At 40.9% G+C, this 56,547-nt stretch overlaps 1 protein-coding gene across 1 annotated transcript; it reads left to right on the top strand.

Moving 5' to 3' along the window:
• The first annotated feature begins 11,379 nt into the window (after positions 1-11,379).
• LOC141772222 (LHFPL tetraspan subfamily member 4 protein-like) lies at positions 11,380-46,422 on the top strand. The gene is made up of 5 exons (XM_074642994.1): positions 11,380-11,734; positions 12,319-12,788; positions 36,692-36,928; positions 40,953-40,969; positions 42,116-46,422. The coding sequence occupies exons 2-5, from the start codon at positions 12,380-12,382 to the stop codon at positions 42,167-42,169; spliced, it is 717 nt and encodes a 238-aa protein (XP_074499095.1). The 5' UTR covers positions 11,380-11,734; positions 12,319-12,379; the 3' UTR covers positions 42,170-46,422.
• The last annotated feature ends 10,125 nt before the right edge of the window (positions 46,423-56,547 follow it).

Below are 56,547 nucleotides of genomic sequence, written 5' to 3'. Positions count from 1 at the left end.
CATGCCCTGCCAGGTGAAAAAGACAGAGAGCGAACACAAAAGAACCTACCAACAAAACCAAAACTAACAGAATCATCACACCTGCTATAACCTAAAAATCTTAAGTTGCGTTAATGTGTTAATGCGTTAAAGACATTAGTGGCATTAAAACAAACTTGCGTCAACTTTCAAAGCCTTACTTGCAACGTGTTACCATTTCCCATTTCCGGCTCAAATCACAGTTTGAAATGCCTTTGATCATGTGACAGCATATTTGATTTGCAAGGCTTTTGTCAGAATGGCCAAAAACTCAGCATCACTGCCAACACGCAGCCTGTGATCAGCTGGACCAGCATTCTGCAGAAGAGAACAACAGTTCACCACACTTTGAGTCCAATTAACCGTCTGAAACAGAGAGTAAAAGAAATGTGAGATAACCATCTCAGTCCAGCCACGGAGGAGGGAAAACACTCAGTTGATTCTCTGTTATTGTTTCAGGGTCGAGAGTCGGAGTGTGATGTGAATTTTGATTATCTTATTACACAATTTTGTCCAAGTGTTGCCGTTCTTTAATGAAAACCAAGAAGCAGGAGTCAAAACAGCCACACAGCAAATCTCTCCCACAGTTATTTATTTATTGCTTAATGGAAAATGTGCTGTGGAGCTGAAAAATAGTCCTTTAGCTTTCAAAGGCTGAATTATGAAGATGACTGTGACATAATGAAGAGCAGAACGCCCGTGCCATGACAGAGTTATTACAGTTGTAACTGTATAAAAGGAAAATAAATGAATAGCAGTCTGAACCGGAACTGTGCCAGGTTTGATGAAATGCTTCCTTCTAGTGTTCAGTGCACGACATTGCAACTCAACTATTATGTATGGAAGTTGGTTCGACCTCAAATATAATATTTTGCCGGCACATTCTACTCCACTACTGCTCAGAGACAAATATTGTACTTTTTGAGTCCACTACATTTGTCTGACAGCTTCCAGATTACAAATTGTTCCATACCCGTCCTGTCTTGTGAAAACCACGTATCTCCAGATGTGTTGATTTTGAGTGTTTTTGATAAACTGAAGGAAGAAGTTTTCCTATGTTGGTTGAGAAAATTCTCCTGCTTCTTAAGCTAAATAAACTCTTTAAAAAGTGTCTTGGATCAGCTGGAATATGTACCGTCACAAAGCTGAAAACAGGCTGTTTTGCTGAGCTCATGAAAAGTTGACTTTTTAGAGATACGTGGTTCTCTCAGGACAGCGACGCTACAAACGTACGATTATCTTATAGAATATGATACGTTGCTGTAGATTAAACTACCCAACAGTATATAAAGGAGTTAAAATTAGCACAACCTTAAACATCTACAGCAGTCAAATGGAACATAATGCAACAGTAATATTAATCCAGAAACATCAGATACTAGAATGGCACTCAGAGAGCGCAGACCTCCGCCAAGGTGCCCGAGTACGATTGCCCCCCCCTCTCCGTGCAGCTTGCGCCACATCCACATGTGTTTTTGTTTATGTTGAGATCAGCTGAACGTAGCGGAGCATCGTAAAACACTTCATTCAAACTTGACAGAAACAAAATAAAACTCACCTAAACCGTCGTCGTTACTCTTTCCAACAATCACCAAGTGTGCCTTGGTCGAACTCAACTGTAATTTCACAGAGGTTAATGTGAAAAAACGCCGAATCTACAGTCGTCCCCCCGCTCTCTCTTTGTCTCTCTCCCTCTGAAGGAAAGAGGCAGGGTCATACGTCATCAACGCGTCATCAGTTACACTACGCATGTGTTATATCCAGAGGTCTTAATGTTCTGGCTGATCGTAATCCTTAAAAAAAGGCAAAGGAGGACGGTCTGCAGGACAGATAATAATGCATACAGTGCACTTTTATAGACTAAGCTACTGGAGTTACCCTGCACTATACTAATTTTTAACAGTCTCTTCTGCACTATATTCACTTTTTTTTAATAGTCGTGTATCACAGCTGTTACCCTGCACTATATTCAGTTTTAACAGTTTTTCTTCATCTCCTTGTATTTTTATATCTGGTATATTTTTTTGTACTTTGCACTACTAACTTTTTTACTGCCTTTTTACTAACATGTTTTGCACTATGGAACTGTGATGATGGAAACTTAAATTTCCCTCGGGATTAATAAAGTTACTATCTATCTATCTATCTATCTATCTATCTATCTATCTATCTATCTATCTATCTATCTATCTATCTATCTATCTATCCTGCTAACAGACAAACAAACAAACAAACCAACAAACAAACCAACGCCAGTGAAAACATAACCTCCTTCCTAGACCTTCGGCCTTGGCGGAGGTAATAATAGTAAAACACTGACTGGTAATATTTTTCTGCAGAATAAGTACTTTTACTTTTGATAAATTAAGTACATTTTGCTGATAATACACAAACATTTAAGCAAAACAGTTTACTATTTTAGTTTGATTTAGTTTTTGTGGCCATAAGAAATGACAATATGTTAGGATATTAAAGATCATGCACTATGGACAGTCTGATGCTGTCACTGTTACGATTGCCATTGTTTTTCCTTCGGCTGCTTCCGTTGGGGTTCGCAACAACGGCTCATCTGTTTCCATCTTGTTGGTAACCCAGACCTAAACCAATCCTGTATAGAATTCTGGTTTATGATCAGCATATTTATTTTGGCATAGGTTTTTAACCCTCTGAGACCCACAATAGATCCATTTTTGTCTTTTTTAGGGGGGTACACGGGGTCTTTAGGGGGAGATAGCAGGTCAGCAGTAGATGTCACATAGAAGTGGTATACCTCATCTAAAAGCTGGGAGCCTGAAGATTTGAGATGCTGCTCAGCACTGTGTATCAAGTTGTTCTGGTCATTAATCAGTAATGAACATGAATGAATGAATGAATTCAAATAAATTGTGACATTATGATAGAAGTCTACGATGACCATTCCCATCTTCATGTATCACTCATAAGTTGTTGCAGCAATGTTTTGAGTTGATACCATTTGTTATGTTGTTGTTAATTTAACCATTTTTTTAATGGTCAGTAATCCCTCCAAAATACCTCATTGAGACATCAAGAACTTGAGGAACACCATAGAAAAAGCCATGCTGTGATTTGGTATCAAAAACTTTTGACAATTGGAGATTTCTGCAAGAATTGCATTTTTCGGCAATTGGATGGCGAGCACTTCTGTTCTGGAAACTGCTCAGAAACCCCCTTTTTGCCAATCTAGTTTGGAAAGCTATCCATTCTCTGAATGCCCTAGGTCTTTAGTTTGTGGTTGCAAAGTTTCATGAGGCTGTGATTATCCTAGAGGTCACCACTGGTCATTTTAAATAGTGAGGTCAAGTTTCAAAAAAAGGTCTCACTACAATGAAATGGCTAAAATGGGGACTAACATCATCATACAATACAATACAGAGTTTGAGAGTGATTGACAGCTGCCAGGAGGACACAGAGACACATGATCTTTTTCAGATTACCTGTCACATGCACTACTGTCAGGATATAGCGACCGTTTTATAAAGCTAACTTTTTTTAATCATATTTGCTCCAATTTGACTTACTGCTGCTGTAATGGAAACTTGGATGTGAAAGGGTCCAGACAATGGATGTATAAAGAGAATTTGATACAGCGTTTGGAGGTAGACTCCCGTTCATTCCTATGAACCCATAAAGCAGGAGCAGTAGCGTTTCCTTTAACTCCGCCTCCCAGCCTTCGCTCCAGCCTCGGTCTGGGTCTCATCCACAGGAAGGAAAATAACTCTGGATTCAGCTATTATCCAAGTTCTACTTGCTGACCGAGGTCTGGTACTTCGAGCAGTTAAACCAATCAAAGTATACCAAGTTGACTTTCTTAAACATCTTCTTAAACACACAATGTTTTGCTGTAAAGATAAGGGACGTTAGTTAGAACACATCATGGTTTACAGACAAGTAGATTTGCCAAGTTCCTTGGACATGTATTCATCATCCTTTTCAGCACCATGGACAGCGGACATTAAGTACCTCTTAAAGGATAAGTCTGGTGATATTTTTTTTATTTCTCTTAAAGTCAACAAATCTCATGAAAAACTAAATCAAACAATGAATTGACCCTACTAACAATTAGTGTCTGTGTAGCAAAAAGCCTGATATATCCTGTTTGTCTGAACATATTCCTCTGCTTATTGTCACTGAAAACAGTCCCCAACAAATGCACTATTTCCTCCAGTTTGCACAAAACTACAGAGCCAAGCTGTTTGAGGAAGTCATAAAGTATTGAGAGACACACTAACATACTTAGGTGTTTTCATGTGATTTATTGAAAATAATCCACTGGATCTTATGAGCTGTTTTTAGCAATGTGTAAAGTTTTAACTGCATTATAGACGCCGTAAGATGGATCATTATGGGGAAACAACTATGGACTTTTCCCATGACATGCTTGCAGTTCACTGTTATTCCAACAGATGGAAACCTAACACAACCACAAAGTACTGTGTACAGACATGGAAATATGCTTGGAAATATTGTGCTAAACATACATACTGCCATTTCTAAGAATGTGTAACACATACAGTAATTAATATAATATGAAAACAAGGTTACAAAAAAAAAATCATCATGTGGAAAAACATAGGCAGCTCGTACTCTCATGAGGTGTTTTACAGCTGCATGAGGCTGACGTCATGTCCTCAAATCAGCTGGCACCGCCTGCCTCTGACTATTTTAACACACATACACATGCATGAGTGCAGTCATGCAGACATTCACACACACACACAATCCACAAACCCTCTGTTTTCTCCCCTCTCTCTCTCTCTCTCTCTCTCTCTCTCTCTCTCTCTCTCTCTCTCTCTCTCTCTCTCTCTCTCTCTCTCTCTCTCTCTCTGAAAACACCTCTCATTCCTCAAGAGGCATCCCCTAGCTGTGCACAAGTCTATTTTCTTCCACTGACACGTCCTTGCTACAGCAGCCACACTGTACCTTTTTGCTCTCACTCCAATTTTCGCCAATTTTAGCAACACACGCACACACACTACGTGCACACGTGAAAATACACAGGAATATACACACACAGCCTGCTGCTGCTAACAGATGACAGGAGGCCTCGGGATGAAGAAAGATAGTCTGTGAAAGTAGAGGGCAAAATACATGTTTGTTTAGACAGCATCATGATGAGCTACGCGTGTTCTGAGCCAGAAGGTATGACAGAGAGGATTCAGCGTGTGCATTATTAATCAATTTCTATATGAATTGTCAAGCATGCATGTACTGTACAAACATGAATGAATGTGCTTTTGATCCTCTAAGATCTCTGCCACCTGTTTATTTTGTCAAACTCAAATACAACTTGCTTGAGGACCAAATTTGGGCCCTATAGTGATGACCATACGCATACGTCTTTGTATGTTCCACCTCTAAAGCATATAGTACACTCTCCCACAGACCACTGTCTCGGCCCAGTTTTCCATGATGTGCTAGCCGGAGGGCAGATGTGTTTCTATCCAGAGTGAGTAATAGAGCTTTTAATGGACAGAGAATGAAGGGCTTCAATATTTAAGGCAACATCTGACCATGAAGAAAAAAGGTCTACGGACAGCCCTGTCTCCCAATCATAAGCATAAGGAATAACTAATAAAGCAAAATAAATATCAAATCTTCTTGCTGATGGTCTTTTTTTATTTTTTTATTTTACTTATGTAGGTCATATAGAGGCATTATAATTTAATTGAGACTGATTTATAACCATTTCAAATTCCTCACAGTAACTTTAAATAACTTAATAAAAAGTAATTTTAAGTCAAACTGTTTTTTACTAAACCTAACCAAGTAGTTTTGTTGCATTTTTGTTTTGTTTGAATTTACAACATTAACCACATAAAATTGTTTCACAATATCTCAACAACTACATGCCATGACATTTGTAGATGCATTCATTGTCCCCAGAGCACCTGATTTTACTGTTATCAGACCATTAAATAGGCGTTATCAGTCCCTATAAGTACCATAGTTGTGGGTCAATAGTGGCATACTACACCTACTGCATTGTAAAAGTGAAAGTGAAGCAACACGTTCTAACACATAAAACTGAATGAAATGTTACGTTTTGAACACAAACAAAAAAGCTTCTTTAGGTTTAGGCAAAAAAAAAACAGTTAGGTTTAGGCAATAAAAACTACAACTTTTTTAGGTTTAGGCAAAAAAAAAAAAAAACTTTGTTGAGTTTTGGGAAAAACTTTGTGTTTTGGGTTAAAACTACTATGAACATAAAGACACATTGTCGGTTTCACACCGGATGCGAACTCCAGTCTCCCGTGTGTAGTACGCTCGCTTGAGGTCGCGGTCATGTTCTTTAATACCTACTTTCGGTAATCTACCATGTGAATAGATGATAAAACCTACTAGTGGGTGTAGTAGGCCCCTATTAAGTCTAATCGGTTGCCCAGACGATGAATTGTACTGACTTTTGAGATCCCTTGACTTTTCCTCTAGCACCGCCACAGGTAAAAGTTTTCACTTATCCTGTGAAATATCTCAACATCTACCAGATGCTTACCAGATACATACTTTGGTGCAAACAATCATGGTTCCCAGAGGATGGCCCTATTCCAATCCGGCCCCTACACCCTCTCCCCACACTCTCTGTTTGCACTTTCAGGTGGAGGGTCCGCCATATTAAGTGCCATCGAAAAACAATTAGAGGGGAGTGGAAGTGGGTTACAAACCCTCCAACAGCAGGTCTACATCGATACTGACTTAACCAGCTGCCCTTCCTGACTATGGGCAATGCCGTTTTGTGTTTGTCATGGAATACATACAAATACAAATGGTTCCCTGCGACTACCCGTGCAAGCATTTACTCGTAAGCTGCTTAAACTAAGATAGACATTTAATATTGTCATACAGATTATAAAGGTATAATATGCAGGAATTTCCTAACAAACAATGTATAGACTGATACAAAAATAATCCCTCTCAATCATGACTTGTGACCCACTAAAAGACTGCCTGTATTTTCTCCTTTCTTCTTACTGTGCTATGTTCAGGACTCTTCTGGGCTTCAGCCAACAGCCTTTGTGCCCCTTATCGGGGTGTAACCCCCAGCCAATAACAGCATGCAGGGTGTGCAGCCTGTACAGGTCGTCAAATACCGCCCCTTTGTCATGCCCCTCGACGTCCGATAGCGAGGCACAAGTCCTCCTTTAGCTCTGTCAGATACAAAGCAGCCGTATTTGACGGCCGAAAACGGGTTTGTTACATTGCTGTGAGTTTCCTCTGTTCTTCTCACTCTCCTCTGTAGTGTGCCATTGGTGTTTCAGTTTGACCAAGCAGAGAACAAGATTAAGCCTGCCCTTCGGCTGCATTCATTCAAAATCCAGCAACTCGGCATCTTCAGGGTTGTGCGGAGTTATTTATTTGTGAGTTTATTTGTGTTTTAGAACATAACCGCCATGAAACAATCAGAAAATAATGTTTTGTTTCTCTGATTCACTGCTTTGTTCTTACTAACGCCGCTCCCTCTCTTCATTCAGTCATAGCTTGCTTGACCATCGCTGCTCTAGTACTCCCTCACTCGCTCGTTAAGTCGAAGAAGAGGGGGCTAACTTTGAATGCTGTGTGTTAACAAACACTAACTGACAACGGTTACATATTATACCTTTAACAAGAAAACGGTAGATGTGGTCATTTGATTGTTGTGTATTTAAAGGGACTGTTGCAAAAAAAATCACAGTAAACAACAAGAAGATGTTTACAAAAAAGAAAGAAATGACACCTAAGAAGTTTGGGATTTTAATTTTTCTCTCAAGGCTTAGGTTGTTGCTTCTGAAAGATGCTGATACAAAACCATGGTTATGAAAATTTATGGCAGTTTCTTTTTCAGCCGGAGAAAGGGAAGTTTGTCCGAAAGCCCTCCGCTGTATTTATACCCTACACCTTTAAGCTGAAGTTGGTAACTTAGACCAAATATGATAATAAACTTTATTTTTATAAAACGGTCACTATATCCTGACAGTAGTGCACGAGACAGATAATGTGAAAATCTCCCTCTGTGTCCTCCTGTGCTCCTAATGGCATTTGCAAGATTTCACAGTGCCAAAGGAAAACAATCAATCAGAGCCAAGGAGCATCTACAGAAGCTGTCAAAGCTCTTTCACTGCTTGTGAAACTTGCGAACCAATCAGAGCTGATCTGGAGTCTGCCGTCCAGCTGCCGTCTGCGAGAGCCGGCTTTCAATCACTTGCGAACTCCAATCAAACGGTAAAACTTGGCAGTGTTGATCAAATATTAATCAATATTCTGTAACTGTAACGCTTATTTCTCACCACAAATGTTTTCAAAAACATCTTATAGTGCACTGTTTAGCTGTAAAATGAGAAAGTTTGCTCCGGCCGGTGGGTGGTGCTTGGTTTGGGCTTGACTTGTTTTCAACATGGTGGCCGGGTCACAAAGTTACCGGGTCAGGTAACTGCAGAGCAGATGAGGGAAGTGAAAACAAGTGTGTAGATGAATGGGGCCGTCATGTGACGGGGAAAGGAGGAAAAGTCTGAAGTCACCTGGTGGATGGATGGGAAATGGCAACATAGGGGACTAGGGAATAGAGAGACGAAGTCCCTCTCGTTCCGGTGGACCCAATGGGACCTTATTTCGGAAAAAATCTGTACGGTAATCAACGACGAGAGTCAAATAATTTTTTTTATCTCATTTGAATCGAATCCTGTTTGTTGTAGTATCATTTAGTTTTGTGTGAAACCACTCAGTGAACTAGATCTCTCGTCTCGCACAATATATGTCACCAACACTAGCTAGCTAGCTAGCTAGTGTTGGTGACGTATGGTGACTAGCTAGCTAGCTAGCTAACTTAGCTATGTTCCGTGCACAAATGTAACTTTAACTTATCTGATGTGTGAGTACATCCAAGTACGAAACCTACAGGCTATACATATTTTACAGTCTTATACTTCAACAGTTTTACGACAAACTGTGACTTCCTTGACTTGCAAAATACATCCATCCATCCATTATCTGTAACTGCTTATCCTATTCAAGGTTGCGGGGTGCTGGAGCCGATTCCAGCTGACATTGGGCGAAGGCGGGGTACACCCTGGACAGGTCGCCAGACCATCACAGGGCTGACAAATAGAGACAGACAACCATTCACATTCACACCTACGGGCAATTTAGATTCAACAATGAACCTAACCTGCATGTCTTTGGACTGTGGGAGGAAGCCGGAGAACCCGGAGAAAACCCATGCCAACTCAAGGAGAACATGCAAACTCCACACAGAAGGGCCCCAAGCCGGGTTTGAACCTGTGACCCTCTTGTTGACAGTGCAGCCCTGACTTATCTTTTAAATTGACAAACATCATATGTGTGATTCATGGTGCATTTCAAACAAGATAAAATAATTATTTGTCTCTCTCCGTTGACTACTGTTCATATTTTTTCCAAAATAAGGTCCCATGGTGGTCCACTGGAAGGGGAGGGACTTTGCCTCTATATAGGGACAACGCAGTCTCACGGCAGTTCGTGAAATAGTCACGAAATGTAATCTATTTGATTCGTGTACATAGACACGAATTTCCCTCTTTTATCGTGATGCTCAGCACGACTTTCAACGACGTATTTTCAGTGCGTTTTCCTACGAATGTCCAGCAACACGTGACGCATGTGTCAAATTCCGCTCCAGTCTTTTCAAAATAAAACTACTCAGTTAGGTTAAGGAATAGATCGACTTGGTTAGGCCTAGACAACAAAACTACTAAGTTAGGTTTAGAGAAGATTGCAGAGATTTGAATTTAAATAATAACGGATGTGGCGTAACTTAAGTACGGAAGTTACTTGACAAAAACTACTTAGTTAGCTTTAGGAAAAGATCGTTGTTTGGGTTAAAATAACAATTACGGAAGTTACGTGACAAATAAACTTAACTGAACCCCATCCACCCTGACCTCCTTCCTACGCGGCGTTCGCCGCTCTTTATGCTTCCCGGTTCACAATTACGTGCATTACATACAAATTGATTTTGTGCTGACTGTCACGAAAACAAATTTTAAATTTGTTTCTATGTATGCAAATCAATACATTAAATGTCGTGACTATTTCACAAACTGCTCTGCGACTGGGCTGCACTGGCAAGGGTTATTCTTCTGCACATTGAATACTACTTTTACTTTTTATTTTGCTGATAATACTTATGTACTTTTAATTACGTAAGATGTTGAATATTTGACTTTTACTTGTAACAGCGTACTTGTAGTTCTACAAATAAAATGACTCAAGTAAAAAATCAAAGGTTTTAGACATTCACATATAATGTCTTTAAGTCCTTTGTGTTTTTGTAAATTGACTGGATAGATTATTACAGTTTTAGCATCATTGCATTCACTAATTAGTAGGGCTCTCAAAGTTAACACGATAATAGCGAAATGATTAACGCAAATTCATTTTAACGCCACTAATTTCTTTAACTAATTAACGCACTCGATCTTTCGGAGATTGTAGCGGGCTCAGTTTTAAAGCTAGAGTGAAGATACTGGTTTCATATGAAACAAGTAATTTCCAAGGAATCCGTTGTCACCATGGCATATGAATGGCATGGCGAAGGAGGTTAAATAACGGTCTAAACTAGCGCTAAATTTTGACGAACTAAAACTGTCATGGCCTCTGACCTCAAGATACGTTAACGAAAATGGGTTCTATGGGTACCCACAAGTCTCACCTTTACAGAAATGCCCACTTTATGATAATCACATGCAGTTTTCTGGGCAAGTCATATTCAAGTCAGCACACTGACACACTACTGGTCTTGAGTTGAGCCATGTTATGATTTGAGCATATACAGTATTTTTTATGCTAAATGAGAGGGTTTCTAGACAATATTTATCATTGTTCTGTGTTGTTAATTGATTTCCAATAATAAATATATACATACATTTGCATTAGCAAGTGCATTTGCCCACTCCCGTGTTGATAAGAGTGTTAAATACTTGACAAATCTCCCTTTAAGGTACATTTTGAACAGATAAAAAATGTGCGATTAAATATTTTGATCAATTGACAGCCCTTAATAAGCAGTAATATAACAGAACCAGAGCATTTTGATTTCAGAAAATTGACTCCATCCACTCTTCCCATCTCACACAGTAACACATCTTCTCACATCTGGCTCCCTGAAGTCCAAACATCTGTCTCTTTGATCATCAGTCCTTCTCATGAAAAAATACACTCATGTTTCATCCAAACGTGACGGAATATTTGTTCAAATGCAAGGTGAACAGGGGCGGAGACGCGCTTTGATGCAAATTCTCCCCCCCTACTCTTCTCTGCTGGCTGCGCCCGCTTTACGAGAACGCGCTCCATCCTCCATCCCTGTCATCAGTACAACGTCAGCATCTTCCGGAGGGGGGGACGCAGAGAGGAACGGGAGGAGGAGGAGGAGGACGGAGAAAGAGAGAAAGGGAGAGAGAAAGAGAGAAAGAGAGAGAGAGAGGGGAGACATACTGGATAAAGGCTACGACAAAAAAACCATGATGATAATGGAGTCGAGGCGGTGGAGGATGTCGGATTTACGAGAAAGGACTGTTGAAATTTGACAGAGGGGCTCGTGTTGAAAACCCTGTTCTCCTTTTTCTTTTTTTCTTTTTTTTTTTAAATTCCGTTTCGTTTCCACATGCTGCTGCGTGGACACTGAAGGCGAGAGAGAGAGCAGAGAGAGAGAGAGAAGAAGGGGAGCACCCCACGGATGCCTCGGAAGGTAAAAACGGGCTCCACCGCTGGCTGCTGCTGCACATCTGTCCATCCATCCATCCATCCAGGCTCCAAGACGCATCTCAGCATCCTCTCCTCTCACTGGATGGTTAATAAAGGACATCCCGGAGACAACAGCAGCTCTGGACTGATGGATGAGGATGAGACACAGCTTTAACCCCCCTTTCCCCTTACCACTGTGAAATAGAGAGAATCCTGTTTTTGATGGATTTTTTTTTAATCATTCATGGTGTATAGCCCCAAGGAAAGAAAGCGCGCCTTAGACAGCAATGTTGAATCACTGGTTCTTGGTCAATTATTCATTAGTGGTGGTGGTGGTGGTGTAGGTAGTAGGCTATGATTTTTTTTGTATTGCTTCAATGTAGCATTAATTTTTACTATGTTTAGTCTCTCACACACATATTTGCAGGTTAGATTTTTACATTGTGCTTATGTAGGCCCCATTTAAATAGCCTTTATAACAGCCACAGAGCCAAATTGAGGGGAGATTTTAGAAAGCTTTTGATATAGAGAAGGAAAAAAATATTGTCTGGGCATTTCTAAAGATTTTTTCTTTTCTTGTAAAAAGAGGAGGAGGAGGACGGGGGTGGAAAAAGAGAGATATAAGGAGAAAAAAAACAAAACACCAAACATGTTGCCTTCCCAAGAAGCCTCCAAGATCTACCATGACAATTACATGCGCAACTCCCGTGCCATCGGGGTGCTGTGGGCCATCTTCACCATCTGCTTCGCCATCGTCAACGTGGTGGTGTTCATCCAGCCCTACTGGATCGGAGACAGCGTCAACACGCCGCAGGCCGGCTACTTCGGCCTCTTCCACTACTGCGTGGGCACCGGGCCGTCGCCCAGCCGGGAGCTCACCTGCGTGGGCAGCTTCTCCGACTTCAGCTCCATCCCGTCCGGAGCCTTCAAGGCGGCCTCGGTGTTCGTGCTGCTGTCCATGGTGCTGACCCTCAGCTGCATTGCCTGCATGGCGCTCTTCTTCTTCTGCAACACCTCCACCGTGTACAAGACCTGCGCCTGGATGCAGCTGCTGTGCGGTAGGGCATGCATTTCTTTTCAATTTACTATCACTTAACAGGCAGCTGTCGTCTTTTTCAGTCAAAAAACCCCAAGGCCCCCCAGGGATGGATGAGGAGTAACCCACCCAATTGACCCTCCTGTTGTTTGAATTGCACGCCTCGCAGCACCTATAGGAGTGTTGGTGTTGCTGTGTATTACCATCTTTCACCAATTCATTTTTAATGAATGCATTCTTTTTTTCACCCCCCTGATGTTCAGTCATTGCCACCTTGGCTATTATTTCAGCCCCTAAATCCACCAAAATCTGTTGGTCTTTCAGAGGAGATAAGACAATAAGATACATTTCAAAATGCTTGAGAAGATTAAAAAAAAAAAGCTAAACTTTACATAGAAAGTGCAAATTCCAGGTGAAAGGGTATTGTAGTGACATCATAAAACATCCTTATGGACTTCTGAGGTCAGTACACTGAGTGCCACTGGTCAACACTCTTATCATATCAGGTGACTAAGATAAAAAGTGCAAACAGGCAAAAAACAGGCAAAAAAACAGGCAAAAAAAATCCATAATAACCATTCAGCATATTGCAATTAAAGTGTTCTGAGAGACTTCTGCACCTCTTCATGGGTCTGTTTTCAGGATTTAAAAAGTGTTGCCCGTGACGGGAGACTTTGGCCAATTACAGGTCATTTCAGAGAGAGAGAGCGTTCCTATTGGCTTTGCTCCGGCTGTTGGGCGGTGCTTGGTATTTCCTCAACAGATCTCACCACGGCTGCCGGGGTCACAAACTTTCTAATTTAACAGATAAACAGTACACTACAAGATGATTCTGAAAACATTTGAGGCAAGAAATGGGCATTACACTAACAGAATATTGATTTGTTTTTTATCAGCGTTGCCTAGTTTGACCGTTTGGTCGGAGTTCGCGAGTGATTGACTCGTGGCTCTCATAGACGGCAGCTGGACGGCAGAATCCAGATCAGTTCGGATTGGTTGTTTTCCTCTGGTCTGTTAAATCCTGCAGATGCTGTTAAGAGCACCGGAGGATGTGGAGGCACCTGATTTTTTTTTTCAGATTACCTGTCTCATGCACTACCTTCAGGATATAGTGACCAATCATATTTGCTCCAATCTCGCCTACTGATGCTTTAATTGGGACCCTGTGTGCAGATTTCTCCATTCCTGCAACAACAGGCCTGAGACAGCAATGAATACATGTACCGATTATTCACGCACTGAGTACTCCCCTGTTACCATTGATATTCCGGGGATACACCACTGCATCTCCTAACACAGAACCAGAAGCAGCAGGATCAGCAGCTTCATGCTGATGACATGCAAATGTCATTCATTCATCCGTTTTCTGCTTGTCGTATACGACGTGGATGTGATGATGTACGGGCTTATCGGGCCGTATCGCTATTTTAAGGGATGATTCCAGGTCGATTGGATTACATGTTTTCAGGGTGGTGATGTTTTCTCTCCTGCTTTTGTGGGTAGATTACAGTGCTACCCTTCACGAACAGCTTTAGGAATGGTGAATATAGGGTCTGGAATTTGGAATCAGAGAATTTTTGCAATTTTTGCTTGAAAAATTACTTATAGTAGCACTAGGTAGAAATGGAGCAAATATGATTAAAAAAAAGTTATTTTTATAAAACAGTCACTATATCCTGACAGTAGTGAGACAGGTAATCTGAAGAAAAAAAAAATCATCTGCTTCCGGTGCTCCTAATGGCATTTGCAAGATTTCACAGACCGGAGGAAAACAACCAATCAGAGCTGATCTGGAGTCTGCAGCTGCCGTCTGTGAGAGCCGGCTTTCAATCACTTGTGAACTCCAATCAAACGGTCAAACTTCGCAGTGTTGATCAAATATGAATCAATATTCTGTTACTGTAATGCTTATTTTTTCTCCTCGAATATTTTCAGAAACATCTTGTGTACTGTTTAGATGTAAAATGAGAAAGTTTGTGACCCAGCAGCCATGTTGAGATCAGTTGAGGAAATACCAAGCACCGCCCTCCAGTCGGAGCACAGCCAATAGGAACGCTCTCTCTCTGAAATGACCTGTGATTGGCCAACGATTTTTAAAAGCCTGAAAACAGAGCCATGAGGAGGTGCAGAAGTCTAGTTTTTCTATCAGAACACTTCCATTACAATATGCTGAAATGTTAAGAAATTTTTGCCCAATGATGCCAAAAAAATGTCTGCCTACTGAAGCTTTAACCCACAAATTCCCAGAGCCCACGGTGACATAAAATGTCTTTTTTTCAAATTATACAGTTTACTATCACAGGGGGCGAAGAAAACCAGCAAATACTGACGTTTGGAATCAGTTAATTTATGCCATTTTTACTTGAAAAATTACTTAAACGATTAATCACTTCTGAAAATCGTTTTAGAGGTTAGAGAGTTTTTTTCGAAGATTATTGACGATCAACTAATCAACTAATTATTTCAGCTTTACTTTCCTGACTAAACAGTTTTATTCTACTTACAGGATAAAGAGTGTGATGCTCGTATTGACTGATTATTCTGAATAGCCCACACAGGAACATTTAGAAGTTTGGTCTGATTTATTGCTGCTGCCCTTTTCAATTTCTGCTGATCTTCAGCGCCGGTACTCGTGTTTTTTCTTTTTTTTGCAACAAAATGTAAGATTGTTGTGTAAGGCAAAAAATAAATTGAATCTATGGTGATTAGATGTCACAAGGCCGAGTGAGTAAAAATGACCGCGTCAGCAAAACGTAACCTATGAGCCGCGAGAGCAGCATGTATCTCCCAGAAGGTGCAAGAAATCATGATTTCTCTCATACGCACATTTCTAGCGAGCCTCCTGTGTATATCCGACTTCTTTATAAGCTGATCAATGTGATAAATAGGCCAGGCAGAATAGCGTGGGAGTCAGTTTTCTGTACAGAAACAGTCAGCATACTGAATGAGAGGGAGGGAGAAAAGGAAGGGGGGGTGGGGGAGATCAGCACTTTTTTTCCTTCTGTATTGTTCTTTTCCTCATCTTCATCTGCCCACTCGGTCCTCTGTTCTGCCGAGTGTGTTGAAAGGGGTTTGGTGCTCTACAATCAGCAAGAATCAGACAGAATAGCAGAGGTACAGATTTTACTCTCTTTATCTAAATCTTCATGACTTAACAGGAACTGGACCCAGGTCTTTCTACAGACCATTAATCAAGCAAGATGTCGGTAAAAAGCAGCGGTGGAGTATTCAGATCCTTTACTTTAAGGTGCTCTACATCAGTGGTTCCAGAAAAATGTGGAATAGTTTATTTTCACTGAGTGAGCCCAATGTGAGTAAGAGTCATGAGAGTGACTACTCTGATCGTAGGTTTCACTTCCTCCACGATAGTTGACAACTATAGATTTCTGGTCATAATCATATCTAACAAACCAAAATCTTTTCAGATTGAAGCGAAATCTTTTCTCAAATGGGGGTCCGTGACCTGATATGTAACAATTTCCTTGACATGAAAAAGGTTGAGAACCACGGCTCTATACGATATCCAGAGCATTAATATAGCAGCAAACGACTATTTTCTATGTAAAGATATAGTGGAGTAATGTCTACTTGAGCAGAGAATGAAGTCGCTCTCTCCCTCTGTGTGTGTTGGAATCCGAGCTTCTGCGTGCTTTGTTGACATAGACGGGCCGGCTGCGCATGCTTTTAGTGCATGTTCGTGCATGTGAGCGTGCCCCACTGGCTAGCTGCTCTGCACTGCTCTCATACGGCGGTTAAAGCTGATAACGCCGTCCCGACTGACAGTGCAGTCGCGGAAGCACCCACATAGCACCCAACCTGCTGTTAACACGGTTAGCTCCGTGCAACAAAATGTAATCAAAATTAAGTGATTCGTGTACATAGACACAAATTTTCCTTTTTTTCGTGACACTCAGCACGACTTTCATCAGCATATTGTTCCTGCTTTTTTCTGCAAATGTCCAGCACCACGTGACGCACATGACAATTTCCGCTCCAGTCTTTTCAAAATAAAACTATTTAGGTTTAGGAGTAGATCGACTTGGTTAGGCTTAGACAACACTTCTTAGTTATGTTTCAGAAAAGATCGCAGTTTGGGTTTAAATAACACCAGAATTGACTTAACTTAAGTATGGAAGTTATGTTACAAACACTACTTGGATAGCTGTAGACAAAGAGTTTGAGTTAAAATAACTCCTGAAATGACGTAACAGAAGTTACGTGACAAATAAGTCAACTTTAACATCTGGTTTCACTCGGGACACAAACACCGGTCTCCGAAATACAGTAAGTGATCGGGCTGGCATTTGACTGTTGAAACAGGTCAAAGCAAAGCTACTTTGAACTACTTTATATATACAAAGGTTGTTTAGTCCAGTGTTCCAAACCCAGGGGTTTGGCTTCCCACTTACACTGCTGACTGTAAGAAAAATAGAACACAATTTTTTCATTTTCAGACAAAATTTGTATCCGTGTTCCCTCTAGTTTGCGAGTACATGTCAGAGTCTGTGAAAACTTCACAAGGTTTTAGTGTCCTTCCAGTGGATGCGTGCGTTGTGTGGCGAAGGTGAGTTGTCTAATAGCTTGGCAGAGCGCCTAATGCTGCTCACCACCTTGGAGATGATCGTTTAATCATCCACTCTGCCCTGTTGGGGCGGAGCAGCATGTCTCTTGGCACTGCACAGTGACAGAGTATACCACAGCTTATACAGTAAGGGCCAATTTGAACCGGTGGTGGCCTAGATTTAGGCCAAATGGAACAGTGTCAAATAGGGAGCAGTTTGGGCCCTGATCACGATAGTGTGTCTGCTACCATACTAGGAGGGGGAAAAAAGAAATGTTCACCAATGAAACTTTTGTCATTATCCACTCACTCTCATATCAGCTTAAAGTACAGTAAAGTTTGAACATCCATATGGGACAGCAATTTTTACTGGCTGGCTACATGTCAGAATTGGGGAGACCCTGCAACAACCAAACCAAAAGAAATCCATCCTGTGGTGGACTAATGGGACTTATTTGTTTAGTAAGGGTCAAAAAGATTGAAGCCAAGGCCAAAACACTGGGATGCAGGCCTCTTGGCAGAGCAGAGTGACACAGTGTGTCTTGGCTTCTATAAGCTGAAAATGGGCCAAAGTTGGTCCATAAGGGTAATGCACTCGAAAAGGACTATAAGATGCCACTCATAACTCTTGGCAATAAAGAGTGACTGTATTTACTAACAGGTGTATATAACGCATTTACGCAATCGATCTTTCGGAGGTTGTAGTGGGCTCAGTTTTAAAGCTAGATTGAAGATACTGGCATCATGTGAAACTAGAAAACCTAAGGAATCCATTGGTACCAACCATATCATACTAGCTGGTCGCAAAGGAGGAGGTTAAATAACGCTCTAAACTGGCGCTAAATTTTGGCAAACTAAAACTGTCATGGCCATTTTCAAAAGGGTCCCTTGACCTCTGACCTCAGGATATGTGAATGAAAATGGGTTCTATGGGTACCTACAAGTCTCCCCTTTACAGACATGCCTACTTTATGATAATCACATGCAGTTTAGGTCAAGTCATAGTCAAGTCAGCACACTGACACACTGACAGCTGTTGTTGCCTGTTGAGCTGCAGTTTGTCATGTTATGATTTGAGCATATTTTTTATGCGAAATGCAGAACCTGTGAGGATTTCTGGACAATATTTCCATTGTTTTGTGTTGCTAATTGATTTCCAATAATAAATATATACATACATTTCTATAAAGCAGCATATTTGCCCACTCCCATGTTGATAAGAGTATTAAATACTTGACAAATCTCCCTCTACGGTATATTTCGAACAGATAAGAAAATGTGCGATTAATCGCGATTAAATATTTTAATTGATTGACAGCCCTAATTTATATCCTCCTGCATTTTATTTATTCATTTTGTATATACTTCTTGAGCTATTAATACTGTACGGTGCTATTTGATAGGTAGAGGTAGGAACTGGATGGGGGGAATGATTGAGGAGGAGGAAATTATTAATTATTATTAATTATGTGTAATATACTAAAGAGTGACAGACTAAGTTGAATTTGCTTTGTGATACAGACCCAAAGGACAACAGGGATTAAGCAGCAATGCTAGCTACCACTGAAATGATCAACAGTTTAATATAAGTAAGTCGTTATTAAGTAGTAGACAGTAATGAGGTCAGCAGGGTAAGGAACAAACCAAATGTGGCTAAAAGTGGGAAAGGTTTGGACCTTTAGTGATCAACAGCAACCCGCTCACAGGTGACTTTTCTCCTATAGTGCCCAAGTTATGTCACACCTCGATGGGAGAGTAAATAATGGGCAACATTTTACACTTGGAATCTAGACTAAGCAGCATTTTTCCTCACACGAAAAAAAAGAACAAGAGGTGGGCTAGATTTCCCATAAGCACTCAAGGTCTGTGAAGAGCTTCGCCGCTCGCACCTTCGCTTGGATTTAGATTAATTCAGTGGAAAAATGCTCCCGGGAAAACTGCTCGTGCTTCAGTTTCACCTTTTTTTTTTTAACAAGGATGAATTTAGGAAACTGAGTTGTTTTCCTTCCTAAGGAGAGAGAGAGAGGTTTGTTTTGTTTATTTATGTTGTTTTCTTACCCCATCTTCTCCCACTTTATCTCCTCCCCCGCCTCCTCTCCTGTCTGTCTCTGGTTCGTATCGTTTACCTTCCATCCCTCCAGCAGATATGAGGTACCGTAGGAACGCTCAGTAACCCACAAGCCTCTACAGCTTGATGCGTCTCTTTCTCCTCCATCAGCTCATGCCTCCATCTCTCCTTCACGTCTTTCCCTGTCTGTTGCAATATTAAACAGAACTAAGCAGGACATGGGGCCGTGGCACAGGGGAGGAGCCGTCCTGGGAGAAACGACCTGTCAGCGACTGTTCCGTCTCTCTCTCTCTCTCTCTCTCTCTCTCTCTCTGTGTGTGTGTGTGTGTGTTATAAAAGTTATTTTATGAAGTATTTTAAGTATAGGTCAAGTATAATCCAAAGAATACTTTATGTAATAAGTATATTAATATCAATGTAATAGTAGTATACTTGTGAGTGTACTACTTGAATACTTCTTGGGACCCACTTTTTTAATTGATAAAAGTATACTTCAAATGTAACAGTAGTAAACTTTGAGTACACAACTAGAGAACATCCAATAACATCCATACTTGTAAGTTTTCTTCCAGTGAACTTATAGTACTTAGCATAATACACTTTTCTGTAAACTTGTAGTAAGATGAGAAAGTTTGTATCTCATTTTACAGCTAAACAGTACACTACAAGTTGTTTCTGAAAACATCTTATGCGAGAAATAGGCATTACAGTAACAGAATATTAATTCATATTTGATCAGCGCTACCTAGTTTGACCGTTTGATCAGAGTTTGCGAGTGATAGACAGCTGCCGCATATAGGAACGCTCTCTCCCTGAAATGACCTGTGATTCGAAATTAGAAAGTCTGAAAACATAGCCATGAGGAGGTGCAGAAGTCTAGTTATCTCTCAGAACACTTGAATTACAATATGCTGAAAGGTTATTATGGATTTTTTTGCCCAAATGATGCAAAAAACATTCTGTCTACTGTCGCTGTAAATGAGCAATTTATTATCTTGGAGTTGACCCAGGCGTCATTGAGAAACATACAGAGCTTGTGTGTGTGTTTCAGTGTGTTACAGTGACAGAGAACACAGAAACTAGTGTAGTGTCGTGGATTTGTGGCTGCAAACTGTTCTGCTAATCTTAGTGTGAGGGACAAGCCAGCAAAGCTGCTGATTTTATTCATACTGTAGTCAAATTGTTGACAGTGAGGATGGTATTTATCGTCACTCATTTTACAGAGTTTATTGATATAGTCTGAACTGTGGCGTGTGCTCTCCTTGGTACTGAAGTGATGTTGATGTTGTTGCTGTTTGGCAGATTACTGGGAGTAGTATTTCCTTGCATGACCTCTTGTTTCTCGGTGTTAATAAAGGCCAGTAACACCAGGCTGGGTGGGGTGGTGTTGGGTACGCCATGGGGTGTATAAATACAGCAGAGCAAAATCATAAGTAACTAGGGTATATGAATATTTTAAGTATTACATTATTTTAAAGGGACTATTTGTAACTTTGTAAGCGTATAAATGTAGCGGGTCGGCACACATGCGCGCTCGCATATGTGCGTTCGCGTGTAGCCGCTGTACCCTCCTCCACTGCCTGCTCGCCTTCACTCAGACAGCTCAGCTCGCTCCACCTCTAGACGTGAACGCGCGCTCACTCCACACTGCAGAAGAGTTAGTTTAGCTCTGAGAATATCTAGTGAATGTACAGGGGACGTTACGTAGATTTACGTTGTCTTCTCGTTACCGACCGGGAGCCGGTGTCTCCTCTGCTCTCTCCGGCTGTGGGCGGAGAGAGCAGGGAGACACGCTGCAGAGCCTCGCTGCCTCAGCCTGCACTTAGGCAGGAAAACCCAACACTAGGATCAGATCTAAATCATGTTCATGGAGAGACCTTCGTCTGGTCAGCTAACATTACTGCCAAGCAGGTGAAATATAGAGTGATATTGTGGTTTTAGCTGACTTGTGTCGCCTCACTGTTTTGAGTGATGCTCGTTCAGGTATATTGAGAGCGAGCAAGAGCGAGCAAGCGCGAGCCCGACGCTGACTTTCGTTGATTTCACGGCCACAGGTGTCGCTGTTAAGATGCATTTCTGAAAGTTACAAATAGTCCCTATAAGCTCATTGTAAGTTACTAAACTGTACTACATAGCTTACATTTTAAGCCCTTACACAGTCATGATAGAAATATAATAGTAGTTCTGTCCCGCCACCGTTGTTTCCTACGTATCGACCCCTTTTCTGTTCTGTATTTGTGTGGGTGGAGCGTAAGTGTAGGCAGAATAATAGAATGCAACAGGAATGAGTCTTAAAACCTGGAAATGAATTGAATTCCCTCGTCTGGAAGTCTGTGGGTTTTTTTTGAATGGGTTTTTAGTTACAGTAGATGCCTGGAATAAGGTCTGTGGTTAACACAAACTGAAGAGATTTTAACGTTTTGTTTTACGATATAAAATACGTCAGTAGATATCCCACTGTTTTGAAGCGACAAACGAACTGACAACGACAGGGGAAGGAACACAGGCTTAAATACAAGAGGGTGATTAGACACAGGTGGAACAAATCAGGGCGGGGCAGACAATCAACATAGGCATAGGAAAACAAACAAAGGTAGGAAGTAAAACTAGACAAGACACAGGAGGAGTGAATTTCAAAATAAAACAGGAAACACTGGATTGAATGAATATAAAAGAACCCAAATCCAACACAAACCAAAATCACATTAACAGAACTAACTTATAACAAAAAGAAAAAAGACCAATGACCTCTGGCACAGCCAGACCATGACACTTTATATGTCTTAAAAAATGGCGGTTGCTAACAAGTGGCTAAATGAGACTACTAAACGTCATCACTCCGACTCGTCCTCCGTTACAGCCTCGTTGTGTGTTCTCGTGCTCATGCGATCGTGGTGTAGTTTGTTTATAGCCTAACGTTAGTTTCAATTTCAAAAATCATAAAAATGGTTTTCATTTGTTAAGATTATCTTGCTGAACAAAATGTGTAAGTATCATAAACGTGTGTTTGACATAGAGCTTACTTTCTGCAATAATCCAAAATCCAATAGAACGATCCCGTTGGCTTTTTGTCCAGGGAACCCAGGGCAATACTAACTTCCTGGTAGGCCTACAAAAATGCGTCATCCCTGCAGCACTCTATAACCATGAATCAAGCATTACCATTTCTGTGAATCAGGATAGTGACACCTTGCTAAATGTCTGTGATTGACTCTGAATCACCTGCTAAATATGATATATTTGATATAGCTAACCATGCGTTATAATGCCCCAGTATGCAGGTATTAGTTACTATTTTTCCTGTTCTTTCAAGTCGTGTAAGTATATATTGCTGTTACTGGGGATGCATAATTACTTCATGATTATTCACCATTACTTACCATTTTTGTGTCCCTTCAAGTAGATCATCCTTCTTTTAACGGGGAATCCACAATTTGTAGACAGCAGAGTGCTGGTGAAAAAAATTAAAAATGTACTCTTAATATTCAGAGCACATTTTACATTAATATTCAGCTCCATATGCCACATTATTAGCTAACACAGCCAGACTAGATGCTCGATGCCCCCAGAGCAGCTCTGTCTCCAAGAAATGCAGAACTAAAAATCTGCTTAAATCTTACTTCTGACACTTCATTGCACCCTGGACTCTCGCCTTCTTGGTGAGTAAAGCTTACTGTACACGGTTGTGGTTTGCATTGTAAGGAGGGTCAATAAACGCAGACACTCTGGAGGTGCTTAGATAACATGTGGGCATGGTATTTCGTTGGATTCATGGTATCAGAAACGGGCGTACATCAAAAACGTAATTTGTGGCGATTGGGATCAGCCTTCAACCAATTAACTCTGGCATTACTTCAACCGGCAAGTTCTGTTCTTCGATTCAAATTTTTATCCAGGCTAAACCTGGCGGGTATGATAGACATGCTGTCAAGTTTTTATTTTGTATCTACAAAATACTGTTTGAATCTTCTTTCCCAAGTTGCGTGAGTTTTGAAACGCAGCAGGTAATTTCATCATCCAAACGCTACCTCATACAGCTCTGGCTCCCTTGACCCAAAATTAAATTGCTGTATTCAACCATATCGCCAGAAGAGAACATTGTTGTTGGAAGATTCCGTTACAAAAACAGGATTATGCTTTTTTTTACATCCAGCGTAAACCTTGTTAAAATCCTCACTTCCGATCTGCATACACAGATATATAGTTTAGGTTAGGCACACACTCAGTTAACGTCAAGGAAAGATCGTAGTTACAGTTAATAAAAAGTAATTGTGTGACATTGATTGAGTGACAGTGTGCAAACTGCAGTGTCCTGCATCAACAGGCTGGTCCCCTAAAAATGACGTTCCTTTTTTACGCAATTAAACATATTGTGATTCAAGTGTTCTGAGAGAAAACTAGACTTCTGCACCTCCTCATAGGCTCTGTTTTCAGGCTTAAGAAAATCTAGCCCATGACAGGAGACTTTGACCAATCACAGGTCAGTTCATTGAGAGAGCTTTCCTATTGGCTGTGCTGAGGTCATATGACCGGAACTTGGCGTTCCTTCATCAGATTTCACAATGGCGTTGGCGTCACAAACTCTCATTTTACACCTAAACCGTGCACTACGAGATGATTCTGAAAACATTTGAGGCAAGAAATAGGCATTAACGTAACAGAATATTGATTCATATTTGATCATCGCTGCCTAGTTTGACGGTTTGGTCGGATTTCGCAAGTGATTGACAGCCGGCTCTCATAGACGGCAGCTGGACAGCAGACTTCAGATCAGCTCTTACTGCCTGTTTTCCTCCGGTCTGTGAAATCTTGCAGATGCCGTTAGGAGCACCAGAGGACACCGGAGAACACAGAGGCACATGATTTTTTTTTCAGATTTCCTGTTTCATGCACTACTGTCAGGATATAGCGACCGTTTTATAAAAATAACTTTTTTTATTCATATTTGCTCCAATCTCGCCTACTTCAACTTTAAGTTTATCACAACATGTACAACAGTTTGTGTCCCGTGCGTTACATTTCACTTTCACTTCAAAATCAGTTGATCGTTGATCCCAAAGTCCAGTGACATTTTCACTGAAAAATGTTCAGCCCAACCATGTTGGTTTTTTTCCTAAACCTAACTGTAGTTTTGTTGCCTAAGCCAAAGCGTTTTTGTTTAATTCACAACATTAAGCATGTGTTTACTGCGACCAATAAAAAAAGTGCGTGTTTATTGCGAAAAGTGACACCGAGGACAAAGACTACAGAAGCAAAGAGACGAAACTCTGGTGTTTTTATTTTTTTACAACAATAGCTGCCGCCATCTATTATATTTATAATATTTTATTGTTCAACACAGGCCATTTTGGTAGAATATGACAATAGATTAGAAATAATTTGGTTTTACTTTCGTTCGACATTTTGTTAGGCGGACGTTTTAGTGGCGTCTGGTAGTCGCTTTCAGTCCAAAATGGCGCAAGCGTATAGCTTTGCTGTTGGGTGCAGATGTTGCAATGGACCGAACAATTCGCTTTCACTTCTTGGCAATATACGTTCTTTAGCCGAGGGGGTCTGACAAAGCGTCAGTATGACAAGTTGAGAAGACACCTGCCCATCCATCTCCTTGATCTTCACACCCTTACCTTCTGCCTCACTACATAAAGGACACACTACTTCCTGCGTTGGCGCAGAACATTGGTTTTAGACAAAAATTGTGAAATGTGGAATGGTCCAATATGAACACAATTCCTATGGAGGTGTATTAACTTCATGGATGCCTACATTTTCTACAGTTTTGTTGTTTAATTTGCAAACTAAATGACAAAATAGGTTATCAGCTTCTGAAACAACCCTTATGAACTTCTTAATTTTGCAAAGGAAAAACGTAGTGTTTGATACATTACCAACGGCGTCATTTGTTGCTCTTTGTTGCTCTCTCACTCTTTCACACATGTACCATGCTACCTTGTCCACTCACAAGCAGTTTGAAGTATGCAGGGAAGCGGCAGAGCAATGGAAAGAGAGTGTGTGAGAGAGATAGAAGAGAGACAGGATGAGAGTGAGTGTAACACAGCGAGTGAATGAGATTTTGCTTACTGTACGTATGCTCCCCCTTTACTTGTGTGAGCGCGTGTGTATTAGCGCATGTGTCTGCGTGGCCACACATGCGCCTGTTCACGTGAGCATGTAAGACAGTGGGTAAATGTGTACATGATGGTGTGAGAGTTGAATTATTAATGAGAGTGTTTTCTCTCTCTTCTCTGGAGACGTGTTTTTTTTTCTTTTTTTTCTGCACTAGTAAATGTGTAAAGACCGTGTGCTTTTGTTGTTCGTCCATGTGTATAACTTCATGTGTGTGTGTGGTAACGCCAGCGCACGTATGTAGATAAATGCGCCCACATGCATGTGTTTCCAGCAGGAGCTAAATAGATGCTGCAGTGGTCGAGTTAAATATAGAACTACAGAGAGAGAGAGAGAGACACATAGAGAGAAGAGGTTCCCCGAGGGATATCCCTGCCTCTCTCTCTCTCTCTCTCTCTGAGATTTCTGGCCGGCTTTTCCCAACCAAACGTACATGTTTTAATTATCAGCCGCTTAATAAATAATTCCAAAGTCACTGGGGTGTTTCTAAAATTATCCTGACAGCTGAATAATGGATTCCTTTGACCCTTCTCAGCATTGTCACTGTGTGTGTGTAGAAAGAAAGCAGTAGAAAGAGAGAGAGAAAGCCCCTGAAGCATGTTGACAGGATGTATAAGTATGAAGGAAAATTTCTCCATGATACATCATCCATGCTTCACATTAATATGTAATCTTTACTGAATAGCATACTGTTTATACTTCCCTTTCAAAATGGTATTTTGTCCATTGTCTTTCAATGTATCAGGCTTTTCAGACTGTTAAATAAGCTATATTCTTTTGAAGGTGATGAAGATGATGATGATTTATAGGGCTTCATCATGATCTCATTATGATCAAGGGTGTTTCCACTCATGCATGTACTGCATGATGCCATTTGTGAAGTAGTTTCCAGAGGTTGTTACGGGCTGAGTTTTCAAGTTACAGTGAATACTGGTATCAAGCCTATAAGGAATCCATTGTTACCAACCATGTCATGCTAGCTTGTCGGGAAGATGAGCTTGGCCATTTTCACAGGGGTCCATTGACCTCTGACCTCGAGATATGTGAATGAAAATGGGTTCTATGGGTACCCACGAGTCTCCCCTTTACAGACATGCCCACTTTATGACAATCACATGCAGTTTGGGGCAAAAACCATGCAGTTTTTCAACCATTCAGTATAAATGTGTTTGAATGTTTCTGCATGCTGGGGTCCCTAAACAGTCTAGGAATTGCATAAATGTGGTTTCGCTGTAAAGCTGAGACTCTTGTGGATCCAATGAGCCCAGTTGTATTCATGTGTGATCCCCATAGTCCACATAGTAGCCATTTCGTTGTAGTGAGACCAATTTTTGAAACGTGACCTCACTGTACAAGTTGACCTGTGGTGATCTCTAGGATAGTCACAGCCTCATGAAACCTTACAACAGCAAACTAGAGACCTAGGTCATTCAGAGGATGGATGGCTTTCCTAGGTAGATTGACAATAAGGGGGTTTTCCAAGCAGTTTACACAACAGAAGTGCTCGCCATCCAATCGCCGAAAAATGCAATTGTTGCAGAAATCTTGAAATGTCAAAAGTTTTTGATACCAAATCACAGCATGGCTTTTTCTATGGTGTTCCTTAAGGTCTTGGTGTCTTAATGTGGTATTTTGGAAAGATTATTGATAATTTTTATCAATTCTTGAGTGGTAAATAATGGTTAAATTTAGCACCAAATCTGTGTAACAGAACAACAAAAACTGACAACTTATGAGACATAATAGAGCATAGGAATGACCATCATATACTTCTATCACAATTCATTTTAATTTATTATTCATTTATTAATTCACATTTATTTCTTATTAATGACTAGAACAACTTGACACACAGTGCTGAGCTGCATCTCAAATTAAACTTCAGCTTTCAGATGGTGTACACCACTTCTATGTGACATCTACTGTCTACTTTTTATCTCCCCCTGAACATCCTCTGTCCCCCCCACCCCTACCCCTCTAAAAAAGAGGGCGGAATGGTAAGGGGTTAATGAAGTAATTAAGTGAAATAGCTATTTACATTATATTTGAGGTACTTTGTTGATGTGTTTAAAGCAATCTGCAGTGACTGGGCATGCCAGCATCTGTTGTGTTGCTCTATAGGACATAGTGAAAGGACAGCAGAGGTTGATAGGCAGATTTCTTCTGTGGGGATCGAACCTGTCAGAGTGTTCTCATGCCAGCTAAAGTTGCTGGTTCCCCCAAATAACAAATAAATTTTTTTTCTTTCAGTTTTCAACTTTTTTCGTCCAGATTTTGGATAATCCACTTCAGTGGGAACACTTTTCCTTGGAACTCATTTTTATGGCCTATGGATTATTCAGGTCAACGAGATGTTGAGGTATAGCTTTTTTTTTTTATATTCAATGCTGTGAATGCAACAAACAAAAATCACATTCACTTACCAATTTATGATAATCACATGCAGTTTGGGGCAAGACATAGTCAAGTCAGCACACTGACACACTGACAGTTGTTGTCGCCTGTTGGGCTGCAGTTTGCCATGTTATGATATTCTCAGAGTTTCATTCCATATATTCAGGATTTCATTCAATAGTCTCACATTTCATTGAATATTCTCAAATTTCGCATTATATATATATAATAATTTCCTAAACGGCATGCAATAATATATATATTTATATTTATATATATCATTATTGATCATTATTATATGATCATTATTTTTTATTGACAGGATTCGCTACCATTAATTAGAAAAGGCTGTGTATTTCCGTTTCAATGTTGTTTCATCACTCATAAAAAAAAACATTTGTATTATTAGTAATTTAATTTTTTTATAATTATTATGGATTAGTGTATAACTTTCAAAATCTTGTGGTATTCAGAAAAATACCTCTATATTATCAAACCATAAAATAACACTGTGGACGATGTGTATCTGACAATGATCAGAAGTGGAAAAAAACACTACAACACTAAAATCCAGTGTGGTCACTGAAAGTTAGGTGTAGTTTCAACATCAGCGCTGGTTCATAGAGATACACTTCCAGTAATTATGAATTGGATGGATTGCCAGAGGGGACCGCTCACTGATCCTTCAGTATATCACTAAACTGTTGCGCGTGGCTCAATGAAAAACGGCGCTTGGACTTGTGAGATGACACATTATATGGTTATGTGCAAGCCTCTGTACGCCTGCCAATCCTTTTTCCAGATTTGGGACTCGTGCCAGCAACTTCCTCCTCAGCCGACGAAGGACACGGGATGAGTGAGGAAAAGATAAAGGAAGAAAGAAAGAGAGAGGGGGAGAATGGGACTTTTGGGACTTTTGGGTTTTGAATCCTCAGAAATTAGCTTTAGGTAAGGTCAAGAATTTAGTAACATTTGCGAAATTTATGAATAAAAAGCAAGATGTTATCTGGATTGAGTATATTGCTCAGCTTACATTCCCTACATATAATCAATAAATGACAAATATGTAAACAAAGAAAAGCATAGAGATCATTTACAAGTATTGAAAGAGTGTAAAGACAGAATGAAAGAGGGGAAAAAAGAGTGATCGCTCCATGCCAAGTGGGCCAGTGAACCCTGGCGGCAGCAACATCTTGTAAAGTGCCCCTTCAGCAATACACACACTCACACACACTCACAATCTCTCCCTCTCTCTCTCTCTCTCTCTCTCTCTCTCTCTCTCTCTCTCTCTCTCTCTCTCTCTCTCTCTCTCTCTCTCTCTCTCTCTCTCTCTCTCTCTCTCTCTCTCTCACATACACACACACACACACACAGGCTTGCTCCCAACTCCAATAAAAGCTCTGTATATCAGCGAGGAGGCCATCCATTAGATAGATGGAAGACAGCAGGCCAAGGTCTAGACACAGTAGCAGAGGGAAGGGCAGGCCTCACACAGCTTTATTACATTATAGACTGGACATGGCAATCCCTTAATGAAGTCATGTTCACACCTTTCCACTCTGCTGCTCTGAGTTGGAGGCCAATGGTTTGAACTATCTACAGCAGGTTGAAGCCTTGTTGTCAGCTTTTAGACTTACAGGCCTTTTTAAATGGGTTGAACATTTTCTAAAATAACAGGATGCCATGCAATTCTCCACTGGAAGCTATATGCCATGGCCACAGTAATTATATAATATATATATAATCTCAACATAAAAGGTCAACAATTTAACCAGTGTTCTTATTTTCTGGATTTGATGCTTACAACTGCAGGCATCGACACATCACCTGTAGTACGCAGAATTTTTTTTTGCATCAGTGGGCAAAAATTATATACCCATTATTTTTACCCATTGGCATGGCCAAAGGGTAAGAGTCCCTATAGACCCAGAACATACTGGAGAGATTATATATCTGGTCTGGTCTAGCCTGGGAATGCCTCGGGGTCCCTCAGGAAGAGCTGGTAAATGTTGCTGGGGAGAGGGATGTCTTGAATTCCCTGTTAAGCCTGCTGCCCCCATGGCCCGGCCCGGATAAGCGGAAGCAAATGGATGGATGGATGGATGGATGGATGGAAATTTTGTAGTTTTAAGCCCAACTATGTAGTTCTTTCCTAAACCTAACTAAGTGGTTTTGTTGCCTAAACCTAAAGTGACGCCAAGGGGCGTGACAAAGCGACAGTATGTGATAAGCTGGGATGAGAACTTTTGGAATATTACACGTATGTATGAAGGTGCAGTAGCCTTCCAGCAGAGGGCGACAAAACCGTACTCACTTAGGTTTAGGCAACAAAACCACTTAGGTTTAGGAAAGACATCATGGTTGGGCTACGTAAACTAAGTAAAATAAATTTGGAAACAACGGAACATCAGTACGGAAAAGTTCTGACAAATGTCACCATAAAACACATGACAGACATCGCTAATGTGATTTCCAAACAAAACGCGGGTCTCAAGGTTGAAAGTCCGTTGTTTGTTGGACCCATACACCTCACCTCCCGCACGCCATTAGCGGTCTGTCACCCTTTTTATTCTACATCATTACATCGCATTCAGCAAAGACTTCATGGCATTAAATTGACAAAAAGAGCATTCTTACACGCTTTTGCCTTGCGCATCACTGTGGTCATTCACACGCCTTTTCATGCGATCAGGCTGCACGCACAGAGTCAAGCTGCTCAGGAGGAATAATGTGGAGTCTGGAACTGCTCCCATCAAAAATACTTCACCCTTATATATAGTGCACTGGTGGTATTTTTAGAGATCTTATATAATAATTTTTTGGCTGTTTGTCTGGAATGAAGAAAAGGATCTGTGTGGACATGTAGATAAGAAAAGTCTGACAAAATGGTTATGTAATAAGCCTATAAATAACTTCAGGGCACTATAAATAAATTGGTTCACAGTCATTTTACCTAGTTGGATCACAGACAGTCCTGGCAACGTATTTCAAAAATGTTTTTTCTAGTTTGATCTGCTTTGATTCTAACAGCTGACGGGCTGTGAATGCTGGGATGAAAAGAAATGACAGGAAGTGATGTACTCATGAGATGAGAGAGAAAGGAAATAATGGAGTGGAGCGGCAGTTTGCCATCTTGCTTGCTTTCTCCTTCTTCATATACGACTCGTTTTCCCCTTTCATTCTTCAGCTCTCTCTGTGTCTTCTCGCTCCCTCCCATCCTCCCACCTCTGTTCGATCCCCCCTCTTGCCGCCTTTGAAGTTCCTCCCCTCCAATTTCAGAATGCAGTGTCTTGAGAGAGTGGAAGGGAGGAAGGAAGAGGAAAAACCCCAACAACTTCAAAAGGGCTTTTCCTGGGCTGTGGGAAGGTGGGGGTTATTTTTAGCCCTCTTTTGCCCACTTAAACATTTGAGTTGAAGATGGAGGAGAAGAGCGGATAGAGGAGAGGGCACGGAGTCACACGGTCATTGCTGTCATACTGCCCTGCAGGACACAAAGACAGGGTTTTCCTATGTAATGCTATGTATTGATATACCCAGTGCTCGAAGTGGTTCGGAACTCGCCGGTACAACATACCTGCACTTCTACATTTTACTCCTCGGTGTACCGTGACTTTTTCTTGTGTAAACTGCCGGTACTCTTCTCTGCCCTCTCCATATCAGGTTTTCTGGGAGATTCATAATGGGGATTCATGACGGCGCCGCGCCTTATAAGCTGTATGAACATGAAAACTATGTGGAGAGCATCTGGATGAGCTGACACACATCACAGGGAAGAGGGGGTTGAGAACGAGGGTGCTGCAATTTATCAGTATAACCTACATGTTCATGTCCTGTGAACAAATATGATTAATGAAACATTAGTCGATGTCGATGGGGCCAAAATCGACAAACAAATAAGGCAAAAACTGCTACAAACTATAACTTAAATTCCCAATTGACTAGCTTGCAAAAAAAAAAAAAAATAGGAAATAGGAAATCCCCAGCAAGGCGGACCAGCCCCACTAGCATTAAGTACTGAAAAGCTGTGAAAAGATGCTGGAGATCTGCAACACCAGGTTAAAACCGTCGTCGTTACCCTTACCAACAATCACCAAGTGTGCTTTGGTCGAACTCAACTGTTATTTCACGAGTTTATTTGTGAAAAAACGCAGAATCTACAGTTGTTCCCGAGTTTATAACCAATCTCGGAACCCATCGGCTATCGGTCTGACAACGTTTTAGCCTCTGGGGGCGAGGGTCAATATTTCTGGGGTTCCGGTGTAGCCAGCTAGTATTCGAGCCAAGACTTCCTCTTCTGTGCGCCGGTCATTGTTTACAGTCTGATTAGTAACATGAGACCGAGAATGGAGCTTTTCACAACGTCCTGTTTCATTTTCACTTTGCAAAAGTAGTAGCTTTGGAGACCAACCATGTCGTTTTTTTTCCTAAACCTAACTAAGTGGGTTTGATGCCTAAAGCGGCAGAGTATGAGAAGGTGTTGGTTGGACCTATTTTTAGCAGTGCTGCCCTGTTCCAAAATCTTAGCAATGACTTTATTGAGTACAATTTTGCAATTACCGACTAAACTAATGGCCAGAGTATGAATATGAAACCAGAGTATGTTCCATCACATTTAATGTAACCACATAGTTTTAATTTCATTTAATTGAATGCCAAAACATGATTTGAAAGTCAAGAAAATGTTATTTATTCATATGCAAACACACCATAACTCCTTATGAGTTTTAGGCTGGTGAACAAAATGTGTGTTTGCTCCATCACATATACTGTAGTATTGAAAAAAACAAAAACGAGTTAATAACATTTACTGTAACCATCAGGATTCTTCCAGTAGCTCTGCATCCACATTCTCAAAAAGCCCCCACTCAATAACTGTGGACAAGTTCCATGCCAGATGGGGAAACATTCATCAAAAACCCATAAAACATGTTACCTGACTCTCATTACTTAGTTAATGATTTTATCATCTCTCATCTATGTTAATATCTTGTATAATGGTCATAAAAGGAGCTAATAACATGATGATTTCCCACGATGATTACTTCCATCGCCCTCCTATTCTCTCATTACTTACTGTATTATCGTCTTTATACTCTTTCTCATTACATTCTCTCATTACGCCTGCAATCATTTTGTCAGAGGAGCGGTCTCCTCATATTTGCATGGTGTTCTGCTTTGCTACTGAGAGGTGGTGACTAATCTGATATCCCCCCTCATCTTTTGCCATGAGTTCACCACCCACCATTTTCTCATGATGGATGGCTGGTGGGAGACAGACAGGGTCTTCAGAGGGAATCACTAATGTGACAGGGTAATACACTCATATCCATCACCCTCAGAACCCTACAAGCGTAACATTTTCATGCCAACGTCCCCTGTTCAATTCTTGCCTGAGACCTTTGTCATACACCACACTACCCCTGAATTTCCTGCCAATTTTTATACCTGTAAACTGTCCAATAAAGGCACAAAATCTCAAAAAAATGTTTGTCTCCATAAATCATTTCACTTTAATTTGCGTATACATCAAACCGACAATACATCATCCAGAGTATGCTCGCATGACCACGCCCCCCTTTTTGGGGAAAACAATCCCGTGTCCCTCATAGACAGTAACAGAGTAAACAGAAGAACTTAGAACACTTATCAGATGCGGTGTAAATTTTTTTATTTTAAGGGTTTCTGGCTTGGGTGTTGCAAAATGGCTCGCTAGTGCTCCCTACACAATTAGAAAAATTTAGCCCCTCGTTCAGGTTTCACATACATGTATGAAATTTGGTAGGCAGATGTAACATGTGGAGATGCGCAAAAAAGCCTCTCGGAGGTATACCCAAAACCCAACAGGAAGTCAGCCATTTTTAATTCAATGTGCCATTTCCGGCCATTTTTAGCATTTTACAGGCCATGTACTTCAACAAACTCCTCCTACAGATTTAAACAGATCGACTTGAAATGTGGACAGGACCATCAAAAGACCCTTGTGATTAAAAGTTATCAAATGTTTTTATGCAACATTGGTGACGTGGCAGCAAAAAAGCGCCTTTCGCCATAAAACAGGAAGTTGTTGTAACTTCAGCGCATTTGGTAAAATCTGCCCCAAATTTCTCAGCCATGATGACGGTCCAGGTCTGAGGTCATTTACATGCCAATACCAACTGATAGTCCCGCCAATAAACTTTAGCCCCGCCCCTTGTCATAACCCCTGAACTGTGTCTCGTAGACAGTAAAGAAGTCATCATTGGACTCAGCAGAGTTCCTGTTTCATTGTGCCTGACTGTGACAACCAGCGTCCGGCCAGTACCCTATCTGCTTTAATTTGAATTTATTATTCAAATCATAAATTGTACACCAACAACTCAAGTGTAAACCTTTTTAATGCAGCAACAAATTGATCAAAACTTAACCAGGAATTCATATTCCAGTATATAATGTATATGGTATAGAAACATAGAACTGAATTGAATAGATCAGCCTCATTGTCACAGAAACCCGACCCAGCTATTTGAGTCAGTATCGGCCGATATCCAATCCAGTATCGGTGCATCCCGACTGAAAACCCCCCAAAAATTCATACACCTCATTCCATACAGCAGCTATTATATTTGAATGCTGCCCAACATCCTTCAATAGACACACATGGCACGTAAAATATTCACAATTGCACACCAATGGACGTTGAATCTTTTATTTTATATAATACATTTATTGGACCGAAGCGTGATAATCACCAACTCAGCCAAATCTGTCTGACTTTTCATGTGTATCACAAGTGATGTTGCCCGTGGAAAAGACATGTCTGGTCTACAATGAAGATCTGGTGTGACGTCTGCCACGTATGTTCCCCATCTCCCAGTGGAGCCCACTGCTTTGCTTACAGCCCCTCAGGCCCAGGCTGACTGCTGTTTAAACAGTGCTGGTGAGCAAGGAATATGGCACAATCAGCTCCCCAGTGATGCTCACTTTGATGAATGAGCAGAGGTGTAAAAGTATAGATTACCATTTTTGTTGTACTGTCGAAATTGCATGTATGTAATTCCCTGGAGGGCTTTGTACTGTACGTGTCTGTGGCTGTGTGTGTGTGCACTCACTTTTGTGTGTGGGTGTGAGTGCATGCAGGTTTGTGTGTGACCTGTGTGTTTTAAATTCTGTCTCATACTCGATTGTCTCCGGGTAAATAACCTATACGGTGTATGTATTCCATCTATCTTTCTACTGCCTCCCTGTTAACCCCTCTACACCTGGAGAGCTGTTGGCATTCACATACAGTTTTGCCCTAACCAATGAGTAGCAAGGGATGTCCCGCCCACGTCATTATCAGTTGATAGCTGCGGATGTGGTTGCTACAAGCAGTTAACTTCAATTAATAAAAAAATATGACACTTTTAAGAGTTATTTCTGCAACAACTTGTGCAGCTGTGTCAATCTCATCCACACATGTCGCCATTTTTCTTTCACTATTTTTCCTGAATGTAGCCACGTAGCAAGCTTGCCAGTGTTGCCAATGGAAAGTAGCTAAAGCCTGCTCAAAGTTCTATAGTCTACAATCTAAACTGAACGACCATGAAGGGAGAGGATCAAAACTCTGAAAAAAAATTTAAGGATACTTAAAGGGACTATTTGTAACTTTCAGAAATGCTTGTTAACAGCGACACCTTTGGCCGTTAAATCAACGAAAGTCAGCGTCGAGCTCACGCTTGCTCGCTCTAAATAGACATGAACGAGCATCGCTCAAAACAGTGAGGCGACACACATCAACTGAAAGCACAATATCACTCTATATTTCAGCCCCTTGGCAGTAATGTTAGCTGACCAGACGAAGGTCTCTCCATGAATCAATGCTGATCCTAGTGTTGGCTTTTCCTGCTTCATCGCAGGCTGAGGCAGCAGAGCTCCGCAGCGAGTAACGTTCTCGTCTCCGCCCGCAGCCGGAGAGAACAGAGGAGACACCGGCACCCGGTCGGTAACGGGACGGTAACGTTTCTCGCTGCGGAGCTCCGTCACTTCACAAGACACGGAAAACCTCTGTTGGTCTGGAGGAGCTGCAGCATTTCTTTCTGCACAAACGTCCACTGTACATTCACTAGATATTCTCAGAGATAAACTAACTCTTCTGCAGTGTGGAGTGAGCGCGTGATCATGTCTAGAGGTGGATTGAGTACGCGAGAACGCGCGCTCTGTCTGAGTGAAGGCAAGCAGAGGAGTAGAGACTTCAGCCACACGCGAGCGTGCGCATACGCGAGCAGCGCGCATACGCAAGCATGCATGAGTCCCGACCCGGTACATTTATACGCTTAAAAAGTTACAAACAGTCCCTTTAAGGTAGTGAAGTTTACGCGGCAGTAGGCAGAATATTTTTTGCATCATTGGGCTAAAATTCCATAATAACCTTTCAGCATATTGTAATTCAAGTGTTCTGAGCGAAAACTAGACTTCTGCACCTCCTCGTGGCTCCGTTTTCAGGCTTTAAAAAATCTAGCCTGTGACAGGAGAATGAGAAAGTTTGCTCAGGCTGGTGGGTGGTGCTTGGTATTTCTTCAACTGATCTCATTATGGTTATGGTATGCCAGGTCACAAACTTTCTCATTTCACAGCTAAACAGTACACTAAAATATGTTTCTGAAACATTTTATGCGAGAAATAGGCATTAGAGTAACAGAATATTGTTTTATATTTGACCGGCGCTGCCTATAATCTCTGTCTTCGTACCCCACATATCACACTCCCCAATCCCAGTTCTTACTTTAACCCCGCTTCTTCCCTCCTATGTGACATTCTGCAGGAGTATGCCTGGTGCTGGGTTGCATGATCTTCCCCGACGGATGGGACGCCGAGGTGATCCGAGACATGTGCGGGGAGCAAACGGGGAAATACTCCCTGGGCGACTGCTCTGTACGCTGGGCCTATATGCTGGCCATCATGGGCATACTGGATGCTCTCATCCTCTCCTTCCTGGCCTTCGTCCTGGGCAACCGGCAGACAGATTTCTATCTCGATGATTTGCAGACAGACAACAAAGGTTTGTATAGGAATAATGAAACTGAAGTCAGCATCCTCACCTACCAATGATCCATGTAGAAGATATGGAAATAAGGAGCGGTATTGTTCCTGCATTGCAGGGTAAAACAATATCTTTTCACTCAAACATACTTGGATAAGCAACACAGAGGTTAGATTTATGCTTCATTGTTTGTATCTTCAAATGGTATGTTTCATTTATACAAGAGAAAAGGCTTTGAGGATGAGGACTAATGATGAGGTTGGGAAACCCAACGCTATCTCAAGTCTTAGTTTGGCTCGCTGGGGTTGCTGGAGTGTCGCTAACCTAAACTCTGATATAATGCTAGTACTGTGGAGAAACCGCTTATAGTGATCATGGTGACAGTGATCAACCGCTTATATGTATCAAAAAGCTTAAGACCTCGATGATGCATTATTGTGAAGATTGAAAGTTTTTGTTGAACAGCGTTGACATAGCATGGCGGCCATTTGGCGTGATTCGCAAAGGAAGTTGTTGTTTCTTCAGCATACTATGTCAAATCTGCTCCGAATTTCTCAGCCATGATGGCGGTCCAGGCCTGAGGTCATTTACATGCCAATATAGACTCATAGCCCAGCCCCAAGACATGAACCGTTTGTCGTAGACTCTTGTGGAAGGTGTCAATGCACTCAGTAGAGAGTTCCTATTTCATTGGTATGTTTATCCCCGCCCCCTGCACATTAGCCACGCCCCCTTTCATAACTCATGAACCGTTTGTCCTAGAGTCTTGCGGAAAGCGAAATTGCACCCGGCAGAGCTTGCGTGTTTCATTGGTGAAGGTTATCACCGCCCCTAATATTTAGCTACGCCCCTTTCATAACTCACGAACCGTTTGTCGTAGACTCTTATGGGGGGTATCATTGCAATCAGCAGATAATCCCTGTTTCATTTTAAGGCCTATGGAAAGGAGGCTGGTTCATGGGCAGACATCGGTCTTGAGGTACGGAGTATAACACATGCGCAGTGTAACTGAAGCTGTGGACGGCGTTGCGATTGGCTCAATTTCTGCGAGTGCAGACCAGATTTTCCTGCGCATGTGTTATACCCCAAAAATATGACGTGTTGATGAAGCGTGACCCAGCCTCCTTTCCATAGGCATTATCCCCGCCCCCTACACATTAGCCATGCCCCCTTTCATAACTCATGAACCGTTTACCGTAGAGTATTGCGGGAAGCGACATTGCACCCAGCGGAGCTTGCCTGTTTCATTGGTGAAGGTTATCACCGCCCCTAACATTTAGCTACACCCTTTTCATAACGCATGAACTGTTTGTCGGAGGGCATCTCTGGACTCATAAGGGACATCATCTTTCATTAGTGACGTGTTCCCCGCCCCCTACACTTTAGCCCTTCCCCCTTTCAGTACTAATGGACCGTTTATCGTAGACTCTTGTTTCATTGTACCTGGCTGCATCAATCAGCGTCCCGCCAGTACCCCCGACCCGCGAGAAGGAGCGAGGGCCCGTTCATCGCCACTTGCTGCTTTAATTAAATTTTTGTTTTTTACTTTACTCCCTTGATACTTTTCCTTGCTGTAACTTATCTGCCTTCCACCTGTCTCCCCGAGGCTGGTGCTGCATGCACATTGAAATCATGACAGGAAAAAGAAAGTCATTTTCTCTGAATGAAAAACGAATGCGCACCAGGGAAAGCACCTCTGGCTGAAGCCGCCCTCGCCAAGTGGTTTGATAATGTCTGGTCAGGTGATACCCCCCAAGTGGGACTCTGCCGAGGAAAGTGCAGGTGTGTAGGTGGGAGGGGATGTCAGGTGACCGTGGGTGTAGAGGCTTATGTCACTTCCCAAGCAAAAGCTGTGATCTATAAAACCAAACTTAAGGGGGAAATTGGCGACGCAGGTGGTGAGATGGTGAATTGAAGCCAGGTTGCAGAAATTAAATGTGAGAGGTGCATCATTATACGTTTAATGATGCCTCTCACACATTTAATTTCACTTCATACTTATAGATCCACTTTATCATAAACATTCAAACCGGCCGTGTTATTGTGCTAATGAGCCATTCCTTAAGCACCTTTCTGGTGCGTTCCAACAGCTGTGGAACGCACTGCAGCTGTTAACATGATCATCAGTGGTTGTAGAAATCCATAATATCATCAAAGATCCCCTTTACACCTGGAATTAAAATGCGTTTTGGGTGATCGGATTGTAATCGGATAATAACGGATAGGTAACGTAAAAACGTGAAAGCCTCTCGCCAGAGCCAGTGTTTGTCCATTCTGGGCTACTGTAGAAACATGGCGGTGCAATATGGCGGACTCGGTGAAGAGGACCCGCTGTAGATATGAAGAGATCATTCTAAGCTAACGAAAACACAACGATTCTTAGTTTCAGGTGATTATACACTAATGAAAACATAGTTATGAATATTATATTCCATTTCTGCTAATACTCCTGAATGCTCTACACTGGCCCTTTAACTGTGAGGCCATTATTATGAACAATATTGGCCCAGTTGAAAAATGACTACACTCCAACCTGACCTCAGCAACTCCAGCCAAATTGCTTCCAGTGCTGTATTCAAGAGTGGGAGAACGTCCTCCAGCCTCCAGAGGTTTTTTTTGACAGTTTGCATGATGTTGCATCAGGACGCTTGAATTGCATTGTTTCAGCTGTATGAAAAGAGAGGAAGAGGAGGACAGGAACGGCAGAAGAAGGCAGTTGAGGGCCAAGAGTAAAAAAGATACAATGCCAAACAATACAAATTCTCCTCACATAAGGATTATGTGTTTGATTTGACTCAATGTGCAACAACAGAAAAAGAACCAGAGCGAGGGTGAAAGAGATAGAGAAAGATCTATGACAGGAGACATAGTAGACTGAGAGATATACATACAGAGTAAAGGAGAGAGGAGGAGTGAGAGGAAGAGACTGAGAGATAAAGAGAGAGAAAAGAGACATAAGATGTCTTGGTTCTCCGACGGTCTATCTCCATGATGGTTTCCATGGTAACTGGAGATATTCCAGAGCGTGGGCGTGTCTCTGTTTTTATCTGATTAACCTCATTGACAGTGGCGGTGATTTTACACATTCAATGCATATAATGCTTCGTTCACATTTATTTCATAGAAATAAATGTTCCTCTAGCGTCTTTATATCAACTGATAAAACAAAACTGTGTGACAACCAATGGACAGCCCATGAAAGCATTTGTTGTTCATTTAAGTGACATGGGTGAACAAAAAAACTGCATCAGCATTAGGTCAATAATAAGACAAATATAAGTGGATTTCTATTAAAATATACTGTCAAAAATACATAAATCAACAATGAGAAACAAATTAAAGGGATAGTTAGGGTGTTTTGAAGTGGGGTTGTATAAAAAAAATTGATATCCATTGAAGTGTACACTATATTTAGAATATTTTCCGACGGGGAACTGAACTGAAAATGAAACGTATCTATAATGTTTTTGGCTGTGTTCGAAACCGCCTACAACATATACTGACGAACGCAGTATGCAGTATACAGTACATACTGCATATTGCGTTCCTCAGTAGTATGCAGACATATGCATGACCTGGTGGACATGTACCGCTGGATTTAACAATATAAAAATGACCACTGACTATCTGTGTAACAATTTAGCCACAAATTCACAGACCAGACATATACTCTGGTTTTGTCTGAGTCTTGTTTTAGGTGAGCCTTTCTTTTAGGTGGCTAAAATATGTTTTGCTGCTGGCCCCGTCCACAGCACTGTATTGCTTTGCACCCGTGCCGGTACCCCGATTATGGAGAAGTACCTCATACAACCCCACTTAAAAACACCCAAACTATCCCTTTAAATAAATTACAAATGTGCACTGAAGGTGGACATAGGTTAAAAGTGTATGTTTTTTTTTTTTTTTTACCATTGAGCGATGTCCTAAATGCTTAACTCATACTTACATAAGCAGATTCATGTTTTACAGAACTATGCACTTTTTCTGTTCTTGCCTCACTGTGTCTATGCTAACACTTTTGTTCTTTTTTTTGTCCTTGCAGATTTTGCTGTGTCAAGGGTAAGTTGACTTTTGCTTTATACATTTCGTGTGCATTATATTTGTGGAATACATACACGTGTGCCTGTGTAAAGCCTCATTAGTTTTTGAGCATAATGCAGTACCCAGCGTCATTAGCTGACAGTGGTAGTGGAGGGATCTTTTGTCCTGCTAGTAGTATTCACCCACAGCCACCCATATGTCACATATGACATACTGTATATGAACTATTGTGAGTTTTATGTGAACTAATAAAGGCCTACTCAAAAACAAGCTAGCTGTTTTACACTGCTGTGTAGCTACATATTGAATTTAAACTAAATATTGACAAAAAATGAAGTGCACTAAGTGATACAATTTATTTTTATTTTGCTCTGTTCAAAAGTAAATTTAACTTACATTTTAGGTTTTCAGGGACAAAACAACCCTTATGAAAAAAGTGGTATACTTCAAGTTTATTTTATGAAGTATACTTAAGTAAAGTTCAAGTATATTTCCCCAAAGTATACTTTATATAGTAAGTATACTAATATCCATGTACTATTAGTATACTAGTTGTTTACTAATTCAATACTTATTGGTGTGAGCTAGAATGACCAAGAGGGCCTTGTTGCTCCTGCTCACTGCAGAGGGTGTAGGATGCAGACAGCGGTGGACGTTGCCTTATATACTGTGGTAACGCATGCGTTCGATAGGTACGTCCTGATTGGCTGGCTACGTTTATGCAAATCTCAGTGGGTGAACGCGTGCGTGTGATTGGAGGAGAGTATTACCCATAGAGTCCAGTAGAAGGCTCCACCTGTGCTTATGGAACTGGGGTTACAATATCGTAACCTTTGTTAGGTTACATAAAATATCATTATTTGCCTTAAAATAAGTACTTTTTATGTAAGTTAATTTAAGTATGTAATGATAACGTTAATATGACGTTCAAATAAGTCAACGTTGACTTTTGGATCCACACATCCAACCCGACCTCACGCGGACTTCCACAGACTTTCATTTGATGCATATTTGTGATACATCAAAAACAAATGCAATCTAGGAGAAAATGTATATCCCTCAAAACATAATTGAGAATGCAGTTTCGTTGTATGAGAACGTAATTTCTAGGACACCAGGCTGCTAAATCAGTACAATAAGAATGATCTGTCTTGTTTTCTCCAGATTGAGGTGCGGGATAGAAGAGAGCCGAGGTACGGAGTGCAGCGTCTTCACTGAGGGCAACAATGGCACTGGACAACTTTTTTCCTCTTCTCTTCTCTTCTCTTCTCTTCTCCATCTGTTTCTTTCCCTCTCCTCTCTTCTTCCCCTCTACGCTCTTCTTCTCTTCTCTCCAATGATCAGGATATCACCCAATCTTAATGCAGACACCAAGTGTACATGATTCTGTAAGATAAAAAAACAGCAAAACACACTGGTATAAACTATATTTTCAACAACAACAAAAATAATACAAGCTTGTACAGTTCATTTAACACTCGACTTTCTCAACGAATACCTTTATGATGAAAAAAAAAAAGATTTACTGTATTTAAAGTCCTGATTTGTGTGAGAAATTCAGTCCTTATGATGAAGAACCATAATGTCCATCTATGATTTAATGATTTTTTTCAAATCTTGCTTCTTTAATGACTTTGAGTTTGCGTGTTGTGTACATCCATAGCTCCAGAAAGTGGATTATTGATACTCCTGGTACAGTGACGGAGTCGAGACTCGCAATACAGCAGCAAGTTGATTATTAAACATTCAAAACACTTCAACGCTGACTTATTTGGCTCTTCATCTAAGGACTTTTCCAATGTGAGGAATTTAAAGGAGTACCCCCATTGCAGCTTTACAGAACCTAACATCTCTGGGAGATTCTCTACTGTACATACTTAACAATGTAAATAACATTACTGCTGACAAAAACAGCCGACAACAAAACCTCATCTGACTAATGCATTCGAGTATAGTATTTCTACCCTTGGTTTCAGTGTTCCTTGTGCCAGAAGAGCATCGGAGTATGTGCGAATCCATTGTGTTTATACCCTCGCTGCTGATTTGGTGGGATTAGACAGATGGGAATAAAAATGGATATTTTTGCTGAATACTCCACAGAAAAGCAGGGGACTGTGAATCAAAGTGATTGTGTATTACAATTTTTTTTTTTACACAGAACAAAAGACGCTTCCCCTGCATCAACAAGGCCTCAAAACAAGCCTCTTATTGTAGTATTTCACCCTACAGTATATAGTAAAAAGTTGAATTGCTGAACTGAATTGCAGCTGTCCAAGTCAGACTTAGAAATCACATTTTATTTTGAGTTCCCTCCTTTGTAATACCCTTTCACCAGTGTGCAGTTTACTCCAGTTTATGGTTCCAGCATACAGTGATCAGTTTACTCTACAGATGTCTTAAGACTGTGTGAATATGGCTGTATGAGTCGGCCTTCTCTCAGAGGGAAGCCCCAAGTGCTGCATTGTCTTAAGGTGATGTCACTTATTTGCCTCTTGAACAAGCAACGCTGCTTGTAGTAGTCATAGGAATCACAAGTGGGACAAAATCACAGCAACTAATGAATGAAAACGTCCTTAAAAAGTACTAAATCACCTCAAAGCGTTGCCTCTGGAACATGAGCATTAGTCAGCAGAATATACTGTGACTTGGTGTCCTACCATTGAATCCTTGCATGGTAGATATACATTTTTATATCATTAAGGGGCCATAGCTTGGATTTTAGAAGATAGATCAAAAGTCTAAAGGTACGTGTCCACAGACTCCGTCCTTTCCACGCTTCCCATTCTATGTCTATGTAAGCAGCCGTGCAATGCATTCTGGTAGCGTGGCAGTGCGATTCCAGAGACGGACTGTCAAGTTGCCCGCTCCTCATTTGCATAAATTTGAGGTCCAGGCTGTTTTATGCAAATCACGGGCGTCCGACGCGATTCGCCGCTTCTGGAAACTCCCAAGAAACTTTTAAACTAAGCCTTGTCGATACAAAATAAAGAGAGATTCAGCTTTTTCTTGCATTAAATGTTTTCAGAAACGCATTTCGGTGAACTATTTTTTGTGAATAAGAGAAGAAAGTTTCCAACCGAGCCGCCATATCGTTTCCGGTTTGAAAGCTGGGAGCAGCAGCAGGCCACAAGGGGAAGCTTTTGTCCAATCAGGTGCCTCGTGCCTTGTGTCTAGTTGCAGCCAGTCAATAGTCCAATGCTGGGAAGCGAGGCGATCCCTCGCGATAAAAAAATGCCCCTGTGGACACGTACCATAAGTCCTCCAAAGGCACCGCCAGCACCCGTACCCCCGATAAAGTAGCCTAAAGTAGCCAAACTGAAATACATTGGGTCTCATGCAAGAACATTTTAAAATATTACTTTTTTTCTGTGAGGTTTGTCATGAGTGTTCCACATCTGTTTCAACCTGGTGGGCGTCACCTGTTCATGACGAGGTGTGTGGTCGTGAGCGGCATTAGCATAATGAGCGCCCCAAAGAAGTGCTACATTAAGCTACTTGTTTTGGTCACAAAAATGTTACCAAAGAGTAGAGAGCAGAGACGTACTGTGGCAGAAATGAAGAATGGTTTGACATGAAGTTAAGCTAAGTTCACATTACACGACTTTCAAAGTCGTCAGTTCACAGTACTACTTGCTGTCTTGTAATAGGGAGTCTTGAAGTCGACAGGGAGTCACACACTACAAGATCTTTCACCAGGAGGAATCCCCGATGAGGTCTCCAAACTACATTTTGTCACAAAAACACACCTGAGAAATACATCGTAAATTACGTGATACCATACGGGACACATTGCTGATGTTGTCATTGGCACATGTTCACAAAATAACCTGTTTCCACCGGTTTCCACACTCTTCTTTAGTATTTATTCCTCTAAGTGCAACAACAACTTTGCTCCGTGTTGCAAATGCAACACATACAGTAAATTCCTATTGTTACAGATGATCCCCTCCCTCCCCCAGGTTTCCCCTCAATCCGTTTCTCGCGCTCTCATTGGCTGTACCTTGTGGCCAGAGTCCCCGACAGCACCAGATATCTAGAATGTGCCTGCGAGGCATCGGCGAACCTCTCGGCTCGTGTCTTTGATGCTCGAGCACCAATGTGTGAGCGGCAAGCCGCCGCCGATTTACCTCTGATCTGGGGCTTTTGTCGGGGAGCAGAAAATCAGGACTAAAGTTGTGTAGTGTGAACTCGGCATTAGATACAAAAAAAAAAGTCTAGTTAAAGCAAAGCAGACCATGACTTTGATGGGAGGCGCTCAAGGCAATGTGATAAGAGATTGATGGGAGAATATTATATAGATGAGATGTTACAATGCCTTAAACACATGATTAACGTTTTAAATTGGAAAAAAAAGCAAACCCGCAACAAATTTACTTGGTTATTTTAAGGCTACAAACTACTTAGTTACGTTTGGTAAAATATCCTGGTTTGACTTCAAATAAGGAGCCTATGTTTATTACGTAAGTCACATGCGTAATGTTAAAGATTTCACGTAAATTCTAATTGACTTCACATGGGACACAAACAGCGGTCTCCAGCATGAAAGTCCTGTGTTTGTTTGACCCACACATCCACCCCGACCTCCTCCTTAGCAGAGTTCTGTGGACTTTGATCAGAAATTTATTTTTTTGATAAGTCAAAAACAAGTGTATTCTAGGAGAAAATACGTTTCCCTCAAATAGTAATTGACAATGCAGTTTAGTTGTATGGGAACAAACTTTTTCGGAGACCAGGCTGTGCATAAAGACCTCGAGGAAGCTGACAGAGTGAGCAACTACAGAACTGTAGAAGTTGCCATGCAAAAATATGTTAATAGAATCATGAATCCAAAGAAGAAGAAAAATGTTTTCCATCTTCTCAGTAAATTGCTAAACTGAAGAGAATTTTTATTTTTATTGAAATTCATTCAAATGAAGGCATTGTGATCTGTAAGTCAACAAGTTTCTCTCTGTGCACGACTGGTACAGGTCTGGATCACTCATGAATTTTCTCCATAATTAATTCGTACGCAATAGAATTTATGAATGAATTTAGAATTTAGAAATTAATCTGCTCATACCATACCAATGGTTCTTGCATGAGGCCCAATGAATCTAATAATACTGGAATCAGTCTATAAAATGTGTTACAGTAATAAAATAATAACATAAAATAATGTCAAATAATATAAAAAAAAAGTATTATTTATGTAGCATTGGGACAAGCCACCGATACCGACCAGATTATTGTTGCTCCGACAACAATGTACCTTGATGTAGCACTCCGGACAAAGCCACTCGTGTCAGTGGTTGTGATCAAAACGCCTATGACATGAATTATTTTCTGACACCTTTGTCACAGTGATCACTGCTACAACAGCAACATAAAAGTTGTAATTTCTACAGGACATTTCAAACAAGACAACCCAGAAGTGATTGGCTTGACACATCTAATAGGACAACCGGGAAATACTATGTATTCCCTGTTTAAACAATTGTGTGCTACTTTCAACAAAAAAATTGGCACCTGCTACATAAAATATGAAAAACACCTGCAAGGGGCATTCTTTACTCTGTTTGATGACGCTGCCAGTATGAGGTTTGTAACTCCCCATTGTACCCATGAGCACAGTTATGGCCTCTCTAGGCTGTAGCCACTGGATATGTCTGCATTAATGACCCTCGATTGTCATGATATTAGTGACAAGTATGATTCTAACATGTGACAAGCTGCGGTTGCACAGTACGATAGAGCTGGCTGCTGTAATCCGGAGCACCATGGGGCTTTTTTATCCCTCTCAGAGCAGCACTTCAGGCTGACATACTGTAACTGAAACCCCTAAGGCACCAAACCAGGGTCGAGTCATCCAGGAATGAAATTAGTTGTGTAATAAAAGCACACAGATATTTGTTTCATATAAGAATTTGGTATCCATTGCCCATTTGCTGGCATTGGGGGGCACACAATCATATACTGTAAACCCTGAGAAGTAATTAAATCCATTTCACTGAACAATTCAACCACACGAGATGATCTGCATTCTACAGCAGTTTATCTAACGGGCAACATCACAATGAAAATACAATCCAGTGAGGGATTTGAATGCATTATATTTACCTGTAATCCATGTTACACTTTGTTGGGGATGCACTATTAACACAAGTATTCATGTTAAAATGTCATGTGACACCATCACTTTTACAAAACAATATTGCTGTTGCAACATCTGAAGAATTTGTCTTTACATGTAATACACATGTATAATGGGTTAATATACGGTAAGCAATCCTCGCTCCTACAAAAAGACGTTCCCATACAACTAAACTTCATTCTCAATTATGTTTCATGGGAAACGTATTTTCTCCCAGATTAAGGTTGCAGTTTTAAACATGTGATTATCGCTGTGAATTGAAACAAAACAAAACTGCAACAAAACTACTTGGTTATGTTGAGTAAAAGATCATGGTTTGGCTTAAAATAAGTAGCGCAGGTTTATTATGTAACTTACATAACGTTATCTTTAACGCTTCACGTAACATTAAAACAAAACTACTTGGCTATGTTTAGGCAACAAAACTACTTGGTTATATTTAGTAAAAGATCATGGTTTGGCTTAAAATAAGTAGCCTAGTTTAGTTACGTAAGTTAAGTAACGTAATGTTAAGTGCTTTACGTAACCTTAAAACAAAACTACTTGGTTATGTTTAGGCAACAAAACTACTTGGTTATATTTAGTAAAAGATCATGGTTTGGCTTAAAATAGGTTTGTTACGTAACTTTGGTAATGTAATGTTGAATACTTCAGGTAACGTTAAAACAAAAGTAGTTGGTTATGTTTAGACAACAAAAGTACTTGGTTATATCTAGTAAAAGATCATGGTTTGGATTAAAATAAGTAGCCTAGGTTTGTTACGTAACTTACGTAACGTAACGTTAAATGCTTCATGTCACATTTAAACAAAACTACTTGGTTATGTTTCAGCAATAAAACAATTTGGTTATGTTTAGTAAAAGATCATGGTTTGGCTTTAAATAAGTAGCCTAGGTTTGTTACATAGCTTACGTAACGTAATGTTAAACACTTCATGTAACGTTAAAAAAAAACTACTTGGTTATGTTTTGGTAACAAAACGATTTGGTTATGTTTAGTAAAAGATCATGGTTGGGCTTATAATAAGTACCCTAGGTTTGTTAAGTAACTTACGTAACGTAAGGTTAAATGCTTCATGTCACATTAAACCAAACTACTTGGTTATGTTTTGGCAACAAAACTACTTGGTCAGCTTTAGTAAAACATTATGGTCTGGCTTAAAATAAGTAAATTTTTTAAGTTATTTAGGCTACGAACGTAAATTAAAATAATAATAACACTGAATTTTGACTTTTTTCACAAGGGACAACGAAAACGAACGTAATCTGGGAGAACATATATTTCCCTTCAAAACATAATTGACAAAGCAGTTTTGTTGTATGGGGATGTAATCTTTAGGAGACAAGGCTGTTGTAAGATATCTAATTTCAGCCGGATATAGTGGCCTAGTAGGGTATCCTGTATTAGGTTATTGGTGCATCCCTACTCTATATACATATAATGAGCAGATAGCTAGATGTGTAGTGTGTTTTTCAGAATAGTAGCTAGCTAACTCTCAGGGAGCTGTGAATACAGTACTGTATTAAAGGCTCATTATGGAAACGATCATCAAAACAAGTCGGGCTAAAGCATTTTTAGTCGATACTCTTGAGATATGGTCATCAGTCCAAATGACACATTACTCTACAGTGTCCCGTTGGTAAGGTTTCAGTTACATTTTGGTACAGTAGTGCTACTCTGGTTTTTCCAAGCTGGGCCTTTAAGACAATATGAAAACAGCCCTTATGCTGAATCTAATGATGCTGTCCATGCAGGCTCTGCACAGACCTTAGCTTACATCTATCAACCATCTTATCGTAAAAGTGGTGGGCCCTCATTACAAGAAAAGTTTCTTTCACTTTAACCTTGAAGTAACCATGCAAGCATTTGAAAAAAAAAATGTTAAAAACAATTGAAACGGTATCTACAGACCTCATTTGGTATTGCAAGAAATATGTTTTGATATGTACATCATCATTTCAGAAAATCAGTGGACTTGCTGACACATCAGCATGGTGATTTTTTTTTTTTTTTATATATCTAATGGTATAAATGGCGGTAATGTCTCTCATACAGTATTGAGATTTAGACATCTACTAGGGCATGCATCTGTCATTTGAGAATTCTTTCACGGGCCTAGGACATAATTTACGACAAATCTACAGAAATGGAAATAATAAAGAAAAAGCCCTGAGGCCTTCGCGGTCACGTCAGGCTTCCGAGCATCATTACCATGTGTCATCATCGGTCTGGTCTCCTCTCTGGGTACTCTGTTCCTGAGGACTTGACGATGAACTGGAAAAATACCTTAACAAGGAACTGACAATACTTTAACCCTGATGAGCACATATTTGTACCACTCCAGGTGCCTCTAAGAACTCTTGATTTAATTCAGATGTGGTGCAGAACCAGCAAAACAAGTAGTGACATTGTAGTTTCTTTTTTCTACTGAAGACTACATACTCGGACTGAGCTCTGAAGCTATAGATGGATTTTTCTGCAGATTTGAGGTCAATTCAGTTTCAAGTCGAACATTTCAAACTTAGATAATTAAGAATATTTTCTTCCCCCAGTTATTTAGCTTGATTCGGGGAAACATTTTGATAAGTGAAACTAATAGACAGCACTTGATTTTCAATTGATTTTGTTTTATTTGACTGGACTCCAAAGCTGAATTCACCTCAATCTTGAATTACAGAATCATATAAATACGTGGAAAAAGAATGAAAAGCTAATAAAAAAGGACACAGAGTCGATGAGAAGTCATTTCCAATCTCTAGCAGCAAACAACATGTTTGTTGATTGTGTAAAATGTCATTGATATGTCAATGATTTCATCATGGTTTTTATCATGCAATATCATGTATAAAGACATAATGTTGGGGGTGGGACGGATCGGGGGCAAAGATGAATACTGTCTAGTGACTTACGTTATGATAATAGTTGACTTTCTGTTAACTCCTGAAATGCAGATGTTGCCAAAATACCATCAACTATCATGTGTTAACATGAAGAAAAAAAAAATCTGTTTTTGTTTTGTAACAAAAGAATGATATACTGATATTTGTTAAGTACTTCTGATGAGATCTTTGTTTTTATGTGTTAACTACAGAATCTTTCCTTTCTGTTCTGGTTTACTTTCTATGTATTTTGGTATGATGTATGATGATTGTTGTTCTGTCACATCAGACTTAACATCTCCGATTCAATTTTGACTCACAAATGGATGACTGCTCGTTGAAATGTCAACACCCAAAAATGTATAAAAGTCTATTTATAAAGTTGCTTGATCGTGGACAAGTGGACAGAGTCTGAAAGAGGCTTGTTGCTTTTCATGAATTATGATGACATGCTGATTTTGATTTTAAAAATTATAATGTCTAATTAATTCCTATTTGTGAATAGTATTCCAACTCACCATGATGACAATTTCTGTTATTGAAACACATTTTGAGAAGGTCAAATAAAGATATTTTACATTCAAAAACATTATCCAGACTTAAATCAATGAATCATGTGGATTTAAAGGGACAATGTGGAGGATTTAAAGAGGTTTCACAGTTTTGAATCCGGCTTGGGGCCTTTCTGTGTGGAGTTTGCATGTTCTTCCCGTGTTAGCGTGGGTTTTCTCCGGGTTCTCCGGCTTCCTCCCACAGTCCAAAGACATGCAGGTTAGGTTCATTGTCTCATTCATTGACTCTAAATTACCCGTAGGTGTGAATGTGAGCGTGAATGATTGTCTGTCTCTGTGTGTCAGCCCTGTGATAGTCTGGCGACCAGTCCAGGGTGTACCCCGCCTTTGCCCAATATCAGCTGGGATCGGCTACAACTTCGTTTCAGGGGATTATACACTGTAATGAAAACGTAGTTATCAATATTATATTCCATTTCTGCCAATAGATCCTCCTAAATCCTACACACTGGCCCTTTAAAGTGAGGGTAGACAGAATGTTTTTTGGCATCATTGGGCAAAACTGGCATAATAAACTCTCATCATATTGTAATTCAAGTGTTCTGAGAGAAAACTAGACTTCTGTACCTCCTCATGGCTCTGTTTTCAGGCTTTGAAAAAATCTAGCCTGTGACGGGTGACTTTGTCCAATAACAGGTCATTTCAGAGAGAGCATTCCTATTGGCTGTTAGAGGCAGCTGTCAATCACTCGGAAACTCTGATCAAACGGTCAAACTAGGCAGCGCTGATCAAATGTGAATCAATATTCTGTTACTGTCATGCCTATTTCTCGCATAAAATGTCTTCAGAAACATCTTGTAGTGTACTGTTTAGATGTAAAATGAGAACGTTTGCTCCGGCTGGTGGGCGGTGCTTGGTATTTCCCTCAACTGATCTCAACATGGCGGCAGGGTCACAAACTTTCTCATTTTACAGCTAAACAGTACACTACAAGATGTTCCTGAAAACATTTTACACGAGAAATAGACATATAGGCATCATATTTGATCAGCGCTTCCTAGATTGACCGTTTGATCGGAGTTCGCGAGTGACTGACAGCTGCTACGAGATGACAAGACTCCAGCTCGGCTCTACTTGGTTGTTTTCCTCCGGTCTGTGAAATCTTGCAGATGACATAAGGAACACCGGAGGACACAAAGGATACGGAGGCACATGATGTTTTTTTTCAGATTACCTGTCTCATGCACTACTGTCAGGATATACTGACTGTTTTATAAAAATAACTTCTTTTTAATCATATTTGCTCCTATTCTACCTACTGCAGCTTTAAAGCAAAGCAATAAACACATATCTGGTACACATATTGCTCTATACACACACTTACAGTATTTTCGACCATAGAAAGGTCCTGATGCCTGTATCCATCACCATGCACAAAGTTGTGGTTGAAACAGGACTATTTATGTAATTAACTGCCAAGCCAGAGCATCCAGTTCTGCTCTAGTGTTGAGGGTGAGTCACACAACCAAAAATATCACACAGGGCCACTGCGCACAGATGCACACCAAGAGGGTGGCATCGCCTGAGACCGCCTGTGGCTTGAGAATCCGCAGCTTGTCACACAGTAAGTACCTGTAATTCATCAGTGGGTTCATCCTCTGTGTGGTCTGCTTTTAGCTTCTACCACACCGGTCACCCAGCGGTGTTATTTATTGAGTTCTGTGATGTATCCATTTGGAACTGTGAAGCAGGATGAGACTTAAGATACCACAAGGCCTGGGCATGCTCCACTAAAGGACAAAGTTCTACTTATAGAAACCTCAAACGTTTTGCTGTCATTTAGGTTTGGAACTGACATTTAAGCAAGTTAATTCTTCACCTGGGAGACAAACCAGTTACACTTAAAGCACTACATGCTACAGACGAATGATACAGTTTATAGTTTCGGTATACATTGTAAAGGATATTAGGCACACCAAGGTATATTGTATGAACTGCTACAAGAGACATTTGAGAAAGGAGATGGCACACTCCTAGTCAGTTTCCTGTATCTGTATCACATGGGTTTCACTACTGCACCGCCCCTTTAGGAGACTAGCGCATACTTGCCAACCCTCCCGATTTACCCGTGCGACTTTTTCATTGCCCTATCCCGGTTTCCTTCCGGGGTCACAATTCTCCAGATTTTCACACCTTTTTTCGTTTTTGTTATCTCAACCAGTCTCTGGCAATGTACAAGCTCTACTGTTTCCACTCGGACAACAATAGAGCTACACCCAATGTCGTTTCCCGGCAGAAGAGAGAGCTGCTTGTGACCATAGATATACGCTTGCGACCAACACAACACGGTTTGAGCTGCGCTCGCCACACATCACACCATGCAGCGCCAAAGTAGGGCTTTCCTCGACGCAGCAAAAAGCTGTTCGGATGTGATCGGATCACAAGTGGACAGCTCCAAGTACATTTGTGAACGCACTCAAGACGCATTGAAATCCGATTGCTCAGACCACATTCAGTGGTGGTCTGGGCCACATATGGCCACATTCTTTTAGTAGTGTGTATGCAAATGTATCCTTGGCCACATTAAGAACCGCCTACTCAACTGACATCCCTCCGGGTCCCACTAGTACAATAACCTTATATGTTTAGGGGGTACAATGTTTCCCATGTTCACCTTCTTAGTTTAGTATGTTAGAATGCTAACATTTGCTAATTAGCACTAAATACAAAGTACAGCTGAGGCTGATGGGAATGTCGTTAGTTTTGCAGGTATTTGATCATATTGGACAAATCAAAACTTTGACCTGATGTTCACCAACGTTATTGTATTACAATTCATTGAGGGAGGAGGTGGAGAAAAAGTAAGGAGATCCCTAAAGTCAGTAGGATTCATCATCTGTCTGGATCAAAGCAGTGGACGGACTGACAATGCCAATGCTGGCAGGGACAATGGGATTCATAAATTCCGTCCAAATGGAGCTGTTAAGAACTGCATGTGGGCATGGTGAAATTATATTGCCTTTTTTGCATTCATGTTGCTAAAAACCTACATGATCTCACAGAAATGCATGAAATGATCCAGCTTCTTAACAGCACATTACTTAGTGGTAACACATAATGTGTTAAAATTGTGTGCCGCCACTATGGGAAACAATTTAACATTAGGTTTGAGCAACAAAACTACTTCATTAGATTTAGGCAACAAAACGCCTGGGTTAGGTTAAGGAAAGAAAAGGTCATGGTTTGGGTTAAAATAACTACATTTGTTACGAAACTTCTTACAACATTGAACAACATTCAACATTGAGTTCTTTTCAATTACGTAGGCTACCTACGTAACTGAAAATAACTCAATAACAATCACAAACACCAGTTTCCTGGGCAAAAGTCCAATGTTTGACCCATCTGTCCACCCTGTCCTTCTCCCTACGAGTTTGTAAGTCCCATGTTTGACCCATCTGTCCACCCCGTCCTTCTCCCTACACAGAGCTTATAAGTCCCCTGTATGACCCATCTGTCCACCCTGTCCTTCTCCCTACGAGTTTGTAAGTCCCATGTTTGACCCATCGGTCCGCCCTGTCCTTCTCCCTATACACAGAGTTTATAAATCCCATGTTTGACCCATCTGTCCACCCTGTCCTTCTCCTACAAGTTTGTAAGTCCCATGTTTGACCCATCGGTCCACCCTGTCCTTCTCCCTATACACAGAGTTTATAAGTCCCATGTTTGTGTGTCCACCACGACAAAGGATCCTAATTGACTTTCCATTGGCATTGTTTCTGTGGTGGTGGCACATAATGTGTTAAAATTATGTGCCACCACCATCACCACGTAATACCCTGTTAAGAGGTTGTGGTCATTTCACATATAGGTGGTAAATGAGGCTAATAGAAAAGCTTATGGATCCACATCTTGTCATAACATGGTGATCATCGGTGGTTTGGGAGTCTGTGTGGTCCTTTTCTGCTGCCCTCAGTCCCACTCGACCTACCACGCTGTTACACTCCAGAGGCAAAACATCCTTCACTTGTTTACAGCCAGCCTACCACAGTCAGCCTGGCTCGCGTTTGACCTACCACACTGATGCGACAGTCTACCATTTACCAAGATATTTAACTTAGAATTTCACTCTGTAAATATGCAGCCTATGTATCTGCCATAATAAGTGGTTCATGGGATCTGGGAACAAAAAAAAAAAAACAATGTGCATGTTCCAATGCCAATACTACCATACTATTTAGTATGCCAGAAAGAGAATTAGTATGTCCCAATATTCGTATGTCCAATACAGTATGCTAAAAATACCAGGATGCATTTTGCGGTATGCAAGCCAGCATGCTTTTCTGGCTATTCTTGCCCACAATCCTCTGCGCAGAAGAAGATACGTCACATCAACTGAGCGCCCGAGAGAGCACAGACAGATGACATCCTGAAGGCGGCTCATTGACGGACTGCGACGAATATATGAGCAAGAGGGTCAAAGTTCAAGGCACAATGTTATGACGAAGTAGTTTGTCCCAATTGTATGCATACTGCAAGCAATAGTACATATTTGTAGGGGCAGCAGTATGCGTGAGGTCCCTTTGTAATACTAGTGCCGTGTGAATAGGGCTTTGGTATGAAATGCAAGCATTTTGTTGCTTGTTCCAAAGGATCGAAATGTTGCAGCAATCTATTTTCTGTACCCATTCATCCTGTGCAGGACAACAGAGGTCTGAAGTGTATTCCAGCACCCTATCCCCAGGCAAGAGGATTGATATTGGATGATTCCTTTAAAACCACGGATTTCATCCATAGTAACAATTTATTTTATTTTCCCTTTCTACAATATCTGTGCATTGCAACTACAGAATGATTATGGTTACAGAAAGATTGTGGTTATAGCAAATAAAGGTGGTTAAGGTATGGTTAGGGTTAGGAACTAAGAGACCTGGTTGAGGCTAAGGAAAGATTATACTGTAGTTAAAGTTAAAATGTTAAAAAAAATATTGTAATTCAAGTGTTCTGAGAGAAAACTCGACTTCTGCACCTCCACATGGCTCTGTTTTCAGGTTTAAAAAAAATCTAGCCCGTGACGAGAGACTTTGGCCAATCACAGGTAATTTCAGAGAGCGTTCCTATTGGCTGTTCATTCAACGGAGGCAGCTGTCAATCACTCGCGAACTTCGATCAAACGGCCAAACTAGGCAGCGCTGATCAAATATGAATCAATATTATGTTACGTTAATGTCTATTTCTCGCTTCAAATGTTTTCAGAATCATCTTGTAGTGCACGGTTTAACTGTAAAATGAGAACGTTTGTGACACCGCCGCCATTGTGAAATCTGGTGAAGGAACTCCAAGTTAGATTTTTTAAAGCCTGAAAACAGATCCACAAGGAGGTGCAGAAGTCTAGTTATCTCTCAGAACAATTGAATTACAATATGCTGAAAGGTTATTATGGAATTTTTGCGCAATGATGCCAAAAATATACTGCCTACTGAAGCTTTAATGAAAAGGACATTAATCTGTCTGTGATAGGACACAAACTCCAGTCTTCGGAGTGAAAGTCAACCACGCCAACCTCCACATCCTCCACTACAGTGTAATACTGAAAGTTGGCACTGGACATAAATCATGAAGTGCACTGTCTTCCAATATGGACGTAATTCTTAGTTTACTGGTCAAACCTACAGGCAAGTCTTAGAATCTCCATTTCCTTATGGTAGAAAACCGGACCACCTGGAAAATCAATACAGACGTGGAGAAGTGTCCAGCAGTACTGGTTGAATTAAAAAAGAACAAAACAAAAAAAACGGAGCTTCTTGCTGTGTGAGCCACCACTAACCACCGAGCCGCCGCCGAACACCGTGAAAGTGTTCCTGTGTGACTAAAGGGTTGACGTGGAGGAAGTGGTGGTTTCTATCTGGAGCCCCTCGGCCACCACAAGTTCCTTCCAGTCCCTTGATGTCCTGTTTGTTTCCTCTTTTGTCAGAGCGTGGTGTGTCGGCTGGTTTCTGGCCAGAGGCTGTCGGGAAAGAACAGACTGACCACAATCTGTTCTGCATGCGGTCAGTCACACATGCAGTAAAATCT

Source organism: Sebastes fasciatus, chromosome 8 (assembly GCF_043250625.1).
Source record: "Sebastes fasciatus isolate fSebFas1 chromosome 8, fSebFas1.pri, whole genome shotgun sequence".
Lineage (NCBI taxonomy): Eukaryota > Metazoa > Chordata > Actinopteri > Perciformes > Sebastidae > Sebastes > Sebastes fasciatus.
This window is presented reverse-complemented; position numbering and strand designations above follow the sequence as displayed.

Coding starts and splice junctions, on each gene's coding strand:
- LOC141772222 (XM_074642994.1), top strand. CDS start 12,380: ATGTTGCCTTCCCAAGAAGCCTCCAAGATCTACCATGACAATTACATG. Junction 12,789..36,691: donor CTGGATGCAGCTGCTGTGCG/GTAGGGCATGCA, acceptor GACATTCTGCAG/GAGTATGCCTGGTGCTGGGT.